Here is a 72,089-nt window from a genome sequence, read left to right as displayed (position 1 = left end):
CAGAGTTTCTTCCTTCCAGTGGCTTTGTGGTCTTGCTGACTTCAGGAGTGAAGCCGCGGACCTTTGTGGTGTTATAGCTCTTAAAGGTTGTGCAGACCTAAAGAGTGAGCAGCAGCAAGATTTATGGTGAAGAGCAAAAGTACAAAGCTTCCATAGTGTGGAAGGGGACCTGAGTGGGTTGCAGCTGCTGGCTGGCATGGCCAGCTTTTATTCCCTTATTTGGCCCCACCCACATCCTGCTGATTGGTCCATTTTACACAGTGCTGATTGGTCCATTTTACAGAGTGCTGATTGGTGCATTTACAATCCTTTAGCTAGACACAGAGTGCTGATTGGTGCATTTTTTACTGAGTGCTGATTGGTGGATTTACAATCCTCTAACTAGACACAGAGCATTGATTGGTGCATTTTTACAGAGTTCTGACTGGTGCATTTGCAATTCCTTAGCTAGACACAGAAAGTTCTCCAAGTCTCCACTGGACCCAGGAAGTCCAGCTGGCTTCACCTCTTGGTGGCAGTGGCAGAGGGGCTGTTGTTTGCTCTGGGAGCCTCTCCCCAGTGAAACTCAGAGCCACTACTAGTGGGTATGCTCAGCCTGTGGGCCTGTATTCTGCAGTCCTGAGATGGGGGCCCCGCTGGGTTGAATGTTGTGGGTGGGGTTTCCCAGGACAGAAGGACTGGGCTCCCTGCAGTTTGGTGGCTGCTCTGTGCTAGAGATGCCTGTGGAGTGATTAAGCCTTTGTTCCTTCCTCAGCTGGAGTGTGGTTAGGGTGTTACCACTGCAGCTTCAATAATGGAGGGACTGTGGGTTGACTCTGGGATTTCCTCCTTAGAGAAATGTTGAGCCACCCCTGATTTACGTGATCAGATGGGGGGTGCAGTGATTGTGCTGGAGTCCCAGGTCAAGAGGCTCTGCCCAGTAAGGAGAAGTAAAATCTGGGACCTGTATGGAGGACATTCCCATCACTTTTTTTGTGTGGCGGCTGCACTAAGCTAGGGGTCCACACCAACCCCCCTTCCCCTTGGGATGCTCCAGAGTCTGGAGGCAGCAAAGACAAAGGCTGTGAAATGGAAAAGATTACAGCCCACCCTTCCCTCTGTAAGCTCCATCTCAGGGAAATGCAGAGTGGGTGAAGGCTTGAGAACACCGTGGTGGGCCGCTAGAATCCCAGGTCAGTGGGTCTTGGTCTTTGAAAGATGCCGTGGAAGCGAAACCTGGAGACCATCGCTGCCTAGCCCCATGCACTCAGCCACTTTTTAGGGTAAGATAAAGAAGGCTAATTTCCCCCTTTGCCAGAGTTCCAGCTACTTATTGTCTGGATGCCCAGGGATTCACTGCTACTAGGATTCTGCATGTGTCTGAGCAGCAGCTCTGCTAAGACACCACGTAGCTCTGCATGTCAAGGCTGAAAGCTCTGGTGAAACGGGTTCATGGGGGATCTCCTGACCCCAGGGTGACAAAGATCCATGGAAGAAGTGTGGGAACCCAAGGTTTCCCTTTCACTCACCATTTCCCTGGGTTGGGGAGCCACCCCGGCTCCATTGCGCTCCCAGGTGGACAGTCTTCTTGTTTTTCTCCTATCCATTCTCTGCTATTTCCTTGGCTAATCCCAATGAGTGCACCTGAATGTTTCGGCTGAGGGTATATTCACTCGTCACTTTTCTTTCTTTCCATGAGAATGACTCACACTAACTGCTTCTTGTCGGCCATGTTCCCTCAACATAACTTAACATTTTACATGCTTATGTCTCCTAAATTCTTACAGTTCTTTCTAAAATTTCAATTTTTTTGAGTGCAGTATTAAACATCATCATACAGAGATTTAAGATGGATCCCTTAATAAATGTATATATACCCAATATTTCCATTTAATAACATGTTGACGTTTATCCACTTATACCATTGACATCTGATGTAATAATACAGTTTAGCCAAATTCAGTACTCATATACTTATGTTTTCTACATCTTGTCCTTATTAAACACAGTAATATGTGTCCAGACTATATATTAGATTAGTCATAAAGAACTTACAACATTTTTGTGTTTGTGCTGGGAAGCTACAAAATGTGCAAACTACCAGAGAACCTAGTTCTGAATAAAAACATAACTAACAAATGCTGAATTTAGAAGCAGAATTTTTAAAAACTCTCCCCGAAAGACTGAAATTTTAAATGTCTCCACTGACCCAGACAGTATTTTGCCTTTATAAACTATGGTGCCAGTGATAACATGGAGCGTCCTATGTCAGTTGCAGAAAGTATGTTGCAATTTTATGTACATTTGTGTGTGTGTATGTGTGTGTGTGTGTGTAAGTGTTTTAATATTAGAAAGAGGTGCTATTTTTCCTTAACATGGAGTTTTAAGTGGAAGCCAACCCAAGGCTGAACTGAACTAATATTTCAAGTTATTTTACAAAGACTGTCATCCAGTATCATCCTCAGAGTTGCTTTCAGTATCTACTTCTGTGGCCAAAGGAAAAAGCACTTTTCAAAACTATCTTCAGAACTTTAACTTCGGATTCAACAATGAAGATGACTTTGGTGTGTGAAAAGCTAAAGTGTTATTTTCTTCAGGTTGTTTACAATTCTACAAATTTGTTTGAAACATCTGCTCATTGGATAACAGGGACAAAGTTTGTTTCCCAGTTTAAACTCAGGCATAACTAAGGAAAATGATTTCATTTCAACAGTGCTTCATTCTCTAATTCAATGTATGAAAAATATATGTTCATACTTGATTTTATCCATCTGAAAAAACCTCTGAATTTTGTGTTAGAGATATTACTGCCTGAGAGAAAGCTATGCTAGCTGTCATGTAAGATGTTCCAGATACTCAGCTCGTCTATGCACACTATTATTTTCCCCATTATTATTTAAGCATCCTGCCTTAGTTTATGTTATCACATAAATCATCAGAAAATAAAATCCATTCTAAAATATTTAAACACCTTAAAGAGAACTTTCATTTCCTATGTTCTTATCATTTGCAGGGGCTAATATTTATCAGACTTTTCCTTTCATCATAACCAAGAAGTGATAAAAATTTTCTTAAATTACACTTTATGACAATAAACTGCACACAAGACAATTTAAATGTAATTTGTTGTGCAGAAAGTATTTTCTTAAAAAAATGTTAATTGATCTCAGTGTACAGACATTAATTTAAAAACACAATGAAATGTAATCAAGGTTGAGAAGACCCTGCTTATATTGTCTCTGAGATATGATAATTTCCCAGTAGTATAATGCTCTCAAATGAAAATAAAATATCATAAGGACATAGAAACTTAATACATTTTCAGTTGGAAATCAAATTGTAAGTCAGGAAAATAGAAAGATATTTTTCTTTCAGAGGGACAAAAGACAAAAGTCTTACACAAATTGAGAGCTTCACTGAGATTAAGATTATTTTAGATTCCTTTTTTTGTGACAGAAAATTCACCTTAATAGTCTTGAAATTTTTTGAAATGTTCAACACTTAAACAAAATTTTAAATCATTTATCTATTTTGTTATGTCTAGTGCCAGCATGCAATATATATTATTGTCTTAGAGTAGGTATTAACTTTCTTTTCATAATATTGCATTGCATATTTAATTAGCCATAACAGGATAAGTCGATAATTAAAAATGGTATATATGTTGAATATCTTAAAAATATCAAAAACCACTTTATTTTGAATACATTTTAAAGCTTGTATCCAATTAATTGAAAAATATAATTAAAAGTGGTTATTTGGTAGTGGAATGAGTTTAAATCTCTAATAAATAATTTTATCTAAATCAGTTTTAAGAGACTCTAAGACCATAAAGCAAGTAGCTATGAAGAATGTATTTGGTTACCTTTATGTTTATTTTTCAGAGTATATTTGGAATCATTTTGACAGTAGATAGTTTTAATGACCCAAATTTTTTATTACCTTTGTTTGTGTTTGCATTGTGTAAATATAACTCACAGCATATCAAATAGGATTTAAAAGTGTGAAAATTTACTTTTTTAACATTAAATTGAAAGAAAAATATAAATTTCTGATTCAACCCACTTAATACTATTGTTTTGTCCACTTATCCAATAACTTGGAGTGGGAAACTGGTATTACTTGAAAAGGTAATACCTTCAAAGACCATATCAGTTAAAAAATCATTTTAACTTCAGCTTTGCTTAGTCTTATTTTTATCAACCAAGAAAAAAAAAAAAAAGACAGACATTTCCACCTAGTGTTTGAGTCCAAAAGAAATAATTATTTGAGGCCAATGACTACAGAAGATTGATACAAGGAGGACAAGTATTGAGTGAGTAGAACAAGATGCAACAGATGCTCAAATTATTTGTTACCAATTATATAATTCAGCATACAAACATGCAGTGGAAAGTGGACATTTTAAAATAAAAATGAATGTTACAAAAATTGGATTTTAGCAGTAGTTGGGCCAGAGAATAACAAAATTTTAACTATTCGAATTTGCAAGCAGAATTATTCACAATAATCACGGTATGGAATCCACCTAAGTGTGCACTAGTAGAAAAAATGGATAAAAAATGTGACATGTACATATATGTGAAATACTATTATAAAACTATACAATTACAATGGAATACTGTTTAATTATAAAAAGGCAGGGAATTCTGTCATTTGCAACATGGATTCACTTGGAGGACATTGAGATAAGTGAAATAAACCAGGCACGAAAAGGTAAATACCACATGATCTCACTCATATGTGAAACCTAAGAAAGCTGAACTTGTACAATTAGACAGTAGAATGGCGGTTATCAGGAGCTGGGCTGGAAGGTGGGGTAGCAGGGGAGGGTTTAGAAGATGTTGGTTAAAATATACAAAATTTTACGTATGAATAGGTTTATTTAGATAAGAGGAATTACTTTAAGCGATCCATTGTGTTCAATATATTGCATTTTTGACAATGCTGAGAGATGTAAAATGCTCTCATCGCAAAACTGATGGTTCTCATCACAAAACTGATGGTTAAGTTACTTAACCATAAATGGTTAAGTAATTTTTGGATGTCCTATTATCCATTCGTTTATATGTTTGTTTTTATGCTGGTACCATACTGGTTTGATTACCACACATAGTTTTGCAGCACGTTTTACAAACGTAATTTGATACCTAAAGGACAAAAGAATTTTATCCCTTTTGACCAAGATTATGTTGGCTATTTGAGGTTTTTTGTAGTTTCCTAATTATTTTAGGAATTTTTTTTTCTATTTTGGTAGAAAATATTTTGAGATTTTAATAGAGATTTTATCAAAGCTGTAGATTGCTTTGACTGCTATGGACAGTTTAACAACATTAATTTTTGCAGTGCCAGGACTTTTTAATTACAGAGTTTATTTTGTTGACTACTTTCTCATAAATATAAAACTAATTAGTATCAAAACCCTAAAAGATTAGAGCATAATCATTAGCTAAGCCAAAAAATAAATACATTTGTATGTATTCCATTAACACATGGGAAAAATTCAGTTGACTGTCAAAATATCACCTTTTGCCATTCATAAAATTATTCCATTTTGCTAAAGCATAATATTTGCTTATTCGATATGTGTTAACAAAATATAACTCTTAGAGCCAAATAAATAATGTTTTCTTGGTGTAAGCATACAATTCTCTTGAGTTGTTAAGTAATACTAATTCCTAAAAATAATTAACATACAGGAAAAAGATAAAGAACCAAACACTGAAGGCTAAATCAACGTGTTCAAAGTAGTAAATACAGAACCAGGGAAACATGAGCCTACTTTCATAACTGCAGACAGCACAGATGGAATTTTAAAGGCATTATACTTGATTAAATAGTTAAGTGCCATCCGATGCCATATGAATAACTGTATGTAATCAATAAAGATTTTTAATAAACTATACCAAGTATTGTTGATACATACAAGTAAAAATTCACATAAAGTTTATAATTGTGCTTCATATCAATATGTTCTGGACTATTTTATGAAGAGTACATATCATATGTGTGTCAGATATTGACAGATTATAAGAAAAAGACAGTTCACCTGGATTTTTAATATTGCAAACAATCTTTGAATGCAGTATTAAAAAATGATAACTTGGCATCTGTTTAAAAATATTATATGCAAAATTATTATTCATGCACCCAGTCATGCCAACACTCAACAAATATACATTGATATATTCCTTTACCAAAGAAATAGAAATCTGAAACATTTAAAAATTAATTTTCAATCTAATAAATTTTCTGTTAAAAAATTACAGAAGTCACAATATGCAGCATGCTAAAATGTGTTATAAGCAATGTGTTAAATTTACACATATGAAGTAACTTTCTCTCAGTATATACAGACACATCAGGCAGCTTATCAGCTTCGTCTTCTTGAAGAAATCTTTTCACGACTTGCTGCTCTATTCTAATTTGAAATGTGGTCTCTATGTTTCATACTAGTCATCTTGGGGTTCTCCATCATCATTAACCTAACAATTCCATTGACTTTATCTTACATATATCTCCTTATCTTTAGATCCTGTCTCTTCCTCTTTTTTAGTTTAATCTCTTGTGTTTGTCAAGCCCATTTTTCAGTAGCTTTTTCTAAAATATTTATTGGGAGGATAAGCTTTTTGATACCTTGCTCATATAAATGTTTTTGTATTCTACCCTCATACTTAAATCAATACATGTTCTGGATATAGAATGCTTCCCTTTCTCCACAACTTACCACCATGCCAACTAGAGTTCATTATAATAACAGTGAATGAAATTAACAAAACAAATAGGTAAACCACAAAATGAGACAATTTTGCAAACCGTATACCCAATAAGGAGCTATAATCAAAGGATGAGGGGACTTCAAACAGTTGTGGAAAAAATAGAATTAAAAGATAAAAATTAAAATATAAACTTGATTTTTCAACATATTCTATCAAAATCATGACACTTTTGTAAGTGATGATACCAGTCATTCTTTTCGATTCCTAAAGAACTGATGTTCCTGGAAATTTAACCATTTTGATGAAGTATTTTTTATCTTACTGAATGAAAGAAAAAATGAGTGGCCTTTAAATTGTTTTTTAAATAAGGATACAAAACGAAGTCAGAAGGAGCCATATGAGGACTGTAAGGTGGATGCCAATAATTTTCCATCAAAACTCTCACAAAATTGCCCTTGTTTGATGAAAGGGATGAGCAGGAGCATTATCATAGTAGAGAAGGACTCTCTCTACTGAGACTTTCCTTGGTGTTTTTCTAAGACTTTGGTAAATTTCTCAAAACACTTTCATAACAGAATATGTAATTATTCATTGTCCTTCCATCAAGTTACCAAGGAATATGCCTTGAGCATCTCAGAAATCTGTTGCAATGACGTTTGATCTTGAACTTTTGCTTTGACTGGACCACTGCCACCTCTTGGTAGCGATTGCTTGAATTGCACTTTGTATTCAGGATCACACTGGTGAAGGCATGTTACATCTCCTGTTACAGTTTTTCAAAGAAATGCTTCAAGAACTTGATCCCACTTGTTTAACATTTCCATTGCAAGCTCTGCTCTATTCTGCAGCGGATTTGGATGCCAGGATTTTGGCACCCATGGAGTAGAAAGTTTGCTCAACTTTAATTTTTCAGTCAGAATTGCATAACCTAAACAAATTGAGATGCCTGTGGCATCAGCTATTTTTTCTGCTGTTAACTGTTAGTCCTCTTCAATTAGGACATAAACATTTTTTTTTCTCACAAATTCATGTGGATGGTTTGCTCCACAGGCATCATCTTTAGTATTGTCTCTTTCTTTCATACAATGAGTTATCCATTTGTAAACTTCCGATTCATTTGGAACACTGTCCCTAATAACTTTTGCAAAGCGTAAATAAGTTTACTTTCTTCCACTCAAACATCATCATAAATTTGATGTTTGTTCTTGATTCAATTTTAGCAGAATTCATGTTGCACTGATAGGGAATCTTTTCAACTCTTCTTAGTAGTTCAAACTAGATCCTGTTTATATATGTTATAATAAGTTTATTGTAACTTGTACAAGTTTATTTTGGTAACTTTTTAAAAATCCATGCATAATTATTTTTATAATACAAAATTTTCTCATGAACTTTTTGAAATTCCTCTACATAAAGAAGTCAAATAATTTAATAGCAAAACAACAACAAAAACAAAAAAAACAAAAACAAAAACAAATGACCCTACTAAAAATGGATGGAAAAACCTGAATAGACATTTTTCTAAAGCAAACAAACAAATCAGCAACAGATATATGAAATTATGCACAACATCGCTAATTATTATGGAAATGCAAATCAAACCACAGTAAAATATCATATCACACATTTGGCTGTTATAAAAAAGATAATAGATAATAAATGTTGATGAAGGTGTAAAGAAAATTCTACATTGTTGATGGAAACGTAAATTAATTAGCATAGCCACAATGCAAAGCAGTGTAAAGGTTAACACATAAAATTAAAAATAGAACTACCTTATGAACCAGCCATCCTACATCTGGGTATAAATCTAAAAGAAATAAAATCACTATCTTGAGGTGATTTGTACACCCACATTAACTGCAGAGTTATTCACAATAGCCAAGATACAGAAATAACCTAAGTGTTCATCCACAGGTGACTGGATACACACATACAAACATATATCCAGACACACACTGAAATTTTATTTTGTATGAATAAGGGAGAAAATCCTGCCATTTGCAACAACTTGGATTAATCTGGAGACATCATGCTAAATGAACAAACCAGACACAGAAAGACCAGTAATGAATAATCTCACTTACATGCAGAACCTGAAATTATCAAATTCTTAAAAGGAAATAATAGAATGGTGGTTACCAGGGGCTTGGGAGTCAGGAGAAATGTGGAGATGCTAGTCAAGAATACAAAAGATCAGTTTTGAGAGATAAATAAGTTCTAGAGTTTTCATTTACAGCATCGTGACTCTAGTTAATAACACTGTATTGTATACTTAAAAGTTGCTAAGAGCATTGATCTCAAGTATTTTTACCACACACGCACAAAATATAACAGCTTGGGGTAGTGCATATGTTAATTAGTTTGATTGTGGTAATCATTTAACATTATATGTGTCCATATATCAAAAACATAACATTGTACATCTTGAATGTACTGTATGTAAGTTTTTATTTATCAAGTATACCTTAATAAAGATGAGAAAAACAATAGATTATAGCAAAAAGAGCTGGAAGGTACCAACTCTATTTAAGAAAAAGTTAATAGGGAAATCTTCATGAGGAGACAAGGGCAGAGACATTAGAAGAATTTAATCCTCTGACACACACAGCTAGAGCAAACAAAATTATAGCTTAATTCCTAGCCACATTAACATTAAAAACTCACAGTAAAGTCTTCAGTTTCTACTATATCATACATCATGTTTGACTTTCAACAAAAAGAAGATATGCCAAAGGCAATTAAAAAAAAAAACATAGACCCATTCAAATTTGATAGATACTGTAAATCCACATAGTTCCATAGTCCCATGGCTTTAATCTATTGCTTATGTGGTGGTGACTTTCAAATTGACGACTCCAATCTTGACTTTCTCTTTGAGCTTCAAAGAGACCAGACTACACAAACAACATCTCCACTAGGATGTCTAATGGACATCTCATCATACAATTTCTAAGAACTCCAAGTAGCAGTCCCTATAATGAGATACTTCCCTAGTGCACCTTACTTTGTTAAATGGTACATTCCTCCTGGTTTTCACAGTATGCACATATAATTTATCCTTATTCCTTTTTCCTACTGTTCTGATCAACTGCAGTACATTCATGGTTTACCTTCCAAATATATTCCAAAGCCATATGTATCTTAGCAGGTCCTTATTGAACATCTACTCATTTCTATAATTTTATATAGACTTCATTTCTTTGAATAATTTTCAATTTATAAAAAATAACGAGATAGGGGAGAGTTGGCATATATGCCACACCTGGTTCTCTCTAATATTCACATCTAATAATGGTACGTTACAGCTTTTACAATGATTAAAAATTATTAATATTTTCTTACGATCCATAATTTATTCAGATTTCCTTAGCTTTCATGTAATTTTCTTTTTCCATCCCAGGCTCCTATTATACATAACATTTAGTTGTTATCTTTCCTTATGGTGCTCTTGGTTATGGCAGTTTCTCAGACAAAGAGGAGCCACTTCCAGACTTTATTGAAAAGACCCTATATAAGCTGTGTATAATAGGTTTGAGCCAAATACAGTGATTTGTTGAGATGCTTGTTGTGGGGCTGAATGTGCTCTGTGGGTTAGATGAAGGAAGCAATGAGGTGTTGGAGTGGAAACCAGCTATTTCAATTGCAACTGATTGCTGTTTCTGAAATCAATGCTTTTCATCATTCTTGGCAAAATATTCAGCTTTGCACATGGTGTTCTAAAATGAAATCTCCACTCCCCACCTTATTTTGTAGCTACGTGAGTACATATGGCTGAATCCTGACCAGTTGGGAATAAGTAGGAGTATTGTGTGTCAGTTTCCAGAACCTTTCTTTAGAAAGTAGCTTGTGAATCGTCTTTGTTTATTTTGCTTCATTCTTTGTCTTCATTCCTTTTCTAGCTGGGATGTGGTCAGAGTCGTGGACAATGAAGACAAAAGCCACATTATAGAAGGTGGAGTGGTGAAAAAACCTTGATACTAATTCTCTGAGTACCTAATGTAGCAGTTTGCCTTTTTCTCATAATCATATTCCTCTGAGCTTTTATTCTATGTGTAAACAAATTTCTATCATTTTAAGCTGCACTTATTTTGGGGATTTCTTTTCCTCATCATCAACAGTGTAGCCTAATGTTAACTAATATAGACGATGGAGATAAATGATAGTCACACATATCACAGTGCTGGACACCAAGCTTTGTTGGCGTATTTTTCCACTGGTTTTTACATTAATAACATACATGTGGATATTTTCAGATTAAACACGCAAGCTGTCATTTTTCTTAGCTCTGAGGGGAAGGATATGTTTCGCAGTTTTGTCTGTTGAACAGTAGCTGATGTACGCGAATGCTGGGAAAATGTGTGGGATCTTGTGATACTAAGGGAAAAAGGCAAATATGCTGATGTTTGCCATGGTGTGAGTAATACTATATTTTCTCTGAAATGGGAGTCTTCTGTTTTTTATTTGAATCCATAAAACTGTGGCATACTAACATGGTAGCTGGCAAATAGAAAAAATGTCAGACGCTTCACAATTCCTAATATAACAAACATCCTCTAGCGAGATATCTAACTCAGGTAATCCGCTGCAAAGTCTCCAAACAAACAAAAGGAAACTGTTCTATAGCCAGGAAAAGAAATACATTTGTACTTACCAGAGGTTTCAAGGGAATCTAGAGGTTAGTTTCTCTGGCACATCCCCTCATTTATTCTCATTTTATGTGACTGCAACTCACTTCTTCCCTTTAAGAAACTGACTCTAGCATTGGGACTCATATAGGCAGTGAATTCAGCCAGTTTAGAAATTTAGCTATTTTTCCATTATATCCTCAGCCTGATTTTCTATCACAATTGGCTCTCTGGCTGTTCAAGGAGAGATCTTTCAATGCTTATATAAAGCCCATCACACTGTCCCTTTAGTTGTTATTTGGCTTACTTGACTCTTCAAGGCCCCACTCCTCAGCATCATAATAACTTAAAAAAAAAAAAAGTACTTACTTCACTACTCTTAGAATTCACTACCCCTGAAAATTCTCAAAGACAAAGCATAATGCTTTGTCCAGTGTATTTTCTTCCGCCAGTTTGCCTTCTACTGTTTGTGATGTTATCTGAGAAAGAGGTAACTTGATTGTTTATCCACCAAATTACATTAATCGTTGGCTAAACCCATGGCACTTTCAGACTTCCTTGCAAGTAATCACTTAGGTGGTCAGAGACAGATCTCAGACAAATATTTGCATTTAGAAGTCTGACTGATGTACAGGAAAAAATAGCAAGTTTCAGGCATTTGTACAAGACACAGTATTTGCTACTTCTGGAAAGGTCCTTCACAGCAACACTGCAAACATTTGTTTTTCCAGGGCACAGCTCAAGTGTACCTGTGGAGCAAGCGCATATAAAGGTGGAAAATTGTGACAAATTGATTATTGAATCAGTTATAGTTATTGTATTTACCCACATTCACTTTAAAACACTGCTCAGAATGGTAAATTTCCTTTTACCTGAATTGAAAGCAAAATAAGTATATTTTTATTAGTATATTCTAATATTTACTAAGAATGGAGATTTTTTTAAAAAAACTCTATAATATTAAAAAATAGGCTGGGTGCAGTGGTTCACACCTGTAACCCCAGCACTTTGGGAGGCCAAAGTCGGCAGATCACCTGAGGTCAGGAGTTTGAGACCAGCCTGACCAACATGGTGAAACCCTGTCTCTATCAAAAATGCAAAAATTAGCTGGGTGTGGTGGCACATGACTGTAATCCCAGCTACTCGGGAGGCTGAGGCAGGAGAATCATTTGATCGCGGGAGGTGGAAGTTGTGGTGAGCCGAGATTGCACCACTGCACTCCAGCCTGGGTGACAGAGCCAGACTCCAACTCCATAATAATAATAATAATAATAATAAACCATTTTATAATTAATTTCAATATGTGAGATGTGAGGCAGGTTAAGTAAACTATAAAAACACCAAGTGGTTTAACTCTTAAAAATCATTAAAGTACAGTTGACAGTTAGAAATGTTTTATTAGTGGCAGATTAAGAGCAATAAGGATATTTGAGTACTGTCATGCACCCCCAAACAATGTTTCAATAAGACAGATTATATATACCACAGTGATTTCATAAGATTATAATTGAACTGAAAAATTCGTATTGCCTAGGAGTTACTATACTATAATTTTCATCATTACATTACAGTGTACTTCTTCTACTTATTGAAAACAAAAATTAACTGTAAAATGACCCCTGGCTGTTCCTTCGGGAGGTATCCACAAGAATACATTGTTAGCATAGGAAATGACAGATCCATGTGTGTTACTGCCTCTGGAGACCTTCCAGTGAAACAAAATGTGGAAGTGAAAGGCAGACAGTGATACTGATGATCCTGACCCTGTTTAGGTCTAGGCTAATGTTTGTGTCTGTGTCTTAGTTTTTAACAAAAATGCTTAAAAAGTAAAACTAAAATAGAAGTTTTGAAAAATAGAAAAAGCTGGTAAAATAAAGATCAAAAGAAAGAAAATATTTCCGTATTGTTGAACAACGTGTGTGACTTTAAGTTAAATATTATAAAAGAATCGAAAAGGTTTTTAAAAATTAAAATGTTTTAAAGTAAAAATGTTACAGTGAGCTAAAGTTAGTTTATTATTTATTATTGGGTTGTGCGAACAATTCAACAACATTAACGCCTTCAATCCATGAACCAAGGATCTCTTTCCATTTGTTTGGGTCGTCTTCAATTTCCTTCATCAATGTTTTATAGTTTTCAGTGTAAATCTGAAATCTGGCCTTTCAAATCTGGTTAAATTGTTGCCTAAGTATTTCATTTTTTTGTAGCTATTGTGAATGGAGTTTTTTAAAATTTCTTTTTCAGATAGTTAGTGAAAAAAATCTCAATTGTTTTTGATATGTTGATTTTATATCCTGCAACCCACTGAATTTATTAGTTCTAACCATTTTTTTCTGGTGGAATTAAAGAAATCTTTATATATGAGATCACGGTGTCTGCAGAAACAATTTAACGTTTCTTTTTCTGATTTCAGTGACATCATTTACTTCTTTCTCTTGCTTAATTGCTATAGAGTCTAGGACTATATTGGCTAGAAGCAGTAAAAGTGGGCATTCTTGTCTTGTTCTTGATTTTAGAGAAAAGTTTTTAACTTTAACACTGAGTAAGATGTTAGCTATGGGATTGTCAGATATGTTCTTTATTGTATTGAGGTACGCTCCTTCTAAAACTAATTTGTTGTAACTTTATCATGGAAAAATGTTGAATTTTGCTCAGTGGCTTTTCTGCATCCATTGAAGTGACTATATGGTTTTTATTCTTCATTCAGTTAGTGTGGTGTTTCACATTTACTTCCTACAGATAAATTTCTCTTCATATGGTACATTATTAATTCAATGTATTATTGAATTCAATTTGCTTGTATTTTGTGAAAAATATTTGAATCTATGTTTATCAAGAATATTGGCTGGTAATTTTCATTTCTTGTAGTGTCCTTATCTGGCTTTCTTATCATGGAATGGTTTGTTATCATGGAATGCTGGTCTCATAAAGCAAATTTAGGAGTATTCTCTCCTTTATATTTTGGAAGTGTTGGAGACAGATTGGCATTAGTTTTCCCTTAAATGTTTGATATAATTTAGCATTGAACCCATGAGGTCCTGGGCTTCTCCTTGATGAAATATTTTTTTAATCATTGTTTTAATCTTCCTGCTCATTCATGGTCTGTTCAAATTTTCTGTGTCTTCATAATTCAGTTTTGGTAAATTGTGTGTGCTTCATAATTTCTTTCAGGTTATCAAATTTGTTAGCATAAAATTGCTCAAAGTTGTTGCACAGTCCTTTGTATTTTTGTGATACTCACCTATATTAGTTGTAATATCTCCTTTTTCATTTCTGATGTTTGTTTTTGAGTCTTCTTTCTTAGTGTAACTAAAAATTGTCAGTTTGTTTATCTTTTCAAAAACCAGTTCAGTATTGTTGACCTTTTTTATTGTTTTTTAGTTTCCCTTTCATTTATTTCTGCTTTGATTTTTATATCCTTTCTTCTATATTTATTTCTGCTTTGATTTTTATTATATTCTTCCTTCCTTCCTTCCTTATTATTAATTTGCTCTTCTTTAGTATCTTGAGCTGCAATGCTAGATTGTTTATTTGGGAACATTTTCTTTTTTGATGTAGACATTTATTAGCATAAATATCCATTAGTTCCCTCAGAACTATTTTTTCTGCATCCCATACATTTTAGCATGTTGCATTACCATTTTCATTTGTCTCAAGATATTTAAAAATTTCCTGTTGAATTTCTTTTGTAATCTATTAGTTGTACAAGAGCATGTTGTTTATTTCAGACATAGGTAATTTTTTCAAAAATTTTCCTATGATTGATTTGTAGTTTTATTCCATTGCAGTTAGAAAGGAAACAATATGATATCAATTTTTTAGAAATTTGTTAAGACTTATTTTGTGGCTTAACATATAATCTATCCTGGAGAAAATTCTATGTGTGTTTGAGAATAATTTTTATTCTGCTGCTGCTGGGCAGAATGATTAGTGTAGGTTCATTAGGTCCATTTGATCTAAAGTGTTGTTCAAGTCTAGTGTTTCCTTATTGATTTTCTGTCTGGATGATCTTTTTATTTCAGAAATTGAGTGTTGGTTCCCGACTAATATTGTATTTCAGTATATCTCTCTCTTCAGATCTATTAATATTTGGCTTGATATGTTAAGGTGCTCTGATGTTGGATACATATATATTTATAATTGTTATATATTCTTGATGAATTGATCCTCATAAGCATTCTATAATAACCTCTTTATCTCATTTTATAGTTTTTGACTGAAAGTCTATTTTGTTTGACATGAGTATAGCTACTCCTGCTCTGTTTTGGTTTCCATATGCATGGAAAATATTCTTCCATTGTTTTACTTTCATTCTACGTTTGACCTTACGGAGGATGTGAGTTTCTTATAGAGGGTATATAAAGGGGTCCTGTTTTTGTCTTGTTGTTGTTGATAGAGGTTATTGCTTCTATGTGTGATTTTCAAATCTATTCAGCCTGTGCCTTTTGATTGAGAAATGCAATCTATTTACATTCAAGGTGATTATTGATAGCTGAAGACTTACTGTCATTTTGTTAATTGTTTTCTGGTAGTGTTGTAGATCCTTTGTTCCTGGTTTTCTCTCTCTCTGCCTTCATTTGTGAGGTGGTGATTTTCTCTGGTGGTATGCTTTGATTCCTTACTTTTTAACTTTTTTGTATCTATTTTAGGATTTTGCTGTATAGTTACCATGAGGCCTTCAGGAAACGTAATTTTAATAGGCTGTTTAAGCTGATAACAACTTAACTTCAATCTCATAAAATAACTCCATTACTTTACTCTTTCCACACACACATTTTATGTTTTTGATGTCACAATTTACAACTTTTTATATTGTATAACCCTTAAATTACTGCAGCTATTGTTTTTATTTCTTTTGTCTTCTAACCTTTATGCTAAATATAATTGATTTTTATACACCACAATTACAGTATTAGAATATTCTGAATTTGACTACATACTTACCTTTACCAGTGAGTTTTATACTTTCATATATATTTACATTACTAATTATCATTCTTCCCTTTTATTTCTTTTTAGCTTCAAGAATTACCTCAAGAATGTCTTGTAAAACAGGTCTGAGATTGAAAAGCTCCCTCAGTTTTTGTTTGTCTGGAATCGACTTTATTTCCTCTTCATTTCTAAAGGACAGCTTTGCTAGGTAAAGTTTTTGTTTTTTTTTTAGCACTGAAGTATGGCATACAACCCTCTCCTTGTCTGTAAGGTTTCTGCCAAAAATCTGCTACTAGCCTTATTGAAAATTTCTTATATGTGATTTGCTTCTTTTCTGTTGGCAATTTCACAATCCTTTGTTTTTCATTTTTGACAGTTTGATTATAATATGTGCTAGTCTTGTTTAAATTTAGTCTTACTGGAGAACTCTGAGCTTCTAATTCCCAAATATTTCTAGGATTCCCAAGATTTAGAAAGTTTTTTGCTATTATTTCTTAAATAATCTTTTACCATTTTTTTCTCTTTTCTTACGTGAACTCTTATAACTCAAATATTTGCTCTTTTGATGATATCTCATAAATTCTGTAAGCTTTCTGTAAGTCTTCCTTATTTCTTCTAATTTTTTTTCTCTTCTCTCCTCTGGCTGCATACTGTCAAAGAACTTGTCTTCGAGTTTACAGGTTCTTTCTTCTAATTACCAATTCTGCTATTGAGACTCATTTATTTCATTTTATTTTCATTTTATTCATTGTATTTTTCAGTTCCAGAATTTTTGATTTTCTAATATAATTTCAATCTCTGTTAAGTTTCTAGTTTTGGTCTTTTATTGTTTCTTTGATATCAGTTAATTGTTTCACTGTGTTTTCTTGATGGCCCTGAACTTTCCTAAAACAATGAGTTTGAATTCATGGTAATTAGTTTATGTTCATTTCTTTGAGTTAGGTACTGGGAGAGTATTGGGTTCTTTTGGTGGTTTTATGTCTCCTTGTGTTTTTCATGTTTTTGTTGTCTTATGTTGATGTCTGCATATTTGGTGGAGCTGTCACCTTTTGCAGACACGATGCAGCAGTTTTGTTGAGGAAGATTTTTCCCTATTGGAGGTGTAAAGACATTTTCAAGGCGGAGTGCAGCGGTTCTGGCACCAGTGAGGGGGTCCCTTTGTGGTGTCTCTGCAGCTCCATGAACTGAGGTGGTATACGCAGAGTTTGTAGGAATCTTCAATCACAAATGCTATGGATATTCACAGTGACTGTGAGAGTTGTTAGAGTCTTTGGTGGTGGTGACTGCTAAGGTACGTTTGGTTTCTTTTCCTTAAACGAGCAAAGTTGTGTCTGAGAGGGGTCATTTCTCTTAACAATGATCTGGCTTGTGGACCTGATCATGGTGGAGGCAGCATTAGTGTCTGATGAATGACTGGTGCTTATAGATCAGCCACACAGCTAAGACCTGAAGCATGGGTATGCATGGAAGGCCTACGGCTCTGGGATTTGCGTTGGTAATGGCATTGGTGCCTGGTGTATAGACACCCATGCTGCTCTGTTGGTAACAGAATGCAAGGCATGAATGCTTGTAAAGTAATTGGGGCATTGAAAGTATGGGCATTCACAGAGTTAGAATGGCTATGAGATTGGAGACAGAGTCAAGCTGTTTAGGGCAGCTGTGCTGGTGATTGGATGCAGGCATCCTGCTGTCACATTGGTAACAGTTTGTGAAGCACAGTTGCTTGTGAAGTGGCCAGGAAGCTGAGTATGGGAACATAGGTGTACACATGTTTACAGTGGCTCTGAGATTGGGATGGGTGGGGCCTAGCTTTCTATGGCAGCTAAGCCAATATCTGGAGCACAGTCACTTGTAGCAAGAGCTTGGTTCCAGAGCTCAGAGTGCAAATTAGCTCACTGTGATGATGGTTCCAATACTTAAGATGTGGGTAAGCCTAGTGTAGCCACAGAGCCTGGGTTTGGAGTTTGAGCACTATTGGGGTTGCCATGGCTCCAGAATTAGACACCCATAGGATTGGAAGATACGGCAGCACCTTCATCGAAGGAGGGCAACAGTGGCCGTTCCTGGCTGAGGGAGATACGTGCAGACATGTCCTCCGCAGATGAGAGACGATTTTTAATAGGCAAAAGTTTTGGAAAGCAGTTGACCTATTTCACATCTGTTTTTGTGATACATACTTATCCTACATTTGTTTTTTAGTTAAAATTTTCCATCCTTTTTGCTTATTGATATCATCCAGATAAGATTATCTACCTATCTTCCAGGTTATTAATTTAATTTTGGCAACCATTCTGTTCTCAAATCATCCACTGAGTTCTTTATACCAATTCCTATTTGTCTATTTTCTGAATCTCTGATTTGTTCTTTATAAAATTATTCTTGCTTCATAATTTCAATATCAGGTTGGATTACCTTGAGATGTTCACTGTGCTTGCTTTTAGTTACATGACAAATAATGTATTTGTTTGAACTTATATTTCTTCTGAGATAAAAAGAATTCTGGTTGTTAAGATATCTGGTTAGCAGTGAAGACTCAAGTCCTAGTTTTTGCCCCTCCTGGTGAGTTTATGGCAGCACTTCTGGGGTTTGAGCTTGCTTTAGGTTGGAAAACCTCCGCTATGCTAATAATAAAAGCCTCAAATGAAAAAAGAGGCTAGAGAGGTACAGTAAACACATTTTCAAAAAATCATGAGGTTTATAGATAATTTACACTATGCTAAAGACACTGTATATTAAGCATTTTGGTGATGAGTTAGTACAGTAAATAATTAATTAAATATAAGGAAAGTTTTTTTATAGGTGAGAAACAGCACTGGATGGTTTCAGAAACACTGCCTGTTACTTATTGTTTGCAGTCAATATGGTTAAGAATTCAAAGCACAAGGAACAATTATCAAACATATTATTGGAAAATAGAAGTAAAAGTTACAAGGAATGCAAAAATATCAAATACCGTATTATCCGCATAGCAAAAATGGTAGAGTACAAGAAATGGCTTCTATATTTTATTCTAAAGCTTCCTGGTAGTATTTTATCCTAGAGGTATGTATATTATTATGTTAATAAAAATAAATAAATATCTTAGCTTGAAATATCTGTTTATGAAGATTCATAGCGTACACTATATTCTGGGCAAATTTCAGTAAAAACAAACCATGCCTGACAGAGTTTTCAATTCTTCAAGAAATATCCCTTTATTCTAAATCACAGTGAGAGGAATTAAAATTAAGAACTTAAGAACAACAAAGCCTTAGAATAAAATTACATCCAAAGAGCTTTGAATTAATTCTAAAATAAATGGCTCAACTTTTTATGTAAATCTTATTTAATAATTATGTACATAAATAAACATTCTAGACAGAGATAATATAGCAAGAATAAAACCATAAAGACCATAAAAATTTGGCTCTAAATATTCACAGATGATGCAAAATAAAAATATAAAAAACACCTCGTTGCATAAAGGATGAAATAAAACAATTTTTCAAACCTGACTCTATAAATTTAATAAATAAACTTTAAAGGATAGTTAATTTTGTAAGGAGCCAGGAGTAGAATTTTTAAAAAGTATGTCTCCCTGAAAAGAATGAGGGAGAGCAAAGTGAGATTTAATAAAAGGCAAAACGTTTAATAAAAGGCAAAACATAAAAAACATACATTTTTTACATATGTGTGTATGCATATGTATATACATATAATTTTGTTGTTTTTGATTATTCTATATGTCTGCAAGCATATGAAATATAAGCCAATTTATGATGATGAAATAATAAATGTAACAGGTTATTCTAGATACATGAGCTATATTACGAAATAAAAATAAAAACAAATCCCTCCAAACAGTTTGCAAGAATGGAGTTTTAGAAGATAAGTAAACGTCTGATAAGAAAACACTCTATTAAAATTAGCTAAATCAAGAAAAAAAAGAATTTTGTTAAATTCATAAAATAAAACACATATTGAAACTATTTAGACAATAATTCAGTTCAAAAATTGCTAAATGACAGGCAAGCAATTTATGTTATCAAAGCTTTCTTAATATACCTATCAGCTATAACTCTCATTAATGTTTAGTTTTCAGGTTATATTGGATATATACATTTATATATAAACATTTAAATTTTTTAAAATCAATGTGAAGGACATTTGACAGACTCAACCCTATCAATAAGATATTTTAACCCAAACACTTGCTATAAATGACATTTTAAAATTAAAACAAATTCAGAAGTACTGATTAGAACTAATGTCATTAATTATTTTGATTTCAAGTTACATATAGGATATGGCTTCCAACAAATACAGACTAGTAATTTTTAAAAAATTATACATTTCCTTCTTCAAAATATCAACAAATGTAAAAAATATAAAATATCTGAGGCCATGTTTTATCATGTCAAGGCAATTGTCCCAGAATTTAATAATACATTTGAACTGAAAATATGCACATATTAGAGTTCTTTTTTTTTTTTTTCATTAAAGAAAGAAGTACTTTTACATAGTTGGGCATAAACACCAAATAATAATTACAGGTTGCTTTACCAGATGACTATTGAATAATATTGCTTATAAAATTTGTTGGTACACTTTTAAAGCATTTTTTAAGTTGGCTTAAAAAAAAACTTACAGGTACATAGCAGGTTTATGTATTTATGCAGCACATGAGATATTTTGATACAAGTATACAATGTGTAATAATCACATCAGAGTAAATGAGTTATCTACCACCTCAAGTATTCATAATTTCTTCATGTTACAAACATTCTAATTGTATTTCCTCAGTTTTTCAAAATGTACAACAAATTATTGCTGACTGTAGTCATCCTGTTGTGCTATGAAATATTCAATCTTATTCGTTCTAACTGTATTTTGTACCCATTAACCATCCCTGTTGTCCCGCTCTCTGTACTGCGCTCCCAGCCTGGGACAACCACCTTTCTACTCACTATCTCCATGAGTTCAATTGTTTGCATTGTTAGCCCCCCAAAATGAATGAGAACATGGGAAGAAGTGTGTCTTTCTGTGCCTGGCTTATTCCACTTAACACCATATGCTCCGATTCCATACGTGTTGTTGCAAATGACAGGATTCTCTTCTTGTTTATGGCTGATTAGTACTCTTTTTGTATAAGAATCCCATTTTCTTTATTTATTCCTCTGCTGGTGGTCACAGAAGTTGCTCCAACTCTTGTCTATTGTGAACAGTGTGGCAATAAACATGAAGGGAGGGTGCACATACTATCTTTGATACACTGATTTTCTTTCTTTGGGATATATACCTAGTAGAGGGATTGCTGGATCATATGGTAGTTCTATTTTTAGTTTTTAGAGGAACCTCCATACTGTTCTTCATAGTGGCTTTACTAATTTATATTGCCACCAAAGTGTATGGGGCTTCCCCTTTCTCCACATCCTTGGTAGCATTGTTACTGCCTGCCTTTTGGATATAAACTATTTTAACTTGTGTCCTAGACTGCCCTTCATATTTATTTTAAACCGCAGAGCACTATAGCCCATGGTGGCAAGGCTTGCAAAAACTCAGGTTCTGAGCCCTGAGATCAATGATTTCCATCTGGATAGAGCTGATCTAAATGCTTCCTCTATGAGTCCCAGCCAACTTCTGCCTTGTGTTGCTTTCCACTGTGACAGGGCAGTGCTGAGTTTCGATGCAGGGTCCCACAATCATTACACTCTCCCTCCCCAAGCACAAGATTCTCTCTCCTCACCACACTGTGTGTCGGAGGATGGGGGAAGGGTGGTGTCAGCAATTCAAGACTGTCTTTCCTACCATCTTCATTGCCTCTTTTCTTGATATAATGTTAAAACCAGATACTGTTGTCACTCATCCAATTTTTGGTTCTTATGAAGGTGTTTTCTGGTCTGGAGAGTTGTTCAATTTGGTGTTCCTGCAGGGGTTATGTTCACTGGAGAGTTCTATTTAGCCAGCTCACACCATTTTTTCTCCAAAAAAATTATTTTAATTTTTGAAAAAAAAAAAAGTTCCCTAGGAAAAGTATCTAAATATGCCTTCCATTTAACATAAATAGTAGGCAACTGAACATTCAACTCAATAAATTTGAAAGGGATGGGTATAAAGTAACTATTCAGAAAAGAGCTTAAAAGTGAAAATTTACAACTAAGGATAGGTAGGCACTTTATTTTAAAGTATAAATGATATAAAGAAGTTAGTGAAAGTCAAATAAAATGTTTGGTTATTTTTGTAAACAAATCATTATGGACTAGAAAAAAGATGTAAGATATAGGAGTTTAGTATATATATTTCGGGATAAATATATTTAAATATCTTAATTAGAGGAAATAGTTTTAAGCTACCTAACAAGAAAATTGTGTATAAATAAGAATATTGTTAATTAAAAATAACACCAGAGTAAACGAACTTTTAAAAAACTATTTCACAATAAGAATTTAGCTAAAGTGGACCCATGGATACTGCTCTGAACCTTTATCTTGTTTTTAAAGACACTTAAAGAATTGTAATGCCGTCCAGGTGCAGTGGCTCACACCTGTAATCCCAGCACTTTGGGAGGACTAGGAGGGAGGATCTCTTGAGCCCAGAGTTATAGACCAGCTTGGGCAACATAGGGAGACTCCATCTCTACCAATTAGTAAACACAAATTAGCTGGGTGTGATAATGCACAACTGTAGTCCTGGCTGCTGGGAGGTTGCGGAGGGAGGATCACTTAAGCCCAGGAGATGGAGGCCGCAGTGAATCATGATCACACCACTGCACTCCAGCCTGGGTGACAGAGTGAGATCTTGTCGCAAAATAAATAAATAAATAAAAATAGTAACAATACCTAGAGCATATGTGTCAACTGAGAAATATAAGAAAGTGTAAAGTAGGCAAAACTGATTACTGAGTTTTATCAGGAAAATAAAACACACTTGACAACAAAAGACCCTTCTATAGCAACATAGAAAAGAGACAGAGAAACAATTTATTACTGCATAAAGGTTAACTGATTTACATGCATGTGTGATAGCCTGAAAGCAAATACAAAAATGTATAGAGTATCACATAAATTTAAGTAGTAAAGCAGAATAAAGAACAATGAAAACTTCTCTTATCTCTTCAAGATACAGACAGTGTGTACCTCCTGATAGTCTTTTGTACTAAGAGATATCTGAGCTAATTCTGGTAGAATGTGTTTATATATTTAGAGGTTATTTGACCTGCAAACTTAGCAATAAATTGACTTTGTAAAAACTAGGGACTGGGAATAATTCCTAAAGAGATTTATCTTCATTTCAAATGTTAGAGTCAGATTCACTGTCTCCAAGGAAACACTCCAAAAAAATGAAGAACAAAGGGAAAATGTCCCTTATTCCTTTATAAATGGTGAAAATAATATTTATTTCCCTGTACAATGTCTCAATGGAAAAATAATCATTGTTTGGAGCAAGGATACCCTCCTGGCTTAGTCATTTCTAGCCTTTCATTGACTTTGGGATATTTTAAAGCTAATTATACTGAAGAAAACAATGGCAAGTCATATGTGAACATTTTTGTTCTATAAATAGACTTACTTTTACATCTCCCAAACTTAGAAAAAAGCCACTATTGCAAGTATTTGTAATTTATTTTAATATGCTTGATATATAAATGTGTTTGCTCTTTGGATTCTCCTTTAAATATGCTGTAAACACCTAATCCATTCCTCTATTAATAATGAGTTAAAGATAATTTTAATACTTTAATATTTTGTGTTGCTATAAAAGAATACCTGAGGCTGGGTAATTTATTTTAAAAAGAGGTTCGTTTGGCTCATAGTTCTGCAGGCTGTACATGCAGCATGGCACCAGCATCTGCTTCCAGTGGGGACCTAAGGCCATTTGCACTCATGGTAGAATGTGCAGGAGAGGTGACATGTGCAGAGATCACATAGTAAGAGAGGAAGCAAGAGAGAGAGGGGTGGGAGGTAGCCAGGCTCTTTTTAACAATCAGTTCTCCTCGAACAAATACAGTGAAAACTCTCGTTACTGTGAAGATGACACCAAGGGATTATTGCCTATGAGCCAAACTCCACCTGCTCAGCCCACCTCCCTACAACACAACACTGGGGATCAAATTTCAACTTGACATTTGGGAAACAAATGCTCAAATCACAGTAGCTAGTTTTATGGTATCAAGATAGAAGTCAACACCATGAGATACCCAGATATTTCACCATGACCGTGAAAAGCATATTTGAAGCAGCATTTCAAGCAAACGTTTATTTGGATTATCTAACTTAATTACTAACACCTTTTCAATTAACATGCCCCTAACGTGAAAATATGATTTGTCTAATTGGGTTAGTCTACATCTGGGTAATAGTGCAAAATATTTAGATAACACTATATACTTTAAGCTTCCGTGAAGAAAGAAGAGAGAAATTGATTTAAGATACAAACAATATTAGATCAAAATAATTAAAATTTAAAAGCTCTGTTTGTTTTGTGCAGTTGGAAATTTTGTGAGTTTTATTTATAATTATTAGCACTTATACAATCAGGTTCTTTTCATTTGGGTATATAAAGTTTGTGTCTAGTTTAAGCACAGAAAATTTGTATATTAAAAAAGCCTAACAAAAATTATTTTTATGAGGACAATTGTAAAAAATACCATTAATTGTTGCTTAATAATCAGAATATATAAGGATCTCAAAAAACTCTATAGGAAAAAAAAAATCTAATAATGCAATCAAAACATGGGCAAAATATTAAAATAGACACTTCTCAAAAGAAGACATAGAAATGGAAAACAAGCAGATTAAAAGGTCCTCAATATCACTGATCATAAGAAAAATGCAAATAAAAACTACAATGAGATATCATCTCACACTAGCTAAAATGGCTTATATTCAAAAGACGAGCAATAACAAATGCTGGTGATGATGTGGAAAATCGAGAACCCTTGTAAGCTGTTGGTAGGAATGTAAATTAATTAGTGAAGCCACTATGAAGAACAGTATGGTGGTTCCTCAAGTAACTAAAAATTGAGCTACCATATGATCCATCAATCCCAACCCTGGGTATATATCCAAATAAAGGAAATCAGTATATCAGAGAGATATCTGAACTCCCATGTTTGTTGCAGCACCATTCACAATCGCCAAGATTTAGAAGCAATATCAGTGTCCATCAACAAATGAATGGATAAAGACAATGTGGTACAGATACACAATGGTGTACTATTCAGCCATAAGAAAGAATGATATTCACTCATTGGCACCAACATGGATGGAACTGGAGATAATTAGGTTAAGTGAAATAAACCAGGCACAGAAAGACAAATATTGAATGTTCTCACTTATTTGTGGGATCTAAAAATCACGACAATTGAATTCATGGATGTGGAGAGTAGAAGGGTGGTTACTAGAGGCTGGAAAGTGTAATGGGGAGTTGTGGGAAGGTGGGGAGGGTTAATGGATACCAACAAAAAAGAATAAACAAGACCTACTATTTGATAGCACAACAGGGTGACTATGGTCAATAATAACTTAATTGTACATTTTAAAATAAAGAGTATAATAGAGTTGTTTGCAACTCAATGGATAAATGCTTGGGGGGATGGATATTCCATTCTCCATGATGTGCTTATTTCAAATTGTATGCCTGTATCAAAATATTTCATGTACCCCATAAATATTTACACCTAGTATGTCCCCCCAAAATTCAGAAAAAATAAATAGTAAAGATTTTTAAAAACTTTGGAAGAATATCATTAATTATCTTGCACTGATTTTTAAAAGAATATAGAATGGTATATTTTTCTGACATAATAATCTGAAAATAATTACAGTTGGTAATACATTTTTATTTTTGTCATTTCCCAAAAATCACTCTTTACTTTTATTCTATCTTTTTAACATAATTCTTCATCAGGGCACATTTTTAACGTATTTATTCCAATTCAAATTTCTACTTCAATAGCAGTACAATACAGGCATACTTTAGCTAATTTTCTTTAATTCCTAAGTACTGGTTTCCATATAAATTATATATATAGAGAGAGTAATCTCCAATGAGTCAATTAGTTGCTGTAGTTGATAAACATAGTGCTATTCTGGGGTTTCAAAATGTAACAAAAATTGGTTTGTTCAACATAAAATTATTATTAAAAAAGTATGAGTTGCAGCTGTGCTGGTCTACTCAAACTTTCCCTGTAATATTCAGATCTACATATTTTAACAATAAATTTTATCTTAACTTTATCTAGAAAGTATCTGTAAAATCAAGTGAGAGTAAGACACAAGAAGATAAATACATGCTTTTGTTTAGTAGCAAATGCATTTAGATTCTCTGCTGTTGTTTTTTGTTTTGTTTAGTAATCACAGTAGATAAAACAATGTTTCTCTTTCACTTCTGACATGTAAGGAGTTTGGAAGCAATCACTCTTGTCCTTACAACTAGAAAAAATAGACAATGTGAAAAATCAATGACTTTTCTGGTCCACCTGAGAACCGAAGTCACAGAGTAAACTATCATCCCCAAATCTGAAGAGACAAGCCCATCTAGCGATAAACAGGAGCTCTGTAGCAGAAGTCACTAAAGCCATAAAATGGTAGAAGCATTTATATTAAAATTTCACAAATTTTGTGGAGTTTGAGTTTTAACCTACCGAAGTTTGGGTGTAGACTGAGTTGAGAGTGAGAAACTCCTGAAAGCTTAATCTTGGAGGGTTTGCAAATTTTCATGAGCTTTACCCCCAGAATCTCCACCAGGTTTTAATGGTGAAGGGCCCAGAAAGATCCCTTTGTCACTCTGGAAAAAGGAAGAAAACAGTATCATTGTGAAACCTTCAAAGAGTTCTCTCTATAATGAAGTATTCTTCTCCCAGAGAAATGGCATCACCAGAACACAATTGTGAAAGAAATACCTTTTGTCTCCAGTTCCTCAGCTTTTCTGTCTCACTTGGAGGAGAAAGGGGGAATATATTCAGTGTGGAACAGGAGTTCAAGAAAATATATTTGGAAACTGAAGTCAAGCTAAGAAGTAGTAGATGAAAAAAAAAAAGACAAAAAAAAAAAAAAAAACAGGAAGAAAAGAAAAGAAAAGAAAGTGCTTTACCACTGAACAAAAGCACTTCCCAAAGCCATAGTCTCAAGATATGATTGGCCAAAGGATTAAATGTATTCAGAACATTATGGAATAATCCTCTTTCTGCACATGCCACTGTCACATCAGTAGGGTTCCATTCCAATAAAAGTGAATTAGAGCTGAAAGGCTTGCAAAATATGGACTCTTTCTAAGAAGAATTACTTAGGAAAGCCCCCAAACAAGAGGAAAGACAAAAACAAAGGCACTAAAAGAATTGTAGCTACAACAAACATCAAAAACAGCTCCATTCCTACTTAGATTAACATACTCACACTGGAAGTCTTTTTATGTCAGTTTCTATTACTTGATATGACATATCTAGCTTTCAGTGAAAAAATTGCAAGACGTGTCAAAAGGCATAGCTACTGGTCATGTTAGACAAAAAATGTAAAACAAATGTGATGAAAGTAAAAAGCAGGTATCATGCAAGAACAGATGGGGAATGTACTCAGAAAGATGAATAAGGTATGAAAGTATTAAAATGAAACTCTAGAAATAAAAAATCTTACAATGGAAATACAAATTAGCATTCATAGGGTGATCAGTATACTAGACACTAACTAGGAAAGATCGGCGACTCTGAAAATAAGTCAACTGAAATGTTACAACTGAAATGCAAAAAGAAAAACATATGAAAATATAGAATAGAATATTCAGAATATAACAGAATATCAATAGATATTGTTGAATAATATCTAAATCCATAACACATATATAATTGGAATACAAGAAGAAAAAGAGAATAGATAAGAAATTAATATTTGAAGTAATAATGACTGAGAACTTTACAATATTAATAATAGACACCAAACCAGATACAAGAATCTCAGAGAATATCAAGCAGAATAAACATCTTAAAACCCCACATTTGGAAATTGCACATTCAAACTACAGAAAATTAAAGATGAAGAGAAAATATTGAAAGAAGCCAGAGGAAAGAAAGAATGTATGAATTTATAAAGAAACAAAAATATGTATTACAGTAGACTTCTGTTCATATACCATGGAAGCAAGAAGGAAATAGAACAAACTATTTAATGTTCAAAGAAAAACAAAACAAAACAAAATGCCATGCTACACTTCTATACCTAGTAGAATATTCTTTTAAAAATAAATGGCAAATTAATGCTTTCTCATATAAACAAAAACTAGGGCAATCCATCACCAGCAAATTTGCTCTGCAAAAAAGAAAAAAAAAATGTTAAAAGAGTTATTCAGGTAGAAGGAAAATGATTCTGCCAGAAAATTTAATTCACATAAATAAAAGAAGAGCATCATGGAACAAATAAATAAAGTTAATATAATTGAAATCATCTAATGGAATCTCTTTCCATATGCAGGATGTTCCTGGTGCTTTAAAAATTAAACTCACTTATGTTTTGTTTTATTTCATGTCATTCAATTTTTAATTTAATTATTTTCATAGGTTTTGGGGGAACAGTCGGTTTTGGTTACACAAATAAGTTCTTTAGTGGTGATTTCTTAGACTTTGGTGCACCCATCACCTGAACAGTGTACATTGAACTTAGTGTGTAGTATTTTATCCCGTGCCACCCCCTACCCTTTCCCCCAAGTCCCCAAATTTCAATGTATCGCTATTCTTTTGCATCCTCATAGCCTAGCTCCCACATATGAGTGAGAACATGCAATGTTTGGTTTTCCATTCTTGAGTTACTTCACTTAGAATAATCTCCAATTCCATCCAGGTTGCTACATAGATAAATATAGATATAGCTATAGATATACATAGATATATATGTAAACATTACATACATATACATATATGATATTACATGTACATATGTATATAGACACATACATATACATATCTATATATAGATATGTATCTATACATATCTTTTAGAATTGCCCCGTTAATTATATATATACATACACACACACACACACACACACACACACACACACACACACAACTCAGCCATGAAAAGGAACAAAATAATGGCATTCACATTCTATCTATCTATCTATCTATCTATCTATCTATCTATCTATCTATCTATCTCTCTATCTATCTATCTATCTATCTATCTATCTATGTATCACATTATCTTATATACTTGTTGATTAATGGGTATTCGGGCTGGTTCCATATTTTTGCAATTGCAAATTGTATTACTATAAATCTGTGTGTGGAAGTATCTTTTTTGTATAATGACTTCTTTCCCTCTGGGTAGAGACCTGGTAGAGAGATTGCTGGATCAAATTGTAGGTCTTCTTTTACTTCTTTAAGGAGTCTCCAGACTGTTTTCCATAGTGTTTGTCCTAGTTTATATTCCCACCAACAGTGTAAAAGTGTTCCCATTTCAATGCATCCACACCAACATCTATTGTTTTTTGATTTTTTAATTATGGCTATTCTTGCAGGAATAACATGGTGTCACATTGTGGTTTGGATTTGCATTTCCCTGATAATTAGTGAACTTGAGCATTTTTGCATATGCTTGTTGGCCATTTGTACATCTTCTTTTGAGAATTGTCTGTTCATGTCCTTAGCCCACTCTTTGATGGGACTGGTTTTTTTTTTTTTTCTTTGCTGATTTGTTTGAGTTTTCTGTAGATTCTGGATATTTATTTTTCGTCCGATGTATAGAATGTAAAGATTTTCTCCCAGTCTGTGTAAATCCACTTATGTTTTGATTCATAGATTTTACCTTGTTATATATGGGGAGGGTGTACTTAATACTATTGATTGGGCCTGTTGCTTCAAAAACTCTCTCTCATTTTTATATTGAATCAAAATTTTCAATTCTTGAGCATTTAAAATACAAACAAACATTAGAGACTATCATCTGTTAATATAGTACCAGAGTGAATTAACAGCCACAACTAAGAAAAAAATGATAATGAGTCACTAACTTTGTGCCTGAATACTTACCTAAAAGAAAAAGATAGAGAAAAAGAGAAAAACCTTATAATATCATAGATTGCCATCTTCATAATTTTGCTTTCTTCTGTCATCATGAATAGAATGATCAATTTCTCATTTAATTTGCCTTTTCCTTCCAGTTGAATGACTCTGAGTTTATTTTAATCTGATTCAAATATAAAATTAAAATAATAATCTAATAATAACATAAAATTATTAGAAACAGTCCCAAGTGATAAAGATTAGGAGGTAAAAAAGTCAAAAGCAGGAGAAAAGTCAAAGCAGCTTGGTTGATGACATTTTCTCTCAATCTCCAAATCTAACCATTCTCCACTTTCTAACCCAACAGCATAAGAGTAAGAAAACACACCAAATCTGTGACAACAATGCTATCTCTTCATATAGTTAGTTCACATTCTTAATCCTTCTATGAAGACAACCATGAGTTGACATAAAATTAATTGTGCTTTTACACCATAATTTGATGTTTGACAAGCCATGAGATATTGATGAACAAGGTTTAGTTTATCACGGCATCGTATCAGCAATGTTTGCACCAGAATTGAGCAGATAGTGAAATTTGTTTATAAACACTAAAGCAGAGTCAAGGATCTGAGCAATGCTGAGCAATTGTGTTACATTGCTGCAAGCTAATTTAGTGTTTTGGGGCTATATAGATCATTTAATCTGTCACATATCCTACTGTCCTGAATAAACCAAAATTAAGCATATTTTAATTTTCACAAAGAAACTGTTATTCATTTTCCAAGCCATCTTCATATCATGGGATTAAGGATAGTCTTATAGGTTGGCTATGTTACTAAAATTTAGGGATGGTGTAGAACTTTATATCAGTATTACTAAGTATAGAAATAGTCATTTTTAACCATTTACTGGTACAAATAATTGCCCTTTGGCTAGTTTGTAACAAATAGGCTGATTTGAAAAGTCTGGCACTGATTACATGGTTGTTCTTAAGGCCACGAACAAAGAAAATTTGAAGTATAATTTTGTGGGAGGAGAGTTCTAGTCTTATATAATAGTCTAACAAAGTTTATAAGAGTACTGTGATTTTCAGAATTACCTTTCCCAACATTTGCTAAATTAAATGTGGCACTTCTCAAAACATTGAGCAGGTACTCTTATTTAAATCTGCCTCTATGTAATTTTACTCAAATTTCATGAAAATGAAAAATGAACATGTTATTTTCTTCAAGAGTGGATGAAATTATACAGAAAAAGAGATATGGGTTGAATTTAAAATAGTGTTTAGCCAGCATTGATTTATCCTATCACATATATTCTATAGAATATTCATAAATAATAAGTTGAAATATGAATTATCTGATTCTATTGTTAGAATCCAGATTGATTCCAAAATGTATTACGGCAACAGAGCAAAAGAATTCCATATCTTTTAGAATTGTCCTGTTAATTTTATCATAAACATCATCACTAAATATAATTAAAATGTAGTAGGTTGATGACAGATGTAGAGATGGAGACAGGAAAAGATAAGAAGGGAGGGATGGAAGAAAAGTGAGAGAGAGAGAGACAGAGAGAGAGAGAGAGAGAAAACACCTGGCAAATAGATAAAAATTCTTAGAGCCCAAAATTAAAGATTCTCAGAAGCCAAAATGAAAATCAAAATGTGAATGTGAATGCTGAGAGGAGACGTAGTTCTAACCTTCATTTTACCTTTGAAACATTTGCTTTACACTAAAGAATATGTTTCTCTTTTGAAGACCACTTGAAATTGTGGAAGAAGGAGTCAATTCTAGATCTTATCCAAAGTTCAGTGTGAAATAAATACTTTCACATGGGAACATGGACCACAAAAGTCTACAAAATCATATGAGGATGAATTAGATATGAATTCATCCTGCAAAATGGCTTACAAAGAGAATTTGTCTCCTGGAAAACTAGTGCTGAGTGAAGGGAACAAATTCTTGACTAGGAATAGGTTACCATAGGCTAGCCTACAAATGCATTTGTATTTCAAATTCAGACTACCTCCATCATCCAAAAATTCTGAAGTCACAAAAAGTGAACAAAAGCAAAAAGTCGGCAATTGTCAGTATATTTATCCAAAAAGGTTTCAGTGTGGGATTACAAATCTACTCACCAATAAAAATTCCTACTTCCCTGCAACTGTTACCTAGTCGGATGATATTGAAACCTAGAGGGACAATGGGATTATGTAGTTAAGACAAAGAGAAGCATGTAGCCTAGTATATCCTTTTTATTTTTCTCACTATAGGCTTTCAATGGCCTAGACAAAGAGAAGACAAAGAGAAGCACATGGCCGAATCTATCTTTTTAATTTTTCTCACTGTAGGCTTTCAATGTGGAGCAGTGCTAAGAGTGTGAGGAAGAAGACTTCTGTTAAATTACATGTTGAGTTTACATAATTTTGATTTAATTGCTGCAATAACACTAGTATTGTGACATTAAATTACTAAGAGCATACCTAAGAATTGATATGCCAAAGTCCAATTATATATAGATACATTTCTGCATTCCTCAAAAAGTTAAAAATAGGTATACCATATGATCCAGTAATTTCATGTCTGGGTATTTACCTAAAGAACTGAAGTAAGGATCTTGAAGAGATATCTACACTCCCATGTCCATTGCAGCATTATTTACACTAGCCAAGATGTTGAAATAACCTAAACATTCATTCATAAAAGGGGAAAGAAAATGTGGTCTACACACACAGTGAAATACTACTCAGCCATAAAACAGAAAGAAATTCTGCAATATGTGACAACATGAATAAACCTGGAGGACATTATGCTAGGTAAAACAAACTACTTACAGAACAACAAATATTGCATGAATTTTTTTCTGTCTTAATCTGGAAGACAAATGTCCATACAACCTCAAAGGAATTCTAGGTGACTCTAACAATCCACAAAAATGTGAGTTATTTGGGCTCAAAAAGACCCTGGAGAAGTATAACTTTTTAATTTCTTTTCCTCAAGTGACATTTTTCAAGCAATATAGGTCAAATATTTTCCTCTGAAAATCTTCTTGAGATAACTGTCAGTTTTTTTTGTTTTTGTTTTGTTTTTTTTATTCAAAAAGTAGAGTAAAACTTTTTGAAAGAAGAATCTCTATAGGGATTTTTCTCTATGCACACAGCAGGGTTTGACCCTAGGTGAACATACCCCCTAGAGAGAGTAATTGCTCAGCTGAAAGACAGAATGGCCTCACAGTCTGAAATTCAGAGAGAAACCAGAGACTTGAAAGATAGAGATTGAACAGCATCACTACTTTGGTTATTTTTTTCCCTGCATGATTGTGATTATTAATTTTTTTTTATTGTGGCCCTATTATGTACCTGAAGTACTGCTTCCTCTTTCTTTCTCTACTGCATTTGAAACTCATATAAATGGGAAAGAAGATTGTCCCGTACATAAATGCTGATAACATTTAGCATTTTTATCTAAAATCATTTTTGGCATTAAATACAAATTAGGGAAGAGTGGAAGTATAAAAAATAGCTTTTAGATTTTTTTTTTTAAAACTTTTCACTCTTTTGAAATTCCATATTAGTACAAATACATGACTACTATATTGAAAGATATTCTATGAGAAATAATTTATTAAAGTCCTATTTTACCTACATTATTATTTGGCAAAATTCAGGAGCAAGCCATTATGAAATATATGCACATTTCTAAGAGTAGCATAAAATTTTTAAATGTTAGTCAATACTCTGTCTAAATTATTTTTCTGTTGTATAGGTTTGTATGAGTTATTTGATATTTTCTTGCAAAATGTAATTTAGTCTAAATTTTTTTCTCAAGATTACAACATTAAAAGCCATAGTACTTACAAAATACAATAATTCTCATCAAAAATAATTATGAATTGTAATAATCATAATCCTTTCATAATTATATGTTAATACATCAAATATTATAACCATTCCTTGCAATGCTTCAAGTTGCTGAGATATCATTTAATTCAACGTAATTTTTAAATTATGCTACATACTTGTAAAATCTTTTTGACTAACTTTGAAGCTGTGTTTTTTACTCTATTGTCACTAACCACGTTTGTTAGAATTGTATTTAATACATTTAAATTAAAATGAGATTTCTTCACGTATGAAATAAAAAGGGCTAGTTATAATTAATGAGAATTTCTCTTCTATATTCTGCATACTAATGAAACATCTGGAGGTATTTGAAATGTTGCAGAAGGCATAGAAATGAATGGAGAAACCAGATGCTAGAAGTAAAAGAAGTATGCTTGGGGAAAAGACCAAGATAAATGTATGAAGGAAAAACTCACTTTTGTTATGGTATAGATTCTCTACTAATTTTTAAATCCAGCACAACAATGACCATTCAACATGACTGTTTGTTTGTAAGCCATGCCCACAATCTCCACCTCTATTCAATCAAAAGATTCATAAACTTACACACATGCACACATTAAAAAAAGTAGAGAAGTTAAACATATTGCGTGGGGGAAAATATTTTAAAAAGTATATGCACTGATTGACAGAATCTTTATCAGAAATAAGTAAATATGAGGGGAGATCAGGAGATCTTCTGTGGAGTCAGGAAAAAGAGAGTAGGGTAGATAAGGGTCAAGGAAGGGAGTACTCCTAAGTGATAAATTGTGATTCTTTCTGGAAAATCCTCTATTTTGTAATATGAGCCAAGACCTCTTGCACTCTCTTACTCTATGCAAATAAGACAAAGATGTGATTGAGGTGATAATATATTTAATTTCAAAACCTGAAATTCTTTTAGATTGAAAAGGTATAATAAAATGAACACAATTGATAAGTTTTATTGACTGACTAAAGTATGTTGTCCTTATGAATATTAAAAGATAACCCAAAGTGTAATTTAGTACTATATGTTCCCGTTCTCTAATGAATTAATGAGCCTAGCTGTTTCTAATATTCAGAGCATTTTCTTTAAAAGCAAATTACATTTCAAACTGATCTAATTATGATTAATTTTTAAATAATTGCCAAGAGGTTTCTATATCATTTATTTTTATGGTTAAAATTTTTGAAACAGTTAAAAATTTAATTAACTTTTTTTGTAGAACATAGTATTTTTTGAAAAAAGTATTTTTCTAAATATACCGAGGTACGGCTGGGCGTGGTGGCTCACGCCTGTAACCCCAGCACTTTGGGAGGCGGAGGCGGGCGGATCACAAAATCAGGAGATCGAGATCATGGTGAAACCCCGTCTCTACTAAAAATACAAAAAAAAATTAAATTCGCTGGCCGTGGTTGCGGGCACCTGTAGTCCCAGCTACTCAGGAGGTTGAGGCAGGAGAATGGCGTGAACCCAGGAGGCGGAGCTTGCAGTGAGCCGAGATCGCGCCACTGCACTCCAGCCTGGGTGACAGAGCGAGACTCTGTCTCAAAATAAATAAATAAATAAACAAACAGAGGTACTTCATATGCTCAGAATAAATTCGATTAAAAACAAGAATTACTCAATTCCATTTTTAAGTGAGATCTGTAAATACTGCAGTTCAAATACTTTCACAAAGTTTTTGGGGGGTTTTTCCCTCCCTGATTCCGAGAATCTTTCTTTGGCAAATAGTTTTTATAAGACAAAATTTATCAAGTAAATTGTCATCGTTTATAAATTTTTGAGTATATTGCGAAATGTAGATGATTCAAAATTGCTGACTTTACCATTTTCAGTTTATTCAGTAAAGGATTATCAATTCATCCACTTAAAGATATAAGGACATAAATGGATTTTTCCCACATGTCCGTGTCCGTATATTCTAAAGTTCAATTAGATAATTTTTAAATTAAATAATTTCCCATCACTAAATTTGTTTAGATTTGTTTTGCTTTTGTGGGGTAAACTACAATAGCTTCTTGTTTGCATGTTTGTTTTCAGTAATTGCAATTCACTAGAAATCTTCCAAGAGTTGAATATTTTGGAGCTTTATTTGTCAATTTGGGACAAAATGCAAGTAAATAAACACAATTTTATCAGGTTTGTTAATAAAAGTGTTGAATACCATTATAGATAATAATTTCTTCAAAAGTTTGTACATTCTTCAAATCTAATTTATAATGAGCAGCAGAAATAGAAAGTAGATATTGTCATACTGGAGTGATTTTGTATATTTAGCAACAGCATCAGTCTCGTATTTTTAAAATGTTGTGATGTGATGTGTGTGTGTGTAAATTTAATAACTTCAGCTTCTTCTTAACTGGTAGTCTATTAAAGTTTGTTTGGATTAAATTATACAACTTATGGCAAGGTAATTTTGGCCTTATGAAAATGTTTACACAATGACATTTGCTTTATCCAATTCACAATACATTTTACCAAGGAAAAATATAATTTTATTACCGATGCAATTTTCACTGGATTTATAATAACATACTTTAAAATGTCATATAATCTACCTTTAGTGAAATGTACTTTCAAAAACATTACTTTGAGTTCACAAATTGAATGAAAACACTTGAATCATTTTTTGCAGTTAGCTGATTTTCTATTTAATGTATTAGATGACATTGGTATAAAATTTCAGCTTTTAACTGTTTGCAAATATTTTCTTCTTCCAGTTCAAGTCGTACATTCACAAATATCAATTCACTCTTCTATGTGCACATGAAAACTTTGATAAAAATTATTATAATTAATTTAGATGAAAAGTCATTTGATCAAAATAATCATTAAGATAATAATATATGAATGGTTTTCTGCAGCTGCACATGTAATATCACCCGCCCGGCCTACTGTGCTCTTAAATACTCACTGTGGATTTGAGGATGGTGCTACTTCAGAAGACTTGATTCCTATGATTTCATGGATTCAATGATATCTTCACCACCTCCATCTGCTATGGTAGATGGCTTTTGTCAAAAAATGTTTTACGGAGTGACATGCTCATCATGAACATTTTTGTTAAAATAGTACACACATTTCATTTAAAAAGCACTATCTTTTGTTAGTTCTTTGTCTAGCAATGGGATTTACTACAGAATTAAAAAAAATGCATCAACTAAGAAAACACACTGGAAACTTTAGATTTGATTTATAGAAGAAGTGATGAATCACCATCACAGGAGCTTTCAGTCTATTTTTTTTTTCCTTGAGACAGGGTCTTACTCTGTTGCCCAGGCTGGTGTGCAATGGTGTGATCTTGGTTCACAGAAACCTGTGTCTCCTGGGCTCAGGTGAGCCTCCAACCTTAGCCTCCTGAGTAGCTTGGAATACAGGCATTCCAAGTTACTGTATGCCCAGTATACAGTTCCACTATGCCCAGCTAAGTTTTTGTAGAGACGGGGTTTCGCCATGTTGCCCAGGTTGGTCTTGAACTCCTTAGCTCAAGAGATCTGCCCACCTAATTCTTCCAAAGTGCTGGGAATTACAGGTGTGAGCCCTGGTTATTCTTTATATTCATCATATAATTATTCAGCTTCTATTTTCTGTACTGTTAGAAAAATAAAATAGTGCTACCAATAGAAAGAATCCTTTATACCAATACAGAAGAGAAAAAGAATACAACTGATTATTGGATAATTATGTTAGTTTCCTATTCCTGTAACAAATTACTCCAAACTGTGGTTTAAGCTGTATAAATCTACTTACTTAATGATTTGGATATTAGAAGTCCTAAAACCAAGATGTTGGAGGGCTTTTTTCTTCCACTTCTAAAAGGTGTTCGCATTCCTGGACCGCAGACCTATCTCTGCTTTTGTCACTATTTCCTTCAACTCTGAATATCTTGCCTCTCTTCTCCTTAGAAGGATGTTTGTGATTACATTAGGCTCACATGGATAATCCAGTATAATCTCCCTCATATGGTTTAAATGTTTGTCCTCTTCAAACCTCATGTTGACATATGATCTCCAATGGTGGAGGTGAGGCCTGGTGGAAAGTGTTTGGGTCATGGGGTCAGATCCCTCATGAACGGCTTCCTACCATCCTTGCAGTAACAAATGAGCCTCACTCCATGGGTTCACATGACATCTGCTTGTTTACAAGAGCCTAGAACTTCCTCACCTCTCTCTCGTGCTTCCTGTTTTACCATGTCACACACGTGGTCCTCCTTCACCTTCCACCATGATTGTAAGATTCCTGAGGATCCTAACCAGGAATAGACTCCAGCACCACATTTCCTGTAGAGTCTGCAGAACCGTAAGCCAAAATAAGCCTCTTTTCTTTATGATTACCTATTCTCAGGTATTCCTTAATAGCAATGCAGAGGGACTAAAACATTCCCCATCCTAAAATTCTTAACTTAAATGCATCTGCAAATTCCTTTTTACTGTGCACACATTTACAGGTTCAGGGTATTAGACTTGGACTTTAAGGGGATTCCATTATCCTTTGACCACAGTAAACTTTAATAGATTTATATGAATGTAATTGATCACAAAAGGTAGCATTAAGTTAGGATAAAATCTTACACATTTTATACAGCAAACAGAAGAAAGAGTAACTTATCTTAAAGAATTAGACCTCCTAATAATTTACTTTACATGTTGTGAGATATCACTGAGCCACTTTTAGTGACACATTTTTACATAGCTGGAGGTTTTGAGTCTGCCGACTTGGAGCTATCACTTCATTGTAAAACCTGGAATATCTAGCTTAATCCTTAGAGAGATTTATCTCTGTTTCACAGGTTATAGTAAGGACTCGAACTCAGTACGTCTTGAAGGAAACAATTTTTTTTAAAGAGGGAAGTGGATTTAAAAAAATGTACCTGATTGTGTTACACAGGCAAGAAAATCTTTATGTAGGACTGTTGCAGTAGAGATCAAGACTATTTCAATGAGGGTTGGGGGAAGAGATTGATTTCAATGCCACAAAACAAAAGGTGGAACAGCTATTAAGTGCTGAGTTTAGGTAGTGGAAAATTACTGGAGGATATTAGAGGAGAAATCGGTCAATGTAAATAGATCAACTGTGTTTGCTTATTGGTGTTTATAGAAGTTAGACTTCTGTTATCTCACACAGACTAGGAAGATGGGATTAGTATTTTCTTGATAACTGCATCACAAAAAAATTTGTCCCAGGTCCTTGAGAAACACATTCCTGGCAAAAGGCTGGAAAAAGATTATATCTCAAAAGGAAGAGAAATAATTTACCATTGAGAATTTTCTAAATTAAATGCTCTAAGAAAAAGTGTTCAGGGACCTAGAGTCAGGAACAAACCTGCTTCATGTTTAGTCACACTTAGGTGGGTATTAAGTAGGGACATGTTATCTTTTTCCTTTACAGACGATGGAAGACACTTTTATTGATCATTGATCAATAAAATTATTGATCATTGTATTTACTTACATTTAAAGCATAAGTTCCTACATGTTTTACTGATTTCACGGATTTTAAGCCTGACTTCTTGTTAGTTTAACAAGGGACCTTTAATGACCGCGATATTTAATACTTCTCCCATTATGCTGGATGGTGTTACCGAGTTTCACTATTTTTACAAAAGAATGCTTCATCTTACCAGTGAACAAGGACCCTTAAAATGTAATTACTCTCATGGACTGAGTGCTTGTGTCCTACCAAAATTCTTATGTTGAAACCTTATTTCTCAACGTGATGATATTAAGAAGTGGGATTTTGAAGGTAATCAAGTTTAGATAAAGTCATGGGGGTAGAGACTTAATGAATAGAATTAGTCCCCTTAGAAAAGAGACTCCAAACGACTCCCTTGCACCTTCCAACATGTGAAGTTACAGAGAAGAGAGGACCATCTAGGGAGCTGGCCCTTATCAGACATTTAATCTACCAGTTACTTAGTCTTGGACTTCCCAGCCTCCAGAAGTATGATAGATAAATTTCTGCTTTTCTTTTTTTTTTTTTTTCTTTCTATGTTTAACTCTTTTTTTTTTTTTAAATTATACTTTAAGTTCTAGGGTACATGTGGATAACGTGCAGGTTTGTTACATATGTATACTTGTGCCATGTTGGCGTGCTGCACCCATCAAAATTTCTGCTTTTCTAAGCTTCCAATCTATGGCATTTTTTGTAGCAGACTGAGTTGACTAAAAGACTAAAAGAGTTACCTTGAGCCAGAATCTATCCAAGAAAAGAGAGAAGAAATCCTGATGGTTTTAAAATTTAGCCATGTGTTCACTGAACATGCATCTTACATCTTACTAGACAAGGGCATAGGAGAAATTGGAAATACAGTGGAAACCCACACTGACTTACATTATTGTAACTTTTAATAACATTTCATAATTAGACAGGTAACATTTTGATATAAATTCTGAACAAGGAAAAACCTAGGAATAACACAAGTAAACTAAAGACATTATAGGCAAATGGAATCCAGAAATAACACATTGTAAACTACCTGGATTTTGACAACTAGGAATGCCTCTGTAACCCTGAGACCATCAGAAACAAGGTATCTATTTGTTCTATGGATGATATTCACCCAGATACAGTGATGTGTATGGGATGCAACAGAAAGTGAAAATTAGCTCCAGGAAAGTTTCTTTGGAAAGAACTGTAGCCAGAGAGAAAAAATAGATAGAAACTAAATTTCAGCCAGAAAAGTGACAGACATATCCAGGAGCAATCCTAGAATGGATCAGGCTCTGCTTATGAAAGGGGACAATGAAAAATGCAGAGATTGCTCAGGAATGAAAATATTAGTCTGTAGAGTTAAATAACAATTGAAACTTCAGAATATTCAGAGTTTGAAGCATGACCAATAATGGGTCCCTAATTTGTTTTCTCTCCTTAAGTAATAAGACAATAAAAAGGCTGCTGAATAATGGCATTTCAGTGTAAGAAGGAAAATGAATGCACAGTCAAATCTTTCTGTAAAAAGTGTTAAAATTTTTCAGCTGGATAATCTGTTTATGCAGGTATATTTGGGTGTCTATGTGCATATTGATATGAATGGAAATACTGAATACTGTGTTTTAAATTTATAATATACTGTATATTAATATAATACTGTAAATGTTGAAATTTATAATATCAAAGATTATCAATGTTCTTTTCAGTATTACCTAGTTAAGCGAATTGCTGTTCTTCAAAAATCTTAATTTGCTCCATACGTTGTGTATATATATGTATATGTATGTTCTTTTATTATATATATATAATGTAATACAGAGAAAAAAATTCAGTACTTTCTTATTGTTGCATTTAGGTAAGAACTGTGATAAAAATAGATCACTAACATTTGTGTTTTAGTATTTGTATCTATTTATTTAAATAGTAATTTGAAGGAAAATGAATCATTCAAACATGCAAGATTATTTTAAATGGGACAAAATAGACATGAACTATGAAGTGGCAGAAGACAAAATTTTATGCTGGGCTTTTCTTTGTCTTCTGTATCTAGAAACAGAAAGTCACTTTGGGGCACATCATCTTTGTTCTGCTGAGAAGTCATATGATTATTCTCTTTTATTCATGCAAATATTATGCCAGAAAGCACATTTGTACAGGGTCAGGGGGAAAAAAAAAAGGACCTATTATGTCTTGACAAAGGCAGCTTCTTACAAAACCTTCTTGCTGCAAAGCTGTCACAAAGAAAAGAGAGCGAAAGTCTGCATGCCGACCAAGTAGCCTCCTGGGAGGAAAGGGCGTGATACTTTTACTCGTTCCACTCTATTGTTCACATTTTCAGGATTCCTCCAATGGAATGAGGTGGTGGAGGAAAGGACACAAGTAACAAGAACACATCATAAAATCATCAAGAAATATGAAAGCTTCTGGACTGTCATTCATGATCAATGCAACAAACTAAATTTCATGGAGAAAGGCTGGTTTCAGCAAATTATATGGCTAAGGGTGATCATAGAGTTTTGGAGAAATGTAAGAATAATTGTTGAATGCGTATGAGCTGCTGTGCTCATATAAGCCAATGTGCTCAGAAGTGATTTAGACCAAGCAGAAGTCACTCATCAGTAGGGGATGAATAGTCATCACAAAAGGCAGGGGCAGCTGGCAAACTTGCTAACTCAAGTCCCTGGGAAGTAGCCGCGGTACCAAATTGATTAGATGCCAAGTTTTCTCTGAGTATTTGGAAGCAGGATTAAATTTAGTTGGATATCAAAAAAAAAAAACCCTGGATGTTGGTCAATTAGGAGAGATCTTTAAAATAAAAGAACTTCCTGGTAATGGGGTAAATCAAGGCAGGATGGGCGAGGAGGAGTAGAAATATGCAATATTAAAGAAAACAAAGATTTGCCACATAGGCTGCTATGAAATGACCTAAGACAGTTGAGTTACTCACATGTAATGTGTATTTTAAAATCATAATCTCAGCTTCCCTCCCATAAGCATGCTATAACACAATAAGATACAATGAAAATGAATTTCTGACTAAATTCTGCCACAAATAGTGAACAATTAAGGAAATAACTACAGAACTTGATTTATAAGCTTGAGGAAAACTAGGTCTCTGACCTTTTGTCAGATCTAATAGGACTTGTGCAATAAAACTAGTTGCATTCAGTTTACCTTCTAGTTCAGTTACACAGCAAAATACGTAGCTGGGATGTGGTATGCCAATATCTCTGTTGCCATTGACAGCGGAAAAATTCCTGATTTTTTCAAAAGCTGACTAATCTTTCCTGACTGTGCTAAAGGGTTTTAAAACTAATCACAAAGAGGCAAATCAAGGTGACTAAGCAAATATAACAACATTTTTTTTGTTTGCTTTTAATTTTTGTCTATATTATGTGGTACTTCCCTCCAAAGCGTGAAAAAGTATTTGGGAAAATATCTGGGAAAGTTATTTGTAAATATAATAGGAATTTAAAAAATGGATAGGGATCATAACTGAACTGCAAAATTTAGAGGTGGAAAAAACTATATATAAATATATCAGCTATTTCAAAAGCTGATTAACTTGGGTTAGTATAATAGAGTTGAGGTAAGAGCAGAAAAATGGGTATTTAATATGTCCAAGTATGAATGAGCCCACATTTTGGCTGGATTCGTGGTTACACAGATGTTTGTGATAATTCAGCAAGCTGGGCGCTTGTAATTTGTCTAGTTTTCTGTAAGAATAAATGTTTTGAAATAATAAAAAAATTGTATGGTAGATATATAGTGTGGAAGTTCTTACATTTACTAACATAAGTCTATAAAAGTTTTGCCTAATTTACACTTTAGCTTGTATGTAAAATTGAATTTCTTAGGATTAATGAGTATTTTAGTTGTATATTGAATAGAGATGTAGAAGAACTCTCTAAAGTTTTTTAGTGTAGCCACTGTATATGATGAATGAAAAAGTGTGACATAGTAAGAGTTAAGAAAGGTAAGCCAGGACAAAGTAAGAATTATTTCACATACCCAAATCATCAAGTTCCTATGTTATTCTTTGGGGAATGTGAAGTCATTTAAATTGTATAGAACCAGTGGATAAAATAAGAATAAAATTCTAGGGATTATTTATATGAAATGGTTGAATAGAAGTTCATTATATGAACATAATGCTATTATTTTATCATCCTCAGCATTATAGCTAAGGAAACTGATTTACAGTGTACTTCAGAAATTTGCACATTTGGCAAGTAGTGGAGACAAGTTTGACACACAGTCCAATCCGAATGGGTCTACCACAGAATTACTGAAATAAAGGAGTGTAAATGTAAGTCATTGCAGATAAGGAAGTAGAGGGACAAATCCTGGAGAAGTGGATAGATGATAAATATGATTGTTTCTTTCTGAATTTATTATAGGTTTGGTATAAAGGAAAAACTGTGTTTTGTATGTGTCCTCCAAAAAGCAGGTGGTAGAAACTTAATCAGAATTCTAATAGTATAAAGAGGTGAGATCTTTAAGGTGATTAAGCCATAAAGGATCTTCTTTCATGAGTGAATTAATGCTTTTTTCTCCGAAGTGGGTTGCTTATAAAATGATGAGTTTCAGTTCCCTTTTGCTCTCTCACACACTTTTGCCCTTCCACCTTCCACCGTGGGATTATACAGCAAAAAGGCCAGCACCTTCATTTTGAGCTTCCCAGCCTCTAGAACTGCAAATAAATACATGTCTGTTCTTTATAAGTTACCCAGTCTGTGGTATTCTGTTAGTTATAGCAGCACAAAGTGGTCAAAGACGGATATCAACTGTGATTCAGGTGTTAAATGTCTACAGAGATATATTAATAACAGCGAGACCTTCCAGAAAAAGGATTGCAGCAGATTGCATGCTGATTACTAGGGCTTTAAAGCAGAATGGTGCTTTATATGAGGCCCACGGAGATTTCTGAAAGTGTTCCTACAGGTTTTCAACAGAAGTTGCAAATTACGCAGGGATGGGTGAGACAATTTCACTTATGATGCTACAAAGGGATTTTTGTTTGCTTGATGACAAGATTTCAGCTAAAGAAAGAAGTTAGATGCAGCATTTTAGGAAGAAAAAAACTATGAAGTGTTACCTAATTTAGATTTTTATGTTAAACGTATCCAATAAATTATTTGTCTTTATTCAAGGCTTGAGTAGAATCTGTCAAACACAACTCAACTCACTTTATCTATTTATAAAACAACTGTAATCTTAAGTGTTATGGTTTAAATGTGGTTTGTCCCCACCGAAATGTATGTTGAGGCTTGTTCCCCAGTGTGGCAGTGTTGGAAGGTGGTGTTTTTAAGAAGTGATTAGTTCATTAAGAGGCATAATGCCTTTCTCCAGAGAGTGCGATCTGCTTTCCTAGGACTGGATTAGTCACCACCACAAGAACGCATTGTGATGAGCAAGGCCACCTCTTGGCTTGGTCAGTTTTTGCATACACTTGCTTCTCCTTCTTCTTCTCTTCTGTATTATGATGCAGCATGAGAGCCTCACCAAAAGCTGACCAGATGCTGTGGCCTGATCTTGGACTTCCTAGCCTCCAGAATAATGAACTTAAACCACCCTCCTTTATAAATTATCCAGTCTGATTATTCTGTTACAGCTTCAGAAAATGGGCTGACAGTAAGGAAAATGGCAGATGCCTTTAACAACTAATATTTGCATAGGAAGAAAGAAAGATATGTAGGTTATAAATATTTGATTATTCTTTTGAATATAATACAAAGAAAAATATAGAATTATAGTTGGGTGAGGTATTCAAATTATTTCTCAATACCCAACCACCTCTATGCGTTGCAGCAACTTACTAAACGGAAGGTACAACAATAGTTGGGACTTGGTTGTATGGATCATGATTATAATATTAGTAAAATAAATATGCATCGTGTGATACCAGTTTCTGATAGGATGAGAGACAATGTTTTAATAATTTAAAATAGTGTTTTAGATTGCTGTTGCACACATAGTGGTGGGACTCTTTCTGGAAATTTCCATTGTCACTATTTGGGTTAGCCTTCTGAAAAGCTACCAGAGACAAGAATTAAGTTATTTATAATAATTTAATTTGTAGGTGTTGTATCATAGATGAGTCATCACAAACTGACTTAATCAAAGAGCATGTTTAAGGTAAATAAATTACATAAGTAAAGAAATACGTATTCTGCTATTAAATATTTATCTATCCACTCTCTAGCTTTAGTGTATTTAATCTGCCTAACTCTAAATTGACCAAAGTATATAATTACTTTGAACCAATTTTAATGAAAAGCCAAATTTGCATGAAAATTAGATCAAATATTTATGGAAAATTAAATATTTTAAACTTTATATTACTTTCCAAATATTAAATTATTTATACTAAATAAGTAGATAGATGGGTAGACACCTAGAGATAATCAGTGGAAACATTTACAATAAATTTTAATTTTAATGTACATATTCTGTTGTGATAGCATACACTCTTAAACCAAGAAGCATAAGCACAGTATTAAACAGTAATAATTCAATAATTATCAAGGTAGTTGTACCTCACCGGGACTCAGAGAATAATCACTACTCCACAGGAGATAGGATGATAATTATTGGCAATATCAAATAGATCTCTTTAAAATAAAAAGACAGAACAATTATTTTAAAATGGAGTTTGCATATGTATACTCCTGTTTTGATTAAGAGTATTTTTAAATATTACCACACCTTAAATATACTCATTTAGTTGCCTTTCAATTGTTGAAAATTATAGTTAAATAATATGTTAATAGGTATACCCAAAGATGATTAAAGATTTAAATAAATAACTCCCTTACATTTTCTTGAATGGAGATTTTCAACTGTGAAATAATGATAGTAAGAAAACATATTTTTCTGTAAATATCATATCTGAAGATAATTATAAGCATTGTAAAGCAAAAAGCATTTTCATATTTTAAATGTATGCTAAATAAAAAAGCTTACATAATGCTTTTTACTCAGCAATTGAAACTCTCAAAAAGTTTAATAGGTTATTGACACACATTTTAGTAAAAATGGTTCAGCTCACATTTTCTCAGGGTGTGTTAAGACAAGCCATATGGTTTATAATTTGCAGCTTTCATGAAAGAGTAAACAATCCAGTTTGTTTGCAAATTAAATTATCTAAATAGATTTCTTTAAATAAATTAAGTGCAATTAGGTTAATTTTCCCTTCATCCATTTAACAGAGCTTATCTTATGTTTGTCTAGGCAGTTGATCACATATTTTTGATCAGTGTCATAAGATATAATCATGTAAGCGTGACCTGAGGAAACAAGCTTACATCGTTCAGTATAACTGAGGATTTTAAAATCTATGGCCTTTTTCAGCATTGTCTTTTTACTTACATGGGAATGGAAATGAAGTTTAGATTTTCTCTAATGAATTACAGGTTAGTTATTAACATTTACTAACCTACTAATGGATAAATGCAAGTGAACTAATGGATTGGCAGAAGGGAGAACTTGATATTGACAGAATCATTAGAAACTTGCTGAAAATAAGTAAATTACACACACTTATTTATTTTTTTACACTGAGTTTTACTGTGTATATAATGCATTGTGTCATTATGATGTATAGCAGTTTTAATGTCAACAAGTTATTTGCAGTAATTTGCTAAAATAAGTGTATGTACAATAAGAAATAATGCTAAGAGGAACATACCACCATTTATTCTCTGCACTTGCATATCAACAGATGTATTAGGTCAATTCCTGGAGATGTAGTTGAGGAGTCACAGCATATGTATATTTTAAAAATTATCAGATATTGCCCGGCTCTTCTTACACTCCTTGCCCCAAAAATAATACCATAGAAAAAATTAGAAATATCACAAAGTATGTGAAAATGCTCTCCCTGGAAATATGTATTATACATTATTTGGATTTAAAATACTAACACTTAAAAAAATCACCTTTATTGCTATTTTAGTTTACATTTATTTGACTATGACCAAATTCAATATCATGTGAAACCTGTAAAATTAATTAAAATACATTATTTTTTAATGTGAAATGTCTGATGTATGCCTTGAGAACAGTACTGTTAGTTGACATATAAAGAGCCTGTAAATATATCAGGGAATTTATCTAGAAGCTAGGCATAGAAGTTACTAACAATTTTCTTGTTAGTCATTTTTTTTAGTTTATTTTGTAATTTCACTTCAGCCTCTGATTGGTTGCCTTCCACAACCAATAAGACTGGTTGTGGACCACTCCTTCATTTACATAGGCTGTAACCAAGCAACCAATGGGAAACCTCTGGAGGATATTTACATCCCTGAAAAATCTGTAACCAGTGCTCTTGAACCACTTGCTCCAGCCCACTCGCTCTCCATGGAGTATAATTTTTTTTCAATAAATCTGGTTTTTTGTTGCTTTATTCTTTCATTGCTTGTTTGTGTGTTTTGTTTAACTCTTTGTTCAAAACAACAAAAACCTGGATGGCTCATACTCAAGACACTCCAACAGTAACACTAGAAAGGTGGCTGAAGACAGGGAGCCAAGCGGCATTCTTCTGCAGAGCCCACTCACATGGCACATTGCAAGTTAAGACCCACTGACTTGGAATACAAGCCAGCCAGTGGTAGCAGGCTGGAGACTACTTGAGATGAACGAGTTTCTAGGGGGAGGGGCAGCTGTCAACCCTGTGGCTCAAGGTGGTCATTTTGGCCTGCCAGCCCTGGGGAGTCTGGGCAGTCCAGAGCAGAATTCCCCACAGCACAGTACAGCTACTGTGGCAGGTCAGGGACACACTGATTCTTTAAGTGGGACCTTGATCCATTCCTGCTCACCAGGTGTGGCCTCTCTCAGAGAATTTCAGCAACTCCAGACAGAATTTTATGGACAGAATGCTGGTATCTCCCTGAGACAAAGCCACTGAGGGGAGGCCGGCCACCATATCTGCAGTGAAGCTGACAGCCTTTCTTGCCTACTTGCTCTAGAAAGTCTTGGTGGTCTGGATAAGGAGGATTCCCCCCATGCACAGTGCACCTGCTCTGCCAAGGGGCAGCCAGATTTCTTCTTTAAGATGGTTCCTGATTCTGTTTTTCCTGACTAGGTGACACCTCCCTGTAGGGGTCTCCAGACACATCCTACAGGAGCATCTGGGCCAGCATCAAGTCAGTGCTCCACTGAGACGCAGCCCCCTGGGGAAGAAGCAGGCTGCCATATTTGGTGTGTTGCAATCTTCAATGGTGATATAGCCAGGTGTGAGAGGGTCTGAGGTGATTAGTGTCTGGAGTGGACCCCCAGCAAACCACAGAAGCTCAGTGGAAGAGGGGCTTGACTGTTTAAAGAAAAACAAACAAACGCAAAGCAACAGCAAAAGCTTCAACAAAAAAGACCCCACCAAAACCCCATTCAAGGGTCAGCAACCTCAAAGATCAAAGGGAGATAAGCCCACAAAGATGAGAAAGAATCAACACAACAATGCTGAAAACTCTAAAAGTCAGAATGCCTCTTCTCCTCCAAACGATTGCAACACCTCTCCAGGAAGGGCACAGAACTGGGCCGAGGCTGAAATGGATAAATGGACAGAAATAGGCTTCAGAAGGTGGATAATAACAAACATCACTGATTTAAAGCAGCATGTTCTCACCCAATGCAAAGAAACTAAGAATCATTGTAAAACATTACAGGAGCTGGTAATCAAAATAGCCAGTTTACATAAAAACATAAATGATCCGATGGAACTGAAAAAAACAACACGAGAAATTCACAATGCAGTCACAAGTACCAATAGCCAAATAGACCAAGCAGAGGAAAGAATTTCAGAGCTTCAAGATATCTTTCTGAAATAAGACAGGAAGACAAGAATAGAGAAAAAAGAATGAAAAGGAACAAAACCTCCAAGAAATATGGGATTACGTAAAAAGACAGACCCTACGACTAATTGGGGTACCTGAAAAAGATGGGGTGAATATTTTACCAAGTTGGAAAACATACTTCAGGATATCATCTGGGAGAACTTCCCCAATCTAGAAAGACAGGCCAATATTCAAATTAAGTAAATCCAGAGAACTTCAGTAAGATACTCCACAAGAAGATCAACCCGAAGGCACATAATCATCAGATTCTCCAAGGTTGAAATGAAAGAAAAAAAATGTTAACGGCAGCCAGAGAGAAAGGCCAGGTCACCTACAAAGGGAATCCCATCAGACTAACAGCTGACCTCTCAGCAGAAACCCTACAAGCAAGAAGAGATTGGGGGCCAAAATTCAACATTCTTAAAGAAAATAATTTCCAACTCAGAATTTAATATCCGGCCAAACCAAACTTCACAGGAGAAGGCAAAATAAGATCTTTTTCAGACAAGCAAATGCTGTCTTGGAAAACCATTACCAGCCACTACAAATACACGCTAAAATACTCAGACTGGTGACACTCTAAAGCAGCTACATAAACACGTCTGCAAAATAATCAGCTAACATCATGATGATAGGGTCAACTTCACACATAACAATATTAACCTAAAATGTAAACGGGCTAAATGTCCCAATTAAAAGACCCAGAATGACAGGTTGAATACAGAATAAAGCCCTATTGGTATGCTGTCTTCAAGAGACACCTCTCATGTGCAAAGACACACATAGACTCAAAATACAGGAATGAAGGAAAATTTACCAAGCAATTGGAACACAGGAAAAAGCAGAAGTGGAAATTTTAGTTTCTGACAAAACAGATTTAAGCCAGCAAAGATCAAAAAAGTCAAAGAGAGCATTGCATAATGGTAAAGGGATCAATTCAACAAGAAGAGTATATATACATATTATATATACTCATATATATACTCATATATAATATATATACTCTTATATATATTATATATACTCTTCTTGTTGAATTGATATATATTATATATATATCATTGAATATATATTTTATATATATACACACACATACATACACACACACACACACACACACACACACATATATCTCCAATACAGGAACACCCAGATTCATTAAGCAAGTTCTTAAAGACCTATGAAGAGACTTAGACACCCACACAATAATAATAGGATATATTAACACTCCACTGACAATATTAGACAGATCACAGAGACAGAAAATCAAGATATTCAACACCTGAACTCAGTTCTGGCTCAAGGGGACCTGAGAGATATCCATAAAACTCTCCACCCAAGAACAACAGGGTGCACATTCTTGTCATTATCACATGGCATTTACTCTAAAATTGATCACAAATGGGAAGTAAAACACTTCTCAACAAATGCAAAAGAACTGAAATAATAATAAACAGTCTCTCAGATCATAGCATGATCAAATTAGAACTCAAGATTAAATAGTCTCTCAGATCACAGCATAATCAAATTAGAACTCAAGATTAAAAAACTAACTCAACGCCACACAATTACATGGAAATCGAACAACCTGCTCCTGAATGACTCCTGAGTAAATAATAAAATTAAGGCAGAAATCAAGAAGTTATTTGAAACTAATAAGAACAAAGAGACAACATACCAAAATCTCTGAGAGCTAAAGCAGTATTAAGAGAAAAATTTATAGTACTAAATGCCGATATCAAAAACTAGAAGGGTCACACATTGACAACCTAAAATCATAACTAAAAGAGCCAGACAACCAAAAGCAAATATCCCCCAAAACTAGCAGAAGACAAGAAATAACCAAGATCAAAGTGAAACTGAAGGACAGAGAGACAGGAAAAACCCTTTAAAATTAATTGATCCAGGAGCTTGTTTTTTTAAATATAATAAATTAAAAAGACCACAAGCTAGACTAATAAACAAGAAAAGAGAAAAAATATCAAATAGACACCATAATAAATGATAAGCGGTATTTCACCACTGATCCCACAAAAAGACAAAAACCATCAGAGAATACTGTAAACACCTCTGTGCACATAAACTAGAAAATCTAGAATAAATACATAAATTCCCAGACTCATACACCCTCCCAAGACTGAACAGGGAAGAAATTGAATCCTCAAATAGTCCAATAATGAGTTCTGAAATTGAAGCACTAATAAATAGCCTACCAACTAAAAAAAGCCCAGGGCCAGATGAATTTACAGCACAATTCTGCCAGACGAACAAAGAGGAGCTGGTACCATTTCTACTAAAACTATTCCAAACAATTGAAATGGAGGGACTCCTCTCTGTCTCACTTTGTGGGGCCAGCATCATCCTGATACAAAAACCTGGCTGAAATACAACATGAAAGGAAAATTTCAGGCTAATATTCCTGCTGAACATCAATGCAAACATCCTCAATAAAATACTGGCAAACTGAATCCAGCAGCATAATGAAAAGTTTATCCACCATAATCAAGTTGGCTTCATCCCTGGGATGAAAAGTTTGTTCAACATATGCAAGTCAATAAATGTAATTAGTCACATAAACGGAAATAAAGACAAAAACTGCATGATTATCTCAATAGACACAGAAAAGGCCTTCAATAAAATTAAAAATCAAATTATATTTGTTTTCAGATGATATAACCCTATATCTAGAAACTCCATAGTCTCAGCCCAAAAGCTTCTTAAGCTGATAGGCAACTTCAAAAAAATCTAAGGATTCAAAATCAATGTGAAAGTATCACTAGCATTCCCATACACCACCAAGAGACATACAGAGAACCAAATTATAAACAAACTCTCATTCACAATTGCTACTAAGAGAATAAAATACCTATGAATGCAGCTAACAAGAGAAGTAAAGGAGCTCTTCAAGGAGAACTACAAACCACTGCTCAAGGAAGTCACAGAGGAAACAAACAAATGGAAGAACATTCCATGTTCATGGATAGGAAAAACCAATAAAGTTAAAATGGCCATACTGCCCAAAATAATTTATAGATTCAATGCTGTTCCTAAAAACTACCATTGACATTCTTCACATAATTAGAAGAAACTATTTTAAAACTCATATGGAACCATGAAAGAGCCTGTAGTGAAGACAAACCTAAGTAAAATGATTAAGGCTGGAGGCATCATTCTACTCAATTTCAAACTACACTATAAGCTGACAGTAACCAAAACAGCATGGTACTGATACAGAAACAGACTCACAGACCAATGGAGCAGAATAGAGGATTCAGAAATTAGACCTCACATGTAAAACCATGTGATCTTTGACAAACCTGACAAAAACAAGCAATGAGGAAAGGATTCCTTATTTAATAAATGATACTGGAGAACTGGCTAGCCACATGGAGAAAATTGAAACTGGGCCCCATCCTTACACCTTATACAAAAATTAACTCAAGATGGATTAAAAACTTAAATGTAAAACCCAAAACTATGAAAACCCTAGAAGCAAATCTAGGCAATCCTATTCAGGCATCGGCAAAGATTTCATGATGAAAACACCAAAAGCAATAACAACACAAGCAAAAATTGACAAATGGGATCTAATCAAATTAAAGAGTTTCTGCACAGCAAAAGACACTCTCATCAGAGTGAGCAGACAACCTACGGTATGAGAGAAAATTTTTGTAATCTATCTAACAAAGTTCTAATATCCAGAGTATACAAGGATATTTACAAGAATTTGAGTACTGCATTTACCCACGTGCTTTAGCCACAGCCAGTTTGTACCTGTGGCCACCTCCCGTATTTGCCTGAAGTGTGAATGATTTATCTCAGTAAATAAAATACTGGGAAAAAATAAATAAATAAAAATGTGCACATGGCAAGGGAATGAAAAACCTTCAAGAGACCTCTGCCATCCCAATCCCGTAAGAGACAAATTTACCAGAATAAGACAACCCCATTAAATGTGGGCAAAAGATATGAACAGATACTTCTTAAAAGAAGACATTTATGCAGCCAAGAAACATGAAAAACAACTTAACATCACTGATCATTAGAGAAATGCAAATCTAAACCACAACGAGATAGCATCTCACACTAGTCAGAATGCAATTTTAAAAAGTAAAGAACGAACGGATGCTGGTGAGGTTGCAGAGAAAAAAGGAATGCTTTTACACTGTTGATGGGAATGTAAGTTAGTTCAACAACTGTGGAAGACAATGTGGCAATTTCTCAAAGATCTAGAATCAGAAATACCATTTGATCCAGCAATCTAATTACTGGGTGTATACCCAAATAAATATAAATTTTTTTCAAAAAGATATGCACACATATGTTCACTGCAGCACTATTCACAAAATCAAAGACATGGAATCAACTCAAATACCCCCCAATGATAAACTGGATAAAGAAAATGTGGAACATATACACCATGGACTACTATGCACCCATAAAAAGGAATAAGATTATGTCCTTTGCAGGGACATGGATGGAGCTAGAAGCCGTTATCTTCAGCAAAATAACAGCGACATAAAATCAAATACCGCGTGTTCTCACTTATAAGTGGGAAATGAAGGTTGAGAATACATGGACAAATGTAAGGGGAACAACACATTTTGGGGCCTGTTGGAGGGAGTGGGGTAAGGGAGAGCATCAGGAAGAATAGCTAATGGATGCTGGACTTAATACCTGGGTGATAGGTTGATCTGTGCGGCAAATCACCATGGCTCACGTTTACCTATGTAACAAACCTGCACATCCTGCACATGTACCCCAGAACTTAAAATTAATGTTAAATAAAAAAAAAAATCACTGTAAATTGTTATTCCATAACTGTGTCTTGTATTTCTAGAAGTTCTGATTGGATTTTCTTTCAAATATCTCTCTTTAGAAATTTTTTACACATATTCTGAATTGTTGTTAAATTCTTTATGTTTGTTTTCACCTTTCTCTGGTGTCTCCTTGAGTAGCTTAATAATCAACCTTTTAAAATTCTTTATCTGGTATTTCAAAGATTTTTATCTTGGTTTGGATCCACTGCTGGAGGGCTAGGATGATCTTTTAGAGGTGTTATAGAACTCTCTCATATTACCAGAATTATTTTTCTAGTTTCTTTTCATTTGAGTAGACTATTTTTCTAATTATTCTTGAATTTATTTTTGATATAACTTTTTTTTAAAAAAATTTACCCCGTAAGAATATAACTTTAATATTGATCGTTTGTTGTAGCCTAATTTGGCTCTTGGTGCTTTCAAGGATGAAGACTCTGCATGAATTCCTTGGATGTAGAGTCTTTGTACCTTGGCTTTCTCAGATGCTGGTTGTAGTACCAATGTGTTTGGTGTGTGAGCAAGTTCACTGCCTCTTATTGGACTGGGATGGCAGAGGTCTCTTGAAGCTTTTCATTCCCCTGTGGTGTGCACATTTTTATTTATTTATTTATTCCCCATTATTTTATTTACGGAGATAAATCATTCACATTTAAGGCAAATAAGGGAGGTGGCCACAGGTAAATATAAATTCTTCTCAGCTTATGCTGTTTATTAATTGTGACATGTAAATGTTTCTGTATGTATGTTAAAGTTCAATGCAAAGCTAAAATTGTTTTGTGCTGCTTTCTTCTTATGATTGTTAATAGCTTGCATGGGATAGGGTTTGTCTGTTCAAAGTGATTTTTAAAATGTACTCGTTAAATCTTCTTAACTGATGAAGAGAGGGAAGATTGTCCTGGCAATTGAAGACTTTTCAATTATATGTTTTTGGAGAGTAAAATTACTATCTCTTTTTCTGCCTCTTTCTAAATCTGTGTCTGTCTTCTGCCTCTGTCTGTCTTCCTTTACTAACTCCTTAGATAGTGATTCTAAGTGCATTTGTTGTAAACTTTTCTTTAATAGCTGAAACCTTTCTGTTATGAAATTATGGTTCTTCTGTTTCCGTTTGGCTTTAAATAAGCTAAATGCTACTGTTAGTGTTTTTCAGGGTCAATATTATTAAAATTTATCAATGGGTTTATTTTTCTTTTACCCATTGTGTTACTTCCAAACACAGCCATCATTGTGAACTCAAGTTTATACTTTAAAAAAAGTTCATTTTATATCATATAAATATAAATAATAAATGTTTGTTGTATGTCTGAAAATAACTTTATTTTGAGTCAATCTTGAATGATATCTTGCTTGAGCATCAAACTCTAGATTGCCAGTTGTTTCCTCAACAACTTCCAGATACTATACTCTTTTTATCTGTGGTCTGTTTTTCCTAATGGAAAAAGATGCACTCAATTGTACTACAATTTTGTTTGTTTGTTTTTGAGAGGGAGTCTCGCTCTGTTGCCCAGGGTGGAGTTCAGTGGGGTGATCTCGGTTCACTACAACTTCCGGCTCCTGGGTTCAAGCAGTTCTCTTGCCTCCGCCTCCTGAGTACCTGGGATTACAGGTGTGTGCCACCATGCCAGTCTAATTTTTGTATTTTTAGTAGAGACAGAGTTTCACCATGTTGGCTAGGTGGGTCTCGAACTCCTGACCTCAAGTGATCCTCCCACCTTGGCCTCCCAAAGTGCTGGGGCTACACACATGAGCCACAGAATAATCTTTGTCTGTCCCACCTCCATCCTTTTTATTCTGGCTGTTTGAACATTTCTCTGTATTCTTTTTTATTTTTTCTTTCACTTTGTTCTGACATTTTCTCCCTAAGTGGGAGTTAGGGACATACTCACTTTAACCAGCAAATGGTTTTTATTTCTGTTAGCTTTTACTCTCATGCTTCGTATACATCATCTTTGTATATTGTTCCCTGTGTCTCCAGTCAACAGAAGCAGATCACTTGCTTTAATTGGAAAATATTGCCAATTAGGTTCTTTTGTGCATTGATTTATAGAATATCGTTCATTCATCAAAACCACCAGCTTTAATGCTCGTGGCTAATTGGACTTATTTTCCTTCATCATTTTATATCAATTTACTTCAATAAATACATTAAAAAATTATCTCTGTCTCTCCTTTAACCCAGACCTTAACTCTTCAAGTTAAGGAGGATTTGGTTCGGCTCTTTTGGATGAGCATGGCAGACTTCTGGTAATCATGAGAGCCTAGCTTCCTTCCTCAACCAACGCTAGCGTTCATCGCACCCGGTGGCCCTTTATAACTTTGGGCAGACAGTTGTGGGTGTTTTCTAGTCACATTTAAGATGTGATATTCTTTTCATATTTTATTTTCCTTGATGTGATGAGCTTGTTTGCAAGCATAGAATGGTATTGTTTTACTCTACTGGGAAAGTTCTATTGAATAGCATAGTCCCCAGGAGGCTGGTTTTGTTCCTACAGATCCCCACAGCATTGCGTTCTCCTGAGAATGCTAAAAGGGTAGAGATCTTAGGGAAACCCTACCCTAAAGGATCTGTGTACAATTTAGAACCAAGTTATTATCTCCATGCTCAAAAACTTCATTTAAGAATTTTTAAAATGAAAGAAATATGTTAAGATATAATTTATAATTATTTTTCCTTTTACCTCAGTATTTCTAAAGTAAATATAAATGCCCAAACAAAACTTGTTTAAAGTTTCTAATATTACTTGTATAAAAGAAGAAATAAACTTGTGAAAGAATACTAAATATAATCTTTTTCATTATAGAGTATTTTACTACTTAATATATAATTTTGGTTTTGATGGTAAGCATTCTTTTCTAACTGAAAAACTGGTTTGTTAATAATTAGAGATGTTTCAGTAACAATGGTCAACTATGCTCGTCAGGTGCTGTGAGGTTATATATTATACTTCTATATGATCCTCCTAAGCAAAGTACATAGCTTTTCACTTTGTTTATCCTTTTTCACATTTTCTCTATTTCCCTTCGCCACATTTTAAGGCATTTCTTTCTTCATTTTTCAATAGCTACTTAGTGTAAAGGGAACATAAATATCATTGAAAGCATACAATACATTTTGCTTTCTATTATGCACATACATAAAAATAAGAACACAAATGTAAATATAAATGCACATAAGTAAAAATTAGAAGCATAAATTGAAATGACTAAAACATAATAGATTTCTTTTTAGCATATACTAGATTTTTAAAAATATAATAACAAATAAATTGAACTAACATAATTTTCTTTAGTCAATTCTTTATTGAATTAGAAGTAAAAAGCTTTTGTTTCTTATAAACGTATTGGGGAGTGATTCTGACAATTAGAAAACAGCCTCTGTAACAGTTAAGATATAGGTCTATTGAAAACAAATGTGGAATGAAACTTTTCAAGAGTCCTCCCATTTCTTGGACATATTAATTAACTTCTTATTATGTGAGAGAGAACGGGTTAGCATGGCTGATTATTCAAAAAGAAACAGAGATGATAACAAAGCAAACCAGATCTTGTCCTCCAATAATCTACTCTGTAGAGGGCAAAGCAGCACAAATCACATGATCTTTTAAAAAGTTTATGGTGAGAATGATAATGATTGCTGTCCCAGAAGAATTTGCTTGAGATGATGATCCATAAATAACCAGAGTCAAAAGCAAACTAAATTTTATTAGCTTTTCACAGCACATGAAAAAGAGAAGCTATAATGAACTGAATGGGTGAGAAGAACACAGGTGCTCTGAGTTTGGACTCTATCTAGATAAAATTGTTGTTTTCTCTTCTAGTATTTTGGAGGAAGTTTTTCATCCTTGTCTGTTTGCTAACACTGAGAACCACGATAAATACCATTTAAGGCTTAAGGTATGGTCAACAATGTAGTGATACAAAACTGCAACATAAATGTAGACATTTAAAAATAATGATGTCATAAAAAAATAGACCTTTAGCTAAGAAAGTTTAAATCTCAACCTAAGATCACTACTTTCTATTGTAACAGTCTTTACAAAGTTTGTAGTGGTCTCTATTGTCATTAGAGGGTGTTATGAGGTGATGACTAGATGGTACTTTCTGACATCCAAAAATTGTCTTATGCCAGATGCTTCAGGACATGGAACTCTTATTTCTGGGTAATTTTTGAAGTATATGATAATAATTCTGTACCCAAAATAAAAATGGATGGAAACAAATAAGAACACTACCTGGGGGTATCTTAAACTTATAGAAGTTCTTAGAAAAAGGGTAACTAATCCAAGAAATAATTGGATGATTTCAATATAAAAGGAAAATACTTTTAAGAAAATAGAGTCCGTCTGAAACAACCCTCAAACCTTAAAATAAGAGGTCAACTGGTCTGCCTTTGCAATGTAAATGGGAACTTCTGACATTGCGAGTATATCAGTTTTCTGTAGGAAGTGAGTTATGAGTATGTATTGTTCACCGAAGGGTATAGAATGCTTCTCTTCAAAGTATCCTTTCAGTGTGTATGGGTGTGTGTGTTTGAGGTGTGCAAGGGCAGAAGGAATGGTGACATGTGTCCCTCAAAAATTATGTGTAGGTTCATGAGTCTGAAATCTTTAAATAACTAGTGGTTTATTTATATTTTTATCCTCATGGCTATAGACGACCAGGTGATACCAGTACATTCACATTGAACTTATTTCAGCAACATAGATTACAATACAAACAGGTTCCACAGCTGCAAGGTCAGCCCAAATTAAACTTGTTTATGAAAGTGTACAGCATTGTTTCAGGATCGCCATTAATTAATTTTTGCAATAATTTCTGATTTAAAAAATCTGTATAACAATTAAGTTAATAATTTTGAGATTTAATTTATCTGGAAGTATTTTTGCTGCTAAAAATCTAAGATTGAAACACTTTGTTAAGATATTGACTACATAGGAAATCTTATTTAATTAAATAAATTCAATATAAGTATCATAAGTGAAATGACCGGGTGCAATTATATCAAGCAATCTGTCTATATAATATAATTAAAACAAAGTTATCCCTAAATAAGAATAATAGTATGAAAAGACTTGTAAAAATCTAGAAGTTAGAAATATCTAAAATTTAAGTGTGGGAGTTCCAGAAGCCTTCACAGACAGTTATTTCACTGTGTGCTTTGAAAAATAACCCTTATATCCTGTAAATTGAAACAAAGCAAGAGAACTGTACAGCAGAAACCTGCTCCTTCACACCATGGCCTTAGAATAATGAAAGGTCAAGAACAGTGATCATCTATCTCCATAATTTCAACTAACAATTGACAAACACAATTTAGAAACTGCCAAAAAGTGAAATTGATCTTGTTCTTAGAGAAAATTGTATCTATCTGTTTGGATTTCTCTACTATGGTACAATAGCAACAATGATAAAGAATTCATTCACATCCATCAATACGAGTACGAAAACACTATTTTGTAAATGCTTTGATTCAATTTACAGAACAGAAATCCCATCTAAATGATATAGCTTAGTACTGGGAAATGCTCTAATATTGTATTTTTCTTTACATTTATGACATGCAGCTATAATTTTGAAGCAGACACAGCTACAGAATGTACAACGTTTAAAAAGTTTGACAATTCTAACATTATTAGTATATTTAGTTTCCCTATGAGCTAATACTATCTCTCTTGAAACTTTCTAGAGATTAAAAATATAATTAAAGGAGGATGGTTTGAAATTGTATAAGACAGAATCCCTACTTTTTTAAAAAAATGACAATAATATTTTTCATGGTTTAATTGAAATATTGGGCGGCTATTTTTGCAAATATGGGAGGTAGATAATTATGAAAAGAGAAGTGTTAATATCTCACTTATAAAGAAACATTATACAAAACAATATGTACTATTACCATATCACACATTTATCATGATTTATGTATATATTTAAAAGAATAATTTTGTAAAATATAGATATGTATTTATATTCCCTTAAAAGCAAAGGGACTATAAACAAATATTTTAAGTGATATAATGTGATCTACAGAATATAATGTAAGTTAAAAAAAATTTCCTTACGAAGGATGTATTAAAATTCTTAATCTAACATGGTCAAGACATTTGCAGATTTTGAAGACATCTTTTCAAGTTCTGCTGATATTTTTTATCTATGTTTAATGAAGATATTATATCATTATCTCATCCATTAAAATTTCTCATTCTAAGCTCAGGGTACGTTTCTCAGTGTCTGTTCATATATATAAATACAAACTTTTAAATGGCATAATCTCTTAAATAAATTATATCAACGAAAAGGTGTTTTTGTCTCGAATAAAGCATGTGAAATTGAATTTTTAATTGGAGAGACCATCCACCAAATCCTTTGAGCAAACTGCCATACATTTTAAAGACTGCATTCTTTTCTCTTTTTTTTTCTCTTTCTGTAAAGATTGGCACCACAGAGTTGTTAGAATAAAATAAGATTAGTCATGAAAACGGACCTATAAGCCACCTGCTCCCTATCAGCTAAATCAATATTAATGTTATCATTATCACTGTCATCATCATCCTTGTTGATAGTAGTACCAGCTGAGTAACTATTAGAAATACTATGGTAACAGCAGTTTTGAGTAGCTAACCCCTTGAATTAATCCCTGTGAAGTAATATTTTGTGCTCCAAGGTGAAAGAATTATGCTTTAATCCTCTTATTAAGAATGATACTTTTCTAATAGAGGTGCAAAATAAATAAGAACCTGCACAATATGAAGAAAAATAGGAGCCATTGTATTTCCCACGTAACATAAGAGTTTCTAACCTTTGATTACACTTTTCTTTTGTATTAGTTTCTTCTCATGTTAATTTTACTTTGCCAGTGGGTTGTTATATAAATTTTTATTTTTTAAAATATACTGTATTCTTGGCCAGGCATGGTGGCTCACGCCTGTAAGCCCAGCACTTTGGGAGGCCGAAGCAGGCGGATGACGAGGTCAGGAGATTGAGACCATCCTGGCTAACATGGTGAAACCCTGTCTCCACTAAAAATACAAAAAATTAGCTGGTCGTGGTTGTGGGCACCTGTAGTCCTAGCTACTCGGGAGACTGAGACAGGAGAATGGCATGAACCCAGGAGGTGGAGCTTGCAGTGAGCCAAGATTGCACCACTTCACTCCAGCCTGGGTGAAAGAGCGAGACTCTGTCTCTAAATGAATAAATAAATAAATAAAAATAAAATATACTTTATTCTTTTAAACTAGTTTTAAGTTTCCAAAAAAACCGAGCAAAGATTGCATTTTCCATATACGTTCTCCCGCCGAATGAACATACATATGCACACATACACAGAGTTTCCCCCATTATCAAGATTTTGCATTAGTGTGGTACATTTTTTGCACTTCTTGAGCCAATATTACTGCAAGTTTATCAAGGAAAAATCCATAGTTTATATTAGTGTTCACTCTTAAGTTGTACATTCTACAGCTGTGACAAATGTATAATATTATATATCTATCTGTATAGCATCATATAGAATAGCCTCATTGCCCTGAAAATGCTCTGTGCTCCATCTCTCACCTCTCATACCCTCTTCATAAAGCCCCTGGAAACCTCTGACCTTTTTGCTATCTTTTGTGTTTACCATGATGTCATATATTTGAGAATCATACTGTACTTTGCCTTTTTAGACTAATCTCTTTCACCCGTAATATACATTTAATTTTCTTCCATGTCTTTTTGTGGTTTAATAGTTCATTCCTTTTTATCACTAAATATTATATTGTATGAATTTATCAGTTTGTTTATCCACACATCTATTAAAAAACAATATGGTTGCTTCCAAGTTTTGGAATTATAAATAGAGCTGTCATGTTTCATATTTATGTTTGATATTTACAAAAACACCAGAGTATGCTTATTTTAATGATTGCTCTTAATTTTCACAAATATTCGAAGTGAAATATCTTGTGTTTTTAAGCTAAACAAATTAAGTTCTGCAGAAATGGACCACTAACATTTCTATCGTATAAAAAAACAATAATACTGATGTCATCCTTTATTCAAAGTTCCCTAATTTATAGACCCTTTCTCAGAACAAGTATGCATTTCAACTATCTGACCAATACAGAAAGAACAAGATATTTAAATATAATTATTATAAGATATTTTAGAGAACAAGAATAATTTCACTATATTTGCACATGTATTTACTACCAGACATTGGTGTCATAATATTATAATAGAAGAAAGAAACTTTAAGGGTTACCACAGGATTCTAAACTACTTAATGCATTTTACTTCTCATTGGCACACGAGTACTATAGGCTTATAATACAGAAACTTGTATTCCCCTCTTTAGCAAAGGACTAGCGGTACAGGGGAAAATATATTGCCATAAGGAAGTATCTGACATTAAACATCACAAAAGTAGTACGTATAAATTTTATATCCTAAAATAAATTGAAAATATAGGTATTTTCAGATATACTAAGCCAAAAATCTTCCCAGCAAAATCTGAAAAATTCCTTTGTAATTCAGTTGTTTGCAACTTTATATTCTCTTTTCCATGTTAAAAAAATTAGCTCCATGAGGTCACAAAGATTCTTTTTCTGTTGTCACTGAATATGTAGTGTCTCTGACACTGCTTACAAATTATAACTGTAATAGACAGTCATGGAGCGAGTAAAGAGCTGATGTGGTTTGGCTGTGTCCTCACCCAAATCTCACCTTGAATTGTAATAATCCCTATGTGTCAAGCGTGGGGACAGGTAGAGATAATTGAATCATGGGGACAGTTTCCCCGTTACTGTTCTCATGGTAGTGAATAAGTCTCAGGAGATCTTGAAACAGCCTGATGAGAACAATGCCCCTTTTCTATTATCTGTTAGAAGGCTGGAATGTTAGGGTCAACCCAACAAGACTAGTCCCCTCCTTTCCCATAAGTCTTCTAATGCAGTCCTTTGTGACCCCCACCCCCCCCACAGCTTCCCCAGGCTAGAAGTAGCCCCCACCCACTCACTGACCCTTCCAGTAACTGTTTGTTCAAAAGACTTCAGCTGAACTGGAAGACGGTTCCAGATTGCGGACAGAACACCTACCCACCTTGCATAACACGGTGGCAACAAACGTCTCCAGGATGCGGTTAGGACACCTGGAACCCGGACTCAGTCCCCACACTCCGATCCAGTTCCTCGCCCTATAAAGCCCTCCTATAGTCTGTAAGCCAGGCTGCCTTCCTCTGCTTGTCAAGCAGCAGCCTGGCAGGACAACAAAACTTGCTTGCCTGACTTTGGGCCTACCAGTCCTTTCTCTTGGCTAACCTTACAGTCTGGCAATAGACACATGAGAAAACCCAGCAGAGATCAGCCGAACTTTCTCAGCAGGATCACATGGCTGAGCCACAGAATTATGTGCTAGATAAAATGATTGTTACTTTAAGCCACTGTTCTGTGTGAGTTCAGTATGCAGAAATATATGACCAATACACACTCGATTTTTTTACACTTTGTAAACAAAATAGTAGCAAGTACTACTTCTTTTTAGTTAGGTGGAATTTGGATGGGGTGGTGAAAAGTTAATATGTTGTATGGATATTGAAGTAGGCTTAGTAATATGCGAGAGTGCATTGCAGAATAATTAATAACCATCTATGGTTTTGAAAATATGTATTTAAAAACATGTCTTTCACATTCTTTATAAATAGAACAGTTTTGCAGCATCATTATAGTTCATCAGTTTAACTTGTTTTTTAAATGAATTTTTGTGTGGTCTTCAATGTACCCATGTGGTGTTCCTTGTGTTTGAAATCATGTTATTTGAGATACGTGTTTTGGGGTAGCCTCTTTAATTCAATCTATTTTTTGCTAAATACATGGCCTTATCTTAGATATTGTGAAAGAAAGCCCTCACTTGTAAGTACACAGTGTTATTGAGTTCATGGTTTTAGAACATTTTGGGTGCGTTTAAGTATGCAGATACATACATACACATCCTAATTTATTATAAAATGTAGATAGTATAATTGTCAAAGAAGTTGATATTATAGGCTTTCAGTATCACACAATTCTGAGACCTGACATGATGCATGTAAGGATATTCAGAAAATTGCATTGCTTGCAAGTTTAACCTTTAAATAAATAAGAGCAAAGATTTCTTTTTGCTTTCATTGACATTGTGGAAAACATTGTCAGAGGGATACATTAAAAAGGATATTATTCATTCTTGGAAGAGTTTATGATAAATATGTAATCCCTTTGTATTCTAAATTAATCAGTGCAATTATGTCTAGTTGGTTTAAAATGCAATCCTCGAATTCCTTCAGTTTAATGGATAAAATGTTCTGTTGTTGTTTTTTTTCTTATTTGAAGACTGATGTGGATGTTCTTAACTGAGCTCCTGTGGTTGGTGGCCATCCTTATAGTTCTGCCTGCCATGCAAGGGTAGAAAAACAATTATGAGAACCTTAGGGAACTGTTTATGGGCCAGAGGTCCACTTCACTTCTGTTCCCGTTTCATTGATACATTAGAACTGAATGGTACTATATTGAGGCTTGAGGATTTGAAAATTGTGTTTTTCCCATGAACAAAATGAAAATAAATAAACCAGGAGGACAAAAGTTTATCTCTGCAAAATGCCCCTTTCCCATTCTAATTCCAGCTCCTCAAACTCTTACTTAACATTGTTCTATATTTATTTGATATGCTTTCTCCATTCCTTCCTTTATCAACATGAGAAAATTTGCATTGACTCCTTCCGATGAAACATAAGAGTTATAAGGCTTACTTTATCTTATTCTTCTTCTCTCTTGACTGATATTTTTATTAATGCATTTTTTCTATGGATTATGGTTTCAACTTTGAAATTAGCACATAGAATTTTATGTCTATCTCAATCACCTGCCAACAGAATTTCAAGCCTTTCCTGAAGAAATTTTTGTAAAATCTCAATCCCCCAATCTCTATCAACAACAATTTTACTTTAGCAGTGCCAAAGGTTTTAATTTACATTCTATTCAATATTGAAAATAGTTTTTCCTGCTCTGTGTCTTTAGAGTAACTAAAATTATGAAGCAATATAATTTTTGCATTAATTTTACTATATAATTATGTTTAATTATATCCAAGTAGTTTAAATTTTCTAGTTTTATTTGTATATGGTAATTATTATCAATGCATTGACACTCAAATATGAATATTCCTAGCTTCAAAGACAAATATTTTCATTTAGTTGTACCTCTTCCAATTTTATCTCCCCGCCACATCTTTCATGCTGCTTCTTGTTTGAACTGTGACTTTCATACATAGATATATTTACTGGAGTTTGTGATTGCTTTTCTTCTTATGTTTTTATTTTTGTGCCTTCATCAATATCTTTTTTTTACCTCAGCTATCGATCACACTTAATGTTTTATCTAGATTTCTTATATCTTAGAAATTTCCCTATCGAAGCCTCCTGTGTGATTTGGAGATGATGCCCACTAGGCTATTAAAATAATTTGTCCTATTCTCTATGTCAGAGTCATTGTTTCCCATGCCACATGCCTTTTGTTTCCCTGTGCCCCCCACCCCAATTCTGATAGAGCATAAACAAGCTTGTGAGAGGTAAGTTTTTTTTAAATTTAATTTTTATTTTTATTTCCATAAGTTATGAGGGTACAGGTGGTATTTGGTTACATGAGTAAGTTCTTTAGCAGTGATTCTTGAGATTTTAGTGTACTCATCAACTGAGCAGTATACACTGGACCATATTTGTAGTCTTCTATTCCTTGCCCTCTCTCCTACTCTTCCCCACAAGTCCTCAAAGTCCATTGTTTTATTCTTATGGCTTTGCTTCCTCATAGGTTAGCTTCCACATATCAGTGAGAACATATGATGTTTGATTTTCCATTCCTGAGTTACTTCACTTAGAATAATAGTCTCCAGTCCCATCCAGGTCACTGCAAATGCTGTTAATTCATTCTTTTTTATGGCTGCGTAGGATTCCATCGTGTGTGTGTGTGTATATGTATATATACACCACAGTATCTTTATCGTTGACTTGTTGATTGATGGGCATTTGGGTTGGTTTCACGATTTTGCAATTGTGAGTTGTGCTGCTATAAGTTTGCATGTGCAAGTATCTTTTTCAAATAATGATTTCTTTTTCTCAGGGTAGATACCCAGTAGTGGGATTGCTGGATAAAATAGTAGTTCTACTTTTAGTTCTTTAAGGAATCCCCATGGTTTTCGATAGTGGCTGTACTAGTTTGCATTCTGTGGGAGGTAAGTTTTATTTGTTCTTTAAATGTGAAAACATCCTCTATGACCTCACAGTTGACTGACAATTTGGGTCAGAACAGAATTGTAGACAATGGCCTCCAAAGTATCTTTTCTATCAGAATTTTGATAGCAAGATATTGGTATCTGTACTATCCATTGTTTTCTGAGGTTAGTTTGATTCTCATGATCAGAATGTATTATTTCTCCTCTCTCAGTTTCAAGGATTTTCTCTTTGTATTTTGCGTTTTAAAATTTTACAAATGTGTATGGATACAATTTGTTTTTAATTATTTTATTCACTTCAAACGAGCTCCTCAGATTTGCTCTATAAGCAATTGAAAGCATCCAAACTGACACTTAAGATTGTACAACTTCTAGACTTTATTATTTTATTTCATAGGCTTTCCTTTAACATCATTCTCTACATTTTACGGAATTTTTAAAGTATGCATATTGCCTACAGCTTTTATTTCTTTCCAAAGTAGAAATTACATTTTTTAGTTTCTGAGAATTTTTAAACTTGCTTTACTTTATTTTTATTTTCCATGGTGTCTTGTTGTTTAAGAAATGTATGTTTTTCAAATATCTAACTGTATCGATTAGATTTAGATTTAGGGTATTTTAAACTTCTTATTTTCCTAAATTATCTTTGTTTATTTTTGGCTTGGCTTTTACTTTCACTTTTAGCTTTGCTTTGGTTTTTCCTTTTTGTTCGGTTAGTTTTTACTGCATAAGATTCTTCAGTATGCATGAGAATATTTCATTCTTCTTACCTCATACGTAAAGCTCAAGAATGTTTTTTCTTTTCTGTCCTGTAAGTGGATCTGTTACAGGTTAGATAATTTCTCTGAAAGAGAATGCTAACAACTGTGGCCTTTCTAGCTATCATTTTTGGAAAGGAACAGGAAAAATTCACTTTATGATTAGAGTGTTTAAATCCTGTTGAGTTATGGGCATATCGTAATGACAACACAAATGCGAGAATAGGGAGGCCTTATTTACAGTCATTCATCTCATAGCTAGATTGAGGATAATGCAGGCTCCATAATCTATGTATACTCCTGGTGGAGACACCAAGGAAGATTAAAGATGGTTTTAAAATACATATTTTAAGTTGCTTCTTTTGGTTTTAACATGAATTTTATTACAAACTTCTCCTGACCTCCTGACACTGAACCCAGATTCTCTCTGAGTCCTCTTGAGCAGACTTCATTTTTCTCTTAGTGAGCATCATTGAACCATATTCTTTCTAATTTTATTGCTAGTATCTGTTTCAATTCTACTCTAGTGCTAGTCTCTCTCACTTCTCTCTCTCTCTCTGAAATACTGTAAAATCCTTCATTTGTTTATGGACTCTTCTTGTTCATTATGTACTTATTCCTTTATTTCTATATCCTTATTTAATTAGTGTCTTGGGAGGTACAGAAGACAAAGGAATGTGCCTCATCTGGCATAAGAGCCTTAAGCTTACACTGAATTTCAGTAACCCACCACATTGTTTGTTATTGCACATTTCTAAATGAAATGGATTACCCACTCAGCAATTGATTGCTTGAATAATTTAGTAATGCATTCTAATTTGTCAATTTAGCCTAAAAACAAAAAGAACAATAAACACAAGTTTTAGCAGCCTTCAAATGTTTCATTGTGTCTCCTGTGAAATTCAGTAGATATACCATCCAATATTTGTGGATGTCTCCTTACTTGTGAGACAGATTACTGACCTATACGCAATAATTTATACAAACACTTAGTAGGGTAACATTTTTATTATACATAAATGATATGGCAAAACAAATACAGAGGAACCACAGTTTATCTGGGGATATATTAAAGACCATATACCTTTCTCAGTGCAACGGAATAGAGACCTCAGAAATAACACCACACATCTACAACCATCTGACATTTAACAACCCTGAGAAAAACAAGCAATGGAGAAATGATCTGCTATTCAATAAATGGTGCTGGAAAAACTGGATAGCCATATGCAGAAAACTGAAATTGGTCCCCTTCCTTACACCTTATACAAAAATTTACTTGAGATGCATTAAAAACTTAAACGTGAAGCCCAAAAATATGAAAACCCTAGAAGAAAATCTAGGCAATACCATTCAGTACATAGGCACGGGCAAAGATTTCATCACAGAAATGCCAAAAGCAATTGCAACAAAAGCCAACATTAACAAATGGGATCTAATTAAACTGAAGAGATTCTGCAAAGCAGAAAGAAACTATCATCAGAGTGAACAGGCAACCCACAGAATGGGAGAAAAATTTTGCAGTCTACTCATCTGACAAAGCTCTAACATACAGAATTTACAAGGAACGTAAACAAATTTACAAGAAAAAATACAAACGACCACATCAAAAGTGGGCAAAGGATATGAACATACACTTCTCAAAAGAAGACATTTATGTGGCCAACAGTCATATGAAAAAGTCTCAATATTACTGATCATTAGAGAAATGCAAATCAAAATCACAATGAAATACCATCTCATGGCAGTCAGTATGGTGATTATTAAAACGTCAAGAAACAATAGATGCTGGCAAGGCTATGGAGAAGTAGGAACCCTTTTACACTGTTGGTGGGAATGTAAATTAGTTCAACCATTGTGGAAGACAGTATGGTGATTCCTCAATGATCTAGAACCAGAAATACCATTTGACCGAGCAATCCCATTGCTGGATATATACCAAAGGAATAGAAATCATTCTACTATAAAGACACGCGCACAATATGTTTATTGCAGCACTATTTACAATAGCAAAGTCATAGAACCAACCCAAGTGCCCACAATCATAGACTGGCTAAACAAAATGTGGTGCATATACACCATGGAATACTACACAGTCTTAAAAATGAATGTGATCATGTCCTTTTCAGGGACATGGATGAAGCTGGAAGCCATCCTCCTCAGCAAACTAACACAGGAACAGAAAACCAAACACTACATGTTCTCACTCATAATTGGGCATTGAACAATGAGAATGCACGGACACAGAGAGGGGAACAGCACACACCAAGGCCTGTTGGGGGGTGGTGGGTGAGGGGAGGGAACTTAGAGGACGGGTCAATAGGTGCAGCAAACCACCATGGCACATTTATACCTAGGTAACAAATATGCACGTTCTGCACATGTATCCGAGAGCTTAAAGTAAAATTAAAAAAAAAAAGAAAGAAAGAAATGCATTTTATTGGTGGAGCATATGAAATAGCATCTCTTTATCTCCTAGAGATTGGTGTGATTTAACACTCATAGTTGCTCATGCACACATATGCACCACATATACAACAAAAATCTTTTAATATTTAACTTAAAATTAGATAAGAAATGGACAATTGTTACTTATCAGTTAGTAGTTAACAAACAATTAACAAATTTTGTTCACCTATAAAGGTCAAAATAGTATGGAAATAATGGAGGAAATAAAGTTAAAGAAAGTACTCCTTTCAGTCTTAATTAGGTTACATTCTCTCAGAGAAATAAAGAATAACAGAGTTGTAGTTATAGTGACTCTATTATTAAACATCTCTTAATACATCAGTATGTTGTTTAGTTTGTGTAATGATTTACTTATTAGACCTATCAGCACATAACGTTTCTAGATCCAATTAATACAAATAAGAGGTAAATCTCATGCTAATTTAACATTAAACTCACTCTTTGCCCACCTTTTGTACTTTGAACCTCATCCCCTTCTTCATTACAGGCTGTCTGCAATAGTCAATGAAATCAATTTAGAACTCTCCATCTTAAAAAAAAAAAAAAAAAACTCTACTAAAATACGTTTTGGATTTTCATCACAAAAAATATTACCAATAGAAGGCTCTACATTCTCTGTAAACTTTTATGTGTGCTTCAAGGTATCCTTTTACTGTGTTCATTGGTTTAAATAAACTTAAAGCAAAATTGAAAGAAATGTAAAACCGTGTGTTTTCCAGAGTTCAATAGTCCTACTATTCTCTCCTACTATTCTCTCAAATTACATATGCTACCCAAGAGACTGCATTCTCTCTCCTAACAATAACTATCAGAATGAGGATAATAAATTGCAGGTTTTTAGGTCTGGCTCAGACATCTACCTAGATTTCCAAAAGAATATATGCAACTCTTTCTGAAAACTCCCTACATGAATGTCCCACAAGCACAGCAGATTTGACAACTCCAAATATTCCTTTCTTACTTTCAATGAAAAGCCTGTCAGAGCACTTCATCCTCATTTACCTGAATGACCATCCCCTTCCAAAGAGAAAATAGATTATGTTTTTCTATGTTCACATTTTTATACATTATACAGTGCATACTACATAGAAATCAGTTATTAAATATATTTAATAAATTAATTAATTTGATTTTAACATCTTCCTAGACAATGACTTTTGCAACTGAATGTATAACAAATACGCTAAAAAAGTGACTACAATATTTTAGTCCCTCCAATACTATAAGTTAAATTGTTGAATCAATTACAAACATCAGACTAGCCTGGTGACAACCACTGATAACCAATCTAAACAAAGCCACAACACACATCAAATGCTATATAAATTAGAAAAGTAAGATAATGAAAAGATAGTGTATTAAGCTTTAACACTAAGCAGATATTTAATTACCTGAGGATGATGCCATAAATTTTAATTATAGTCATATAGGGGATTAGAAACAAAACTCTGTCTTTTGGTAATCAAATTCCCACCCTGAGTCTAGCAAACTCAATCGTAATGAATGAATTGATTTAACAAGTAAGTTATTACTAGCAAAGAGCATTGTGAGGCTTCATCTGGAAGGAAGAAAGAAAATTTTATCAGATCCTGTTAAATATGTCAGCCCGGAGAAACAGAACAATAAAATTAATAATGTGTATCCTGATAATACAGGAGCAAGCTGAATGATGAATCAGATAGTGTAGCAGATAGTAAACCTGAAAACTTTGGAACCGATAACAATAAGACTAAAGAGAGTGTTCCTGAAAGGCAAACAAATGAAAAAAGTAAAAATAATAATGGACACAATGATGGTGATTTAGGTAATGCTGAGAGGCTTATCTTAAAGAGAAATGAAGAAATAATGAATGTTCTGTTTGCTCAAAGTGAATATGAGCTAAATTAGATAAAAAGTGAAAGAAACATTATCACATGCTTGTAGATGCTGCATATTGTAAAGCAAATTCTGAAAGAGGTTATTAAAGTTTTAGAGTAACAACCTCTACAGGATCATTGCTAAGGAAACAACCCCTACAATCATCCACCATGAATTTCTTATAATCAAGGTGCTATCTACTAGCCTACACTTAAGGCAAAATTGTATAACTGTGAATATGATAGCATAATACCAGTAATCAGCTTACATACTTACCTTAGGTTATTCTGACCAGTTGCCCCTCTTTTAAAATTCTTATTTATAAAATATTTTGGAGAACCCATTCTTAAGGCATTAACTGCAAAGCAGAATACAGCGTTCAGCCTTATTCAGCCTACACCAATCATTACCCTCTTACTGTCTCCGGTAGCCCACATATTTGAGATCATGTCATCCTGCTTGAGATCAGTCAATCCTAAATACACAAAATAAACAAAAATATTTTGAAAGTTAGTCATTTTGGTAGTTTCCTTCCATTCATGCCACTCTTTCCTATCAGCTTGGGTACTATAGCAGAAGCTGTAAT

The sequence above is a fragment of the Macaca fascicularis genome, chromosome 17, assembly GCF_037993035.2.
Source record: "Macaca fascicularis isolate 582-1 chromosome 17, T2T-MFA8v1.1".
NCBI classification, from domain to species: Eukaryota; Metazoa; Chordata; class Mammalia; order Primates; family Cercopithecidae; genus Macaca; species Macaca fascicularis.
Note: the sequence above shows the minus strand (reverse complement) of the source record.